General features: G+C 35.8%; 2 protein-coding genes and 1 long non-coding RNA gene across 6 annotated transcripts; 1 reads left to right on the top strand and 2 right to left on the bottom strand.

Moving 5' to 3' along the window:
* The first annotated feature begins 2,532 nt into the window (after positions 1-2,532).
* Positions 2,533-10,379, top strand: LOC122009206 (thioredoxin F-type, chloroplastic-like). The gene is made up of 3 exons (XM_042565275.1): positions 2,533-2,903; positions 9,923-10,022; positions 10,103-10,379. The coding sequence occupies exons 1-3, from the start codon at positions 2,599-2,601 to the stop codon at positions 10,235-10,237; spliced, it is 540 nt and encodes a 179-aa protein (XP_042421209.1). The 5' UTR covers positions 2,533-2,598; the 3' UTR covers positions 10,238-10,379.
* A 1,665-nt stretch (positions 10,380-12,044) lies between these two features.
* LOC122009205 lies at positions 12,045-13,673 on the bottom strand. Of its 2 annotated transcripts, XR_006119498.1 has the most exons (4): positions 13,568-13,673; positions 12,981-13,462; positions 12,453-12,905; positions 12,045-12,391 (listed from the first exon to the last, which is right to left on the bottom strand). It is a non-coding gene; the product is annotated as an uncharacterized LOC122009205 (long non-coding RNA). The 2 variants fall into 2 exon arrangements; XR_006119497.1 differs by lacking the exon at positions 13,568-13,673 and having other exon boundaries at positions 12,045-12,375; positions 12,981-13,123.
* Positions 13,674-15,991: 2,318 nt separating this feature from the next.
* LOC122009204 (phospholipase SGR2-like) lies at positions 15,992-54,870 on the bottom strand. Of its 3 annotated transcripts, none has more exons than XM_042565273.1 (23): positions 54,645-54,869; positions 53,951-54,264; positions 53,241-53,341; positions 51,825-51,992; positions 48,752-48,907; positions 48,193-48,264; positions 47,974-48,117; positions 36,661-36,711; positions 35,569-35,739; positions 34,152-34,301; positions 27,074-27,139; positions 26,606-26,975; positions 26,403-26,485; positions 26,148-26,259; positions 25,932-26,041; positions 25,692-25,764; positions 21,714-21,816; positions 21,422-21,515; positions 21,264-21,326; positions 21,106-21,154; positions 20,911-21,011; positions 16,495-16,541; positions 15,992-16,414 (listed from the first exon to the last, which is right to left on the bottom strand). In XM_042565273.1, exons 2-23 carry the CDS (start codon positions 54,204-54,206, stop codon positions 16,174-16,176), a joined length of 2,781 nt encoding a protein of 926 aa, XP_042421207.1. In that variant the 5' UTR covers positions 54,207-54,264; positions 54,645-54,869; the 3' UTR covers positions 15,992-16,173. The 3 variants fall into 3 exon arrangements, with proteins under 3 accessions (XP_042421207.1, XP_042421206.1, XP_042421208.1); XM_042565272.1 differs by having other exon boundaries at positions 26,403-26,530; positions 54,645-54,868; XM_042565274.1 differs by lacking the exon at positions 15,992-16,414 and having other exon boundaries at positions 16,497-16,627; positions 26,403-26,530; positions 54,645-54,870.
* Positions 54,871-72,089: the final 17,219 nt, after the last annotated feature.

Below are 72,089 nucleotides of genomic sequence, written 5' to 3'. Positions count from 1 at the left end.
TTCAATCTTGTGATTTGATTGTTCTTAGTGGTTAAACCTAGGGTTACTATAAGGAGATTAAATATTGAATTTCGTTGAAAGACTTTGTCTAGGAAGTGGTGGATGATCTCATACCTAAGAAGACCTAGTGTCTCGCCATGTTTAACCTGGAAGCCGATCTTTGAAATAAATATTTAATTAACTTTATAACATGGGTGGATTTGGATTAATAATGTTAAGCATCGTTTGCGATCCAAGTCTAAACCTCTAAGAACAGATAAGTTGAATTTGAAATCAATAATGTTAAGTTCTGTTTGTGATTCCAAATTTAATTTCTAAAGAACACAATAGATTGTTAGGAAATGTTCGGGACTTGTACAAAATTTTTGTACAGGGGAACCAGTACGATATTCCGAGTAACAACCAACAATGCGATGATAAGGGGGCCCATCAGTGGATTAAAGTAGAAAAAAAGCAGCGGGCGTGGAGGTCAAAGTCAGAGCAGTCAAAGCCCCAAGCCCATGAAGCAAACCAATTAAGCCGAGCGACAATATCGTCTATCAGGCCGGGCGTGACCATCCTATCAACCCAAATCGTGTTCGAACGATCGCTCTAGGAAAGCTTGCAATTATGGTTAATAGCCCAGACCACTACCCCCAAGCGAGAGGCATGTCCGGTCGAACAAAGGCCAACCCTCCAACAACAATAGAGCCGAATGAAAAGTAGGGCAATAACTCTGTTCATTATGTCCAGGCTGAGATTAGTTGGCCAAGCAGCGGCCAGTCGGCCGCATGTGAGCCTCCTAACTATCTTGTCGTATCCTTTTGGGAGTTTGTGCGGCTAACAACAGAGCATGTCCATTAGGTAAATCGTACTTTAGAAGCTTCTAGATTGTCACATCAGAGAGTTGCTGCTTAAGGAAGGGTGTCAGGGACATTTTTTGACTTGTCTTTTCCTAGGACGCATAGAAAAACATGTCTACGCTTTGAGATACATGCACGAATATTACAGTGATACTATAAAGGGGTTCTTATGTACAGGCAGATGTTTGCGTAACTTCATTTTCTACACGCTTTTGCTACAGTTTTCTATTTTTCTACTCATCGGAAATTGACTTGAGTATCGGAGGATTATCATCGGGAACCCCTTCCTGGCCTGACACTAACGACTACTCTGTTATAGATCTACGTAGAGCCCTCTCGTCAACTTTCTAGCCACATTTTCAGTTTACCATCATCTCAATTTTCAGATAAGATCAACCACTGTAATAATTCTAAAAATATGAACGATTCACCATGTCACAATTAACGTTCCAAAATTATGAAGAAAATTAATTCTATAGTACTGGCTATTAGGGGATGGGATCCTCTGATCCGTAAAACCTATACCAGTCTAACCTCCCACCAATCCTCTTTTCTTGATCTAAGAACAGAGCAGGATCAGAGATTAGACGATCCCATCCCAACTATTGGACATCTCCTATCCTTATTATTTGAACATTTTTTATTTTTTTTTCTATGGACTTAGCTCAAATGGTAAGTGTTACGTTTCTTTTTATTTCTTTTCATTTTTTTTTACGTTTTTCATTTTTTTCTTCTCTTTTTTCCTTTTTTTATTTTTATTTTTCTTATTTATGTTTTTACGTTTTTTTTTTATGTGTGTGTTTTTTTCTTTTTAATTTTTTTAACGTTTTTTAAAGTTTTTTCGTCTTCGTTTTTTAATTTTTTTTATCTTTACATTTACATTTTTCTTTTTTTTTATATATATTTTGTTATGAGAGGATATTTTTAGTAAAAAACTGTGTTAATCTCGAAATAAAGAAAAAAATTTAGGATGTGTTTAGTACACATATTTTTTATTTTTATTTTCATTTTTTAGAAACACATATTTTTATAAAAAATGATGTTTTATTTGTGTTTTTCATACTTATTTTCTAAAAAAATAGTTAGTGTTTTCTAGAAAAATCGAAAATGATAAAAAGTTATTTTCTGTTTTCTAGAAAATATATATTTTTCAAAAAATGAAAATAAAAAATACACATATCAAACACATCTTTAATTTTATGAGATTTTCTGATTCTAAATTATATATCCTTTTATTGTATATTAACATGAAATATTATTTAAGAATCATCAATTATTTAAATTAAATATAATCTTCATTGATAATTTTAAATGAAAATTAAGGATAACCTTTAATTAAACGCACGTTCAAAGTGAACTGACGGGGCGATGAGGGAATGTAATTCCCTTTTTGCACAATTCAACATTCTTTACTCTACCTACTTCTCATTAATTGGTCCGAATTACATGCAAATATCTACCTCAGAAGGGAAAAAAAAAAAAACACTAACTAGTTCATTTCCCCTCTTCTCTGTGGACGAGACGAACCGGATATCTGTGTTTACGAAAATAACCCTGCTTCTTGTGAACAGGATCATTACAAGCTTCCCAAACACACTCTGATGAGGGTATTATCGTCATTTAAAAATCAGCTTTCCTCCAGATCTTTTTGCCGTTATTACTATTAATTAGTTCGTATCCACTCATCAGCCTCCCTCACTCCTTGCCGAAGCCGCCTCCCCCATTTTTTCTACCTCGATTCCTCTTTCGAATAGCAATGGCGATGCGGGTTGCCTTCTCCTCTCCCTCGATCCGATCGAACCCGTCGCAGTTGCCGTCTCCTTGGGCTAATCCCTCTCCCAACTCTCTGAATCGGTCCCTCAACTGGCACAGCCGGCAGTCGCGCCCTCATGGCTCCGCCGCCTCCGGCCAGAGAGGGAGGGACTTCCTCGCGGTGAGGTCTAGCTTGGATACCGCCGTTCCGGTCGTGGGGCAGGTGACGGAGGTCAATAAGGACACTTTCTGGCCCCTTGTCGAGGCTGCCGGTGATAGGGTCGTCGTCCTCGACATGTACACCCAATGGTATATTCACTCCCTCTCGCATTTTAATTTTTTTTCGTGGTTTCCGTACCTGTGATCGATCCATTTTGTTGCTCTACCGCTGTTAAAGGGGTTGTTGAGGAAACTAGACTATTGAATTCAATAATTCATTCTAGTTCCATATGAAATTCAACTTCCTCTTAAAATACAAGTTCCTCAATATGGAATCTTAAGATTATAAAATAATTACGCAAGGAATGCAATAGTTCATAGGAAGAAAATTCTTAAGAAAACACAATAACTCGTAGAAGAGCGTCTAGTGTCCTAGTAGCCGCATATTCAGCATCAGTGAACCCTTCAGTTTAGGGCAGCAGGAATAGAGGAGCTCTGATGATGCAGTAGCAGTAGCACAGAGTAGCTAATGATTTAAAGTAGCACAGAGTAGCTCTGTTGATCTACACGCCATGTGTTATACCTCGACAAGTAACAATGAGATAAATAAGACTTTCCCCTTTCCTCCGATATAGTGCGGAATCAGAGATGTGCACTTGTCTGCATGATTGTACTTTACAGTTAATTTGAGGTTGATATCAATCTATTTATTATCAGTTTCGGTTATGGTAATACAATCTTTACTGTAATGTCTTTTAGAGAGAATTACTGTCATATTTTTGATATTTCTATCGCCAAAAATACAATGTATGTGCAAGATTTTTCATCTGAAACCATTTGTGGGAAATTTTAAAGATTGAATATCCGAGGAGGGGTCGACGCCAATAATTAAATTATCATCCACATAAACTAAGATACCTTTGCCCATGGAAGAATAAACAAAGAATAATCATTGTAATTCTGCTGAAATAACCTACTTGTTGTAGTACTGTGTTTTGTTTCGCAAACAAGCTTGTGGTCCTTCAAACCATAAGAGTTCTTCTTTGTCTAGATACCATGTTAGGAGGAGCATTATATCGGGAAGGAAGCATACTTTCTATGGAATCACCATTAAAGAACACATTTTTCATGTCCATTTGATATACATCCTAGTTTGAAATAGCACTGCGACAGTTATGATGCAAACTGAGATAGTCATCTTAAACATGAGAGCAAAAGGTTTCAGTTTAGTCTACCTCATATTCTTCTTTGATCTCCTGTGCCACCAAGAGAGTTTTATAATGATAAGAATCTATCCGACTCGTTTTGATCCAGCCATTAGATAATCTGGTTGGGAGGGTACTATATTTCATTTGTAATTTAGTTCCAAGGCTTTAAGCTCTTCTACTGATTTTGAATGAATAATGAATAAACAATAAATCATGTTTGAAAGATAAGGAGAGACAATTTGGTGGGTTTTCTTTTTCCAGATTTACGCGAGGCCTAATTATACGAGAACATCTTGGTAAAGTTAGTAAGGTGGAGTTGTCTGAAGAAGAGTTACCAGTCCTTGGGTTAGATAGCAGTTGAGACATAAGAGGGGAAACTCAACTGTGACTTGTTAGGAAAATAATGATAAAGGAATAGAGTTATCCATATTAGTTGAAGGGCTATACAATGAAAACTATTATAAATCTTCATAAATACTTTCCAATTATAGCAACAATATCCCTTCTATGTCTTTGAATCCTAGGAATATAGTTTGAAAGTAATTATCTCTAGCTTAGTATCTTGAGAATGACGGAGATGCACAAAATATCCCTACCAAAGGTTTGGAGTGCTTGATAATTTGGAGGATGGTTATAGAACTTTTACAAAGGTGTAATATTGTGTAGTACTCAAGTTGGCAATCTATTTATCATATAGTTTGTTGTTAGCATGTTTTTTTTACATAAAACACCTTGGCATTGGGCAATATTTTATTGTGGTGGATATAAGATAACTTTTTTGTTGGTGCAGCGGGGTCGGCAAGAAGGGAGGGGTGAATTACTTGTAAAATAAAAATACCCTCCTAAAACTTTCAATTCAAAAAATAGCAACAATAATAAAAGAAATAACAGAAATAAACAGTAAGAGAAAGACCCAGACTTTTGACTTGGTTACAACCAAAAAGGTTGTTAATGCAAGGCGGTTGAAAAAGCACACTAGAAAAGTCTCCTTCTCTGAAGGCGGAGAAGCCTTTTACACACTACAAGCTCAAACAGTTGCTAGGAAGTTGATACAGAGTTGATTGAATAATTTTCTAGCTCCAGGGGATTTTATATAGCTCCTGGAAACTCTATCTCGATTCTCAAGTCTTGAGGGCGCCTCCAAGGGATTTGATCGGATAAAACTCTATCCGATTACAAACGACCACTTTGGCCAGGTCGAAGGCGCCTCTAATGGCCTTGAAGGTGCCTTGGACAAGGTTAAGGGCGCCTTCAAGGCAATGAAGGCGCCTCTAAGCTTGCAGTCAGCGCAGGCACCTCCAAGCCTGCAGACAGCGCAGGCGCCTTCAGCAATTCGTTGAAGGCGCTTCCAGCTAGCTTTTCCAGCTCCTTTTGACTTGTTCTCTTCTTCCGAGGCTTCGAATGCATGGGTGATTGCGGCCAACCAAAATAGAGATCACCCGAACCTAATTTCCGGCCTTCTCCTCGAGTAGGCTTCCAACCCGACTTCTCGTCCATCGGTGTACTCTTCCGCAGCTCTCTCGTCCTTCGGACGCACTGAGCCCGTCGGCTCCCTTCCCGTACCGTCCTTCTCGCTAGCTGCATCTTCCGCTCGACTTCCTGCGCTCCTGCACACTTAGACACAGGGATTAAATAACAAGCAAGATCTAACCTAACTTGGTTGATCACATCAAAACAACTACGGGGTCCAACAATCTCTCCCTTTTTTATGTGCATCAACCCAAGTTCAAGTTAGGGAAAAAACAGACAAGTAATTTAAAGAAATTACTAAACTAGTATTTTAAGCAACAAGGTTGCAATAAAAGAATTTGCAACAATAAGGAAATTTAAAAATATTAATTCCTCTAAAACCTAAAACTCCCCCTAAACTTATCCTATCTCTCCCCCATTGATCACATCAAAAAAACATGGGGTAATAATTATCAAGCAAAAAATTTTCAAGTTTAAAAACAATTTTCCTAAGTTTAAAAATATTTCTAAATGAAAATTCAAGTGTGAACTAAATCATTCTTAAATTGATTTCTAAGTTAAGAAAAATCTTTTGAAAATTTTCGAAGTAAAACTAAGTAAAAATATTTGAGAATTTTTCTAAGTATAAAAATATTTTTGAAGAATTTAAAATGTTTGAAAAAAAACCTTTTTTTTAAAGCATTATTTAATTCCAATTTTAATGCTTTTACCAGAAAGTTAATTAAACATTTTATTTCAATATTTTGGCTTCCAGGTCGTGGTGAGGCACTAGGTCTTCTTGGTTATTGGAGCAACAACCACTTCCTTAGACAAAGCCTCATAAAGAAATTTTAACATTTAATTTTCTCGTTGAAAGCTTTAACTTAAAAAAAATTTAGTCTAGAAAAGATTTTGGAACTCAGTAAAGGTTCCTTCCTACTGGATTAATCAAGAACTTAGGGGGTACATAACTTTTGGGAGCTTTCCTAAGTTGTCCCTAATGTTTTCTAATGTACCAGTTTAATTTTTCATATAACTTGAGTTTTGATTTTGAAAATTTATTTAAGCATGCATAATCATTTTTCAATTTTTCAATTTCTCATTCTCTAATTTTAAATTATTGTACATTTCTAGTGGACATGCTTTTGCTAAGTTTAACTTCAACTCATTATTCTCCTTTTCTAATTTAACTAAGTCTTTAGTGAGAACTTTTATGAATTGAAAGGACTGCTTGGGAGTCAGATTACGTACCTCACTTACCTCTATTTCTGATGCTCCCCCTTCATCGCAGCTTTCTTCTTCTGATGATCCTCCCCTTTCATCTATGCTCATTTCTGAGCTAGTCTCATCTTCTACCATTTGATGGTTGGCCATCAATGCTAATCCCGAGAAGGCTTCCACTTCAGACTCGGAGGATGAAGATTCATCGCATGTAGCCTTCAGACTCTTGCGCTTTGAGGACGTCGATCTTTTGTACTTTTCCTTTTCGTTGTTTTTTTTTCTTCATCTTCGGACAGTCATCCTTGATGTGTCCTTCCTCGTTGCAGTTGTAGCATCGGACCGTCCTTTTGTTGCATTGATGCTTCCTCGACTGCGATCTAAATTTATTAGTTTTAATAAATTTATTTAACTTCCTTACCAATAATGTTGCTTCGGTTTCATCGATCGACGCTTCGAAGTCGGGATCGTCCATCTCGGCTTGTAGGGCAACGTTGAGGTTTGTCTTCTCTACTTGTTTAGGCTCTGCAATTCGAGACTCGTGAAGTTCGAATGCAGAAAACAGATTTTCTAAAGTACTTACCTCAAAGTCCTTAAAGATGTAATATGCATCTACTAAGGACGCCCATTCTGGAGACCTCGGGAAGGCATTGAGCGCGTACCGGATCGAGTCTCGGTTTGTTACCGATTCTCCGAGGTTGTTCAGTTGCATTATTAGCTCCTTAATTCTCGCTTGAAGTTGCGCTACCTTTTCGCCGTTGTTCATCCGAAGATTTGTGAGTTCGGAGGATGTCCCGCCTTGCTAACTTCGCTTTTGAAGTGCCTTCATGGAGCTCCAGGAATTTTTCCCAGAGGTCTTTGACGGAGTCGTAGCTTTCGATCCGACTTACCTCCTGGGGCGGCAGGACGCTAAGCAGGTGAAATTCCGCCTTTCCGTTGGTCACGAAATCGGCTTGCTCCTTTTTCGTCCACTGATACTCTTCTTTGTCTTTTGGAGTTGTAAAACCAAATTTCATAGTTAGAAGAATGTCGAAATCCGTTTTAAAAAATACCTCCATTCTTCGCTTCCATGTAGCGAAGTCTCCGTCGAATTTCGGAGGTTGAATGCTTGTTCCGGCCATCGTCTTGATCTTTGTGCTTCGGCGGTTAGTCCTTCTGAGGTTGTCTTGCTCTGATACCACTTGTTGGTGCAGCGGGACTGGCAAGAGGGGAGGGGTGAATTGCCTGTAAAATAAAAAGACCCTCCTCAAACTTTCAACTAAAAAAATAGCAACAATAATAAAAGAAATAACAGAAATAAACAGTAAGAGAAAGAGGACCCAGACTTTTGACTTAGTTACAACCAAGAAGGTTGTTAATCTAAGGCGGTTGAAAAAACGCACTAGAAAAACCTCCTTCTATGAAGGCGGAGAAGCTTTTTACACACTAGAAGCTCAAACAGTTGTTAGGAAGTTGATACAGAGTTGATTGAATAATTTCCTAGCTTCAGGGGTCTTTATATAGCTCATGGAAACTCTATCTCGAGTCTTGAGGGCGCCTCCAAGGGGTTTGTCTGATTACAAACGACCACTTTGGCCAGGTCGAAGGCGCCTCCAATGGCCTTGAAGGCCTCTTGGACAAGGTTGAGGGCGCCTTCAAGGCAATGAAGGCGCCTCCAAGCCTGCAGTCAGCGCCTTCAGCAATTTGTTGAAGGCGCCTCCAGCTAGATTTTCCAGCTTCTTTTGACTTGTTCTCTTCTTCCGAGGCTTCGAATGCATGGGTGATTGCGACCAACCGAAATAGGGCTCACCCGAACCTAATTTCCGGTCTTCTCCTCTAGCAGGCTTCTAACTCGGATTCTCGTCCCTTGAATGCCGCGCACGTTCTTCTCGTCCATCGGTGTACTCTTCCACAGCTCTCGCGTCCTTCGAACGCACCGAGCCCGTCGGCTCCCTTCCCGTGCCGTCCTTCTCGCTAGCTGCGTCTTCCGCTTGACTTCCTGCGCTCCTAAGCTCCTACACACTTAGACACAGGGATCAAATAACAAGCAGGACTTAACCTAACTTGGTTGATCACATCAAAACAACCACGGGGTGTAACCTTTTTTTAATGGAATTGTTCTTCTTTAGTTATAAATCTTTAGAACTATGACAAATATTCTCATACTCTTTAAAGGTTCTTGTTAATTAGAATCATGCTAAAGAAAATATCAATTAATACAGGTCAAGAGCACAAACTAGTAATAAGCTATTGAATTTTTGTTAATGCATACATGTCATTGCTTTTATGGTTAGTGTATAAGATGGGCCCATATTGCATTTTCAGAACTATTTTGTGCTAGGATATCTGCATCTTGGCCTTTGAGAAACTTAAAGCCAGTTGTATGAATTTGGTTCGTCAACTAAAGCACTTGATCACAATTGTTTATGTTTCTCAACCAAACTCTCTGTAAAATATGGGTAGTTGTGTTTGTCTGCAAAACAATTACTTCAGAATAAGAATTTGAAATGTCACCAAAAATCATTGGCTTGACTGTTTGATGCTTTTTGGGCAATAAACAATATACAAAATCATACTGCAGTTCAGCCAAGATACTGGATCCATATCATCCGTAGATGTTTCTCATGAACCACATGGGCTTGTTAAAATTTGCTTATTTGGCAGTAGGTTAGTTGTAGAAACTATTTCACACCATTCAGATCCAATAAGTCTGGATTTTGCTAGTTAAATTAGGATTTATAAATACGCTTCTTTATATTAAAGGCAGGTCCAATATACTGAATTCTTATCCTAACCATGTTTTCTGACAGTTCTAAACTGCTTTGATTCTTAGCCATGTATCTCGATGCTTCTAAAGTGCCTCATCAAATCTTTCTTTTGCCTAACTTTCAATGAATCTTTATCTCTATCTCTACCACAACTAAATGCTAATTATGCACCACTGCTTAAATGGTTTCTCATCATTTTTCACAGAATTTGAAAACACTCTTTAATTTCTTAACTGCTATATTTTTGTTGTATCTTTTCTTAGTGGCACCAAACATCCACCGTCCTCAATTAGACAAATCTACCTACATTTTTTTTTTCAACTGGTCAACAGTTTGATCTCTTACATAGCCTGCCCTGTACTTTATATCTACTTTCTTCAATTAGTTTGTTTCAGCAATGTTCTAACTTCAATTGGATGTAGCATAGATAATTAACAGTAGTCTTAGGTTGCTTCGATATTCATTCATTTATGTTCTAAAATAGCTCAAGAAAGGTATTCCCAAGTGCTTCCCTCACATCAAAGATCTCATTTATTTGAGATTGCAGGTGTGGCCCTTGCAAGGTGATGGCCCCAAAATTCCAGGAGTTGTCTGAGAAACATCTCGATGTTGTATTCGTGAAACTAGACTGCAATCAGGACAATAAGGTGTAGATTGGTCCTCTTGTTTCAAGTAATTTCACTATATGTGTGATCCTTTCTCTGATTCTTTACCATTCTCCTTGCAGACCCTTGCCAAGGAGTTGGGCATAAGAGTAGTACCAACTTTCAAGATCCTCAAGGAGGGTAAGGTGGTGAAGGAAGTAACAGGAGCAAAATATGATGATCTAGTCCTCGCCATTGACACTGTGAAATCAAGTTGATATCTTCCTGCCTGTTTGGCAATTCCATATAGTTCGGGACTAATATACGATGGCAACATTTGATTAGTTGTGTGCATTCTGAAATTGACCATGTGGATTGGTTCAGTGGTTACAAAGATATTTTCTCCAAAGTCTCCATTAATTGAACCGAGCACGAAGGATAGCACAGGAAAATGTAGGTTGATAATTTGACTTGTGAATTTGCCACCCTACTATTTTTGTGTGACAAAAGATAAATACGTTCGTCTCAGTGTTCCCGTCAATTTATCCCAGGATCAACACGGAAGAGTTAAATCATGATGACTGAGAAGACAAGTGACAAGTGGGGTAAGTTTACACAGATTGCAAGGATTTAGGCCCTATCAATCTCGAGATTCGATCTCAAAATCTTATCTGGTAATTAATTTGTCACTTATCAACTTAACTAAGCCCGTGGAAGCCCCACTCTACTACTTTTACCAGTATGGAAGGTGGTGTATTCTTACTCCACAGGTTGATATTTTTTGACGCTCCATGTCATGGGTCTTACCTCTCTGCTCAGTTGTAGCGGTGGATAATTTTTCAACCATCATCTTGGTGTAGGTGAAGAAGTCGATGCATTTTTGACCTTCATCTCGGATGCTTAGCACCGATTTTCATGAAACATGACCAACTTTTTATTTTCGTGAAGCATGAGCTCTGAAACACAGCAACGTTCATCCTAGAATCGATTAAGGTCCCTCTTTTAAAATCCCCTCAGAATCCGCCTTTATGTTAAAATAATTAATCGGTCACACCGAACGTGGGAGAATCCGCCATTATAAACTTCTACTCAAGCTGGACGACGTTGATTACAAAAGCACCTCTAGCCACTTTTGCTCGACTTAGTCACATCAGAATTAGATCGTTTTCTTACAATTTTTCTTCAACAACGTAACTTATTTAACTTACATCAATCGGCTGCCTTTTTTTTTTCTCATTTTTCTTCTTCTCCTTTTCCTGTTTTTTTTCTTGTTCTTTTCCTTCCGCAATCCACGCCTGCTAAATAAAACATTAATGACATATGAATTGAAGGAGCTCACCAAAAATATTTTTAGAAAATAAATCATATTCTAGGAAATTTTAATAATAGATAAATCTACGTTTCATTCTAAGAATGTAACATTTAATTAGCCATTTTAAAAGTTGCATTAACATCAAACTATAAATTAACTTCATATTCCATGAAAAAACAACCAAAGAAAATGAAATGAATGATGACAAAAGACGAATACGCTCATCTCATCGTCCCCGTCAACCTATTCCAGGACCAATATGGAGGAGGTAAAAAAAAAAAAAGAATGATCACTAGGATGGATATAATCGAATTGAGTCGAATAGTAAAAAAATTTATCTCCACTCAATTAATTTTTCCTTAAGCTCGAACTTGAATTCGATTCAAACTCTAATTCTTAAACTCAAATTCAGTTCATAATGAAATTAAATAAGCTCGAATTCGATTAAAAAATAGTTTAATTAAAAGTTAAATGAGCTTAATTCAAATTTGACTCGTTAATATATCATTTTCATATTATTAAACAAGCTTAAATTGTAATTTATTAGATAATTTGGTAAAAGTTATACATTGATCTTGAGCATCCCCTACAACTGAAATTAAAAAATTTAAGGAAGTCATCGTATGAGAAAATGAAATATTTCTTTGATTTCACCGAAAATCGAGCCTTAGTCAGGGGCGTTAGACACGTAATCGAGCTTGATAATTTTATCATGCGATGATCAGTCAAGGACGTTAGACACATAAACAAGCTGGAGTTAACTGTCTTATTTATTTGACTTTTTAATTTTAATTATTAAAATATTATTATATTTATAATAATATAATAATACAAATATAATTTGTTTTTTTATTTATTTTTAAGATGCTCCCTCCACGTTTCAACGTGTCAAACAACCACGCCATCTCTCACCACCTCCACCTCCCCACTACGCCGCCTCATTTTCCGCTTTCGAAGAACAGAACGGACGCTCGCTTTGCGTACATCAACCGCCCAAGCAAGCAAAGCAACGACGCAACAAGCAGCCTCATCTTCCCTCTCACTCCACGCGACGCCGACACCACGCCACAACTCATAACGCATCACCGCGTTCAAGTCGTTATCCTGGTTTTCTGGCATCCTAAGCATCTTTTAAGAATAAATAAATATATATATATATAGAGATGTAATAGATTATTTACCTTGTAATATAACTCTTATCATCCTTGATCAATGGCGAACGATGACGTCTCTGTGGAGATCCTCACCAGGCTTCCCCTCAAGTCGCTCTTCCGGTTCAAGTGCGTCTCCAAGGCATGGCACGGCCTCATCTCCAACGACGACTATCTCCGCCGCCGGCTGCCGCTGCTCACCTCCGCCGTCTTCTACCATTGCAGCGCCGCCAACAGAGAGCCCCGGTTCGCGTGCACCTCCAACGACGCCGGCGAGCTCCGGGAGTGTGGGTTGGAGTTCTTCCCGCTGCACGGTAAGTCGGACATCGTGGACTGCTGCGGCGGCCTGTTGCTCGCCTACTCTGCCAGCAGCGCCTCCTTCTACGTGCTCAGTCCGATTACTAAGAGGTGGGCTGGGCTGCCGCCGGCGCGCAGGACCACTCTCCTCTCCGTCTTGGCCTTCGATTCCTACCATTCCAAGGGCTACAAGGTGCACGGAGGCAAAGCAGTAAATAAAGAAACATCTGAGGGCTAAATTGAATTATTCCCGTGGCTAACCGATTTGCAATCGGCAGGTGGTCTCCTTCGCCGGATGGCTTCCGCAGGGGTCGCAGATCGAGGTCTTCTCGTCCTCGACCGGTGGGTGGGCCGAGCGCCGGGTTCACTGGGGCATCGACTCCGATTCTCTGACCGCCTCCTTGCGCTATTTTGCCGGAATCCTCTACGTCCTCGCTTACCCCCACCACATCGTCGCCATCGACCTCGACGACGACGCGTTGCCCTGCCGCCTAATCGATCTTCCGGTGGGAGTGAAGCCGGGGGCGTGCGTCGACCGATCTGGAGGGCGGTTGCATTACGCGTGCGAGGAAGAAGGGCGGATCAAGGTTTGGGCGCTGGAGGGCGGAGGGGGAGGCGGCGGCGGGTGGGCGCTGAGGTACAGCGTGGATGCGGACTCGATCTTGAGGCGAGTTCCGGGGAATTTGCAGCAGAAGCAGCTGCATCTGTTGGCGGTGCATCCAGAGAGGGAGGGGGTGGTGTACCTGCGGACGCCGGGGAGGATAGTGGCGTATGACTTGGGGAAGGAGGAATTGGGGGAGATTTGCGAGTTTAGGAAAGAGGAGGAGAAGGAGGAGAAGAAGACTTACCTGGTGCAGATTTGGGTGTTTCCCTTTTCGCGCTACATGTCAGATTGCTTAGCCAACTGAATTATTATAACAAAAGGGTTAATGTGTTGTTTTCTTTCACCTTTTCGAATGAATTTGAATTTAAATTTGAATTTTATTTGAAAAAAACCCACTCACTCTAAAACGATCGATTAAAAACTAATTCGATGACTGACCTTTCTTTACCTTATTAGGAATGAAATACTAGAGCACCTAAATTTGAATTTAGTAAAAAAAAACTCTCTCACCCTTGTCAATTTGACATTATCTAACGTGACCATTAGAGGTGAATGAATTTGAATTTATTCTCACAAAGATATTTAGTTGGTTTGAGGGTGATATATTTATTATAATGAGATAAGAGATCAATTTTTGACGGACGTATGTTTTTCGAAAAAAAACTCTCCCACCTCTAACGAATTTGGTGATCAATTATAAATTGATTCTGTGATTTACCTCCTTTCATCTAACTTGGGGGTGAATTGTGAGAAGTGTATAAGGTGAACATAATCATCTTTTGTTACATAAGCGAATGAATTTGAATTTATCCCCATGCGATGTTAAATTGGATAGAGGACGACATTTACTTTAATGGGGGCAAGGAATTAATTTACTTTAATAGGGGCAAAGAATCAATTTATTGCGGACACATGTCCACATAAGAAAAAAAAAAACCCCTCTCACCTTCTAACTAATTTGGCGATTGGCTATAAGCTGACCCGTGATTTACCTCCATTCACATGACCTAGAGATGGACTGAGGGGGCGATTGAGTGAACGTAATCACCTTTTGGTACAGTGAATGAATTTAAAATTTTCCTCATGGGATGCCTAATTAATTAGAGGGTGACATATTTGCTACAATCGATTAAGAGATAGATTCCCAGCTAGCACATATCTTGGGAAAAAAATCCCTCTCACCTGCAATCGACTACAAGCTGATCCTATGATTTACCAGTCTTTTTTTTTTCCTAAAGGATAACAGCCAAATATTCCATTATATCATTCAAAAACTTAGACCATCTCCAACGCTCAAACCTATTTTGGTGCACTTTCGACACCAATTTGATGTCGTTTGAGCACAATTTTTTTTTTCCAATTCCAACCAATACATACCATTTCCTACATAAAAAGAATATTCTTTAAAATATTCTATTTTTCCATCTTATAATTTATTATTCAATATACATATTAATTTGTTAAATATTTTTATTACGGTAATAATTACTATTAAAATTATTTTAATAATTTTATTGTACATAATAACTAATTTTTATGTTATTATGTTTTTAATTACAAGAAAATAAAAATTAGTATTTTTGTAATTTTGTTAGAAATAATTTAATAAACATACTAATATTTAAAGAAATGACCAATATTATAAATTTTAATATATTTATAATCTTAGTAAGATAACAAATATTTTAAATATTACTTATTTAAGTTAATAATTAATATAAATTTATAATATATAAAATTTACATAATAAATTAAATTAAATTAAATAATATTAATTTATAATATTTAAAAACATTTTAAATATAAATTTAATATTATAATATATTATATTTAAAATAAACCGTACTTGCACCATTTTGGTGCAAGTGAACAGTGCAACACCAAGATGGTGCTGCACTGTTCACTTGCATCATTTTGGTGTAAATTTTAAGGTTTCTATTGGAGGAGATTTGATGTTCCTTTTACACCAAAATAGTATAAAAATGTACCGATTGAAGATGGTCTTACAACACATCATGCATCCACTAAAATTAACACCTCTACCTTTCTCAATGCCAAATTAGCTATCTTATGTGCCCATACATTCTTAGCTCTTCCAACACAAAAATGTGAAGTAAATCACTACACTACAAACTTATCTAACTCGGTCTTTATCATCATGAGTAGTTTTGGAGTCTACTAAATGGGTTGCGTTCTTTTCCTACATATGCCAATAAAATACTTTCAAATTTTCACAAAATATGACAAGGAATAGAAAACTCAAATGTAAAAAATTCAGCCTGATAGGTTAATCCAGTAGCATCTCGCAATCATAAGTTGCACTAGTCCATAGAAAAGGCTGCTTTTTGTCAGAGGGCCTTGCACCATTTTTCTCATCTTACATGAACCAGAAAAACAAAAAACATGCGAGAACACACTTGTATGGCAGACCATCAACCCAACCGCAAATAGAACACAAGAATAACATAAGATATAACCATGTGTTCTTCTGCTTGATTTCAGTTTAACAGTTTGGGAAATCTGTGATCCCTGCTTCCATCTTGTAAACCAAAACTTTACTAAATATATCACTCCATAGCTATACTGAGAAATGTCTTGTACAAGGTGGATTACAGTTTTATAGATTATGTAATAATTATTTAATTTAAAATAATAGAACCCAAGAATGTCGGAGGTTTGAATATGTGCGTCAACACATAACCAATTAAATTGTACCCACACTTACTTCCATATTATCTCTAAAATTCAAAAAATCAGATCAGCAAAACACAAGTTCATGCTACATTTCGAGAAACCAAAAAATAAGTAAACTTTACTCACTCATTTTACTGATAGATAAAGGCCAAAGAACTATCTGGAAACATTCTTCACTTCCCTTGAGAATTCCTTGATAGAATATCTGTCAGAAAATGTCAATGGGGTCTCCTCAGCAATGATATCTCGCTCGTAGAACAATTTTGTTGGCACTCTTTGACTGCTCGGACCACTTAGATTAGTTGTCTCTCCACTACTTGTATAAGGCTCTTCAGGAATATCACGATATAAATGATTTAAAATAAAAAGAGCAGTGTCCTTATCACGCCAGTAATTACTGAAAGAAGCAGACTGCATTAAAACCATTGAACAAAAAGAATCATTCAATTGAGAGGTACGAGCATCATTAGTCCTTACGTGTGTGACTTCATAACTGATAGGTATGGATGCCGAAATGTTATATCCTACAAAATCAAGAAGGTGCAACCACCAATAATCTTAGCTTTTGATAAACACATTGGATTAATCACTTGAGAAGGCTCTGCAGAACCTAGAAGAGTAGTTATTGCTAAGGTAGAAATATTTGTAAAAAGGTTTTGCAAGCATAGAAGCATGGTTATTCAAGGTTTTAAAACAAGCATATAGGCGGATTACTGTCAAACCATTGCATAACGCTAATGAAAAATGAGGACACATGTGCAAGTGCATATCGAGTACATGTTTTAAAAATGGTTATTATAATGACAATAATGTATAACATCACATGTCTATATATGAGTTTACATATAATATATCATCAACTTTATTAACCTAAGCAATCATTTCAATAAAAGTTTACATCTATTACATAAAAATTAAATTAATCATTTAATTTAGCATTTCTAGTAAATATTATGTACATTCATCTAAGCAATACATATCACACAAATCACACAACATATCAGATGTAAGAATGCATGTTAACCAACCTCTGCAATTTATAGAAAAATATTACCTATTTAGTGGCAATACATAAAACTTGCTCCTGTTGGTTTAATTTAATCAATATTACCTTCAAGGGTTCAACATTGTTTAGACTTTAATGAACTAGGGAATGATTTAGCCAGCATGATACCTACGCTCATAAGCAAATGTCATAAGGGTCCCACACTGCATAAGCTTATTCAATCTTATAAGTGGCTCAGATGGAGACTTTTTGAAACAATGTTGCTAAAGGAAAATATTTTCAAAAGAAAGATAAAAATAAGAAAAATAATCAAGGCAACAAAGATATTACACAAAAAGATAATCACACTTGAATGCATTATGAGTGAAAAATAAGAAAAATGCTAATGTTTGCGTGTGAGAGAGAAAGGCGAGAGAGCCTCAACTTTTTACGCCATCATCCAAATCAGTTGTAGAAAGTGCAATTGTTTACTATAGTAGCATATAGAGTTATTTTGAGTAAATCTAAATTTTTCACATGAAGACTTCTTCAGAAAGACAAATTTTAACATGCTTTTATTGTCTGAGGTGTAATGGTCTTAAGATCGTCAACAGTTAATCCTTTTAGCAATTAATGAACAGATCCCTTGTCAAATGAATACTGGCTACTATGACAGAAACAAGCCACGAGTCTAGAACACAGAAAGTAGAAGATAGATAAACTAAGTGCCATCTCAGGCTCAACAATCTTTGTAACTATACTGAACAGATAAATCCTCCCTATCTTTTACATGTGATTCTTAAGCACAAATCTTATGCTAAACGTTCACATGCTCAATGTCTTTCATAATGCTTTTCCTCCCTATGGCAGAGTGTCCTTGTCCTGAATGTCAACAATTTCTAGTGAGTAATTGTTCTGCCTTCCTATCTCAATCTCTTTCCAGATTAGTTCCCTTCTCTAGCATCAAAATGGAAGTTCGAATGCAAGGTCTCTGTGCTATCGATCCAGGTGAAGGAATAGTATAGGAAAGTCTACATTTCCATTAGTCCCTTATATCCATTGTTTATAATGTTTTTTCAGTTTACTTTTAAGTCTTTAAGAGAAACAGATCCAGTGGAAGTTGAAATTATGGTTTCAGATGCTAATAGATTTGGGATGGGATGACCAAACTGTATCATTCTAGCTGCTGACTATGTCAGCATGGGTAAATATTGTTGGGACATTATTCCTTCCTTGTGGTGAGGTCTAACAGTGCCATAGTGTTTTTATGTTTTGGCAAAGCGCTTTAAGTTAGAAGTTTGTATTTATAATTTCCTTAAGTGTGTAGGATTACTCATGTGATTTAGGGGATTGAGGTGATAAGCTTGAGTGTGGATGATGGGGTTAACATAGATCATGGAGCCGTTTGGAGCTTCAACCTTGAGGATGGAGCTTGGAGATTGGACCCAAGGTCTCTTGTGTTGATCATTGATGTATTTTGGATTTGTTCGAGTAAAAGTGAAGGTAAAGATACAATTTAGTTTCTAGGCATGAAGTATTGTCTAAGGAGTTTTATCTAAGTGCTTATGTGACCTTGATTGTAGGTAGGTCAACCTATAATTTCTAGTACACTAAGGGTTGTTTTACCTAAGAAGACTTAGACGGGCAGTATCAATGTAAGATTACTTACAAGTTTTAGTAGGTAGACCTAAGTTGGATGAAATGACTAGGATTTTGCCAGATTGACCAAAAGTATTTATTAGCTTGCGAAGGCTGGATTTCTAAGAGTTAGGCACTAAGGGTTTTATTAAACCAACCTAAGAATAGAAATTACCGTCAATGATAAATTTAAAAGTGTTTTTGGTGATTCTTTTGACATTAAAAGTTGCATAAAAATATATTTATTACTCCTCTATCATTCTTGAAGTGTAAAGAGAGCTTTGAAAGGTTAAATCAAGGTTTCATCCTTGTTTGAAGCTCCTTCAGTAACATTCTTGTCACTTGTGGGTTAGATTTTCATCTACTTTAGTGAGAGGCGAGGCTTTCCATCTAGACTTAATTCTTATATTATTTAGAGAGGAAGAAGATCAAAAGTGCCATCGCTAGAGGATATCTAGCACTGGGTCGAATTTTTTTAGCTTGCTGAAATGCCATTTTGTTAAGGTTCCACCCGTGTTTAGAATATATTTTTTTGATCGAGGTTTCATCCTCATGAGATTTTATCTTGTGTGAAAATCTCATTCTTTTACGTTGAACTCTTATGCCCAAGAGGTTTCATCTTCAATGAGGATTTATCTTCAGTTTGTGAAACTTTTATCTATTACCTCATTTTAAGGATGAAAAGTGGATTCTATTAGCGGTGACACACCATGCACGACAAAAGTCATAGCTGTAGAGTAAATCTCCAACCACATTATATCTTGTATTACTATTGTGTTTAATTGTATATTTATTTTGTATTGCGCATTTGACACCTTAATTGTTCATACATGTGTACATTAGATCAACAATTGAATTGAGTAGTGTTTTGCAAGAAGCAAATGTCATTTATTCAAATCCTCCCCTACCCAGGCCTATGTGATCCTATAAACATCGTCGTGCTTCCATCTTGATAGCATCAATTCAAACAGGAAGCTTCACTTCTGTCGGTTCATCGTTTAATTTAGTTTATTGATCATAGCGAGGAGACAAGCACTAAAAAATAGGGGAGGAAAAGAAGGGAAGTTACTAACTAGAGCACCAACAATAATAAAGAAGAAAGGTAATACCAAAGTTGAAGAAATTGAGATGCATCAATATTCTATACTCATCCAAATTGCAATTTAAATGCTTAATGACATAACTGAAATATAATCAAACACTGTCTTATATGAACAAAACCTAAAAAATAACAAATATTATTTCAATTCATCTTGACACATATTGTAGCATACAAAGGAGCGCCAAATGTGAGAATGACACAATACTCAGAGATGATTGACACAACAACATAAAATATAGATTACTAGTATCGAGTTTTGTTAATCTATCAGAACATTACCTTTTGACCATGTTGCCTGACATGGTATGAGATTTTAAAACATGATCTTGAGTTTTATCTCATTAAGATACTGCATGAATCTCATTTAATGCATGAGAGTTATTTTGTACTAATAAAATATAATCATTTGTTGGCATTTGTTATATTTTTACAAATTGTTGCTCTAAAATGTTAATTTCATTAAACTTTAAAAGGCAAACAAGTTAAATGGAAGGTGATTCAAACAAATTTGAGTTAATCACAACAAGCTTTGAAATGTGCCAAAGGATGTCATGTTGACATAGCATGGTGCCAAAAATTTATTGTTCAGTGTAGAGTAAAATTCGATACATAATAATACTTTAGACCTTACTTGTTTTAAGCTAGCATTTCTTTTTGAGGGAGGCATTCTTTCCCCATCGAGTGAGAGTTGCAGGGGAATCAACTTAACTTTACTATACTAACTTTGTTTATAAATCTTGAGAAGTTTAAGTCAATTTGGTGAAGCAAGGTTCTAGAACATATTTTTAAACCAGTCTCTTCTTTCAGTATTATCAATTTATGATCCATCTAGTTACACAATAATTAAAAATACACCTTATGTCCAATGGAATTGTGAGCTGTTCAACCCAATTTCTGATTTGTCCTAGTGTTTAGGTTTCCATCAAAGCCTATAAGTTGAGTGATATGAATGGTTCTACTTGGGTTTGAAAAATCATAAAGCGCAGATTAACAAGTATGGTGCAAGATAAAATAATAGTTGGCTTGCAATTTAATGGAAAAATATGGATCCTCTTCTTGCTTGGAAAGCCATGTAATGAATATAGTCCCATTATTTAATACGAGATTCATATGCAAAATTATTCATGCCTACAAACATAAAGTGAAAATAAGATCAGTTTTCCCGTACTTGGAGAGCATGATCAACTCGACCATCTTCATTGCCAGTTAGTTTTTCAATCATGAAGGAACCGTATGATCTCTCTTTTTCTTTGAATGCGTCTAAGGTGCCTACAATGTATGAATTATTAGTTAAAGCCTTTTCAGCAAACTCTACAAGTCAAAAGCATCTCAAAAATATTTCCAAAATCATATCCACATTTACCTTCATTGTTATCCTTGTTCTGTGGTTGAAACATGCTGGCTATGTTAACCTATGAAAAGAAAAATTGTCTCACTAAGCTACCTTAAAGTTGTTTGATATTAAACATATATGGTACTTGCCAAATAATGAAGTTAAAAGGAATAAATATGTGTTAATACCGTCAGAGAATTTATTTGACTCTTCAAAGTTCTAGAATGCGAAGCTATTTCTTCTGTGAACTCCTACAAGAGAATCAAGAAAATAAGACAACGGAGAGAGATTACTACAACACACCAAAATACTTAGACCTTGTCAAAAGTTATCAAGCATATCTTGCCTGAAACCCAGTATGCAACCGTTTCCCACCCCTATGATAAGGAATAATAACAGGACGCTTGCAAATGTACTCCTTGCAGATCAATGGTTCTACTCTGTATGAAAGTCCAGTCTAGATTCATCAAATATTTCTCACTTCAAAATAGATGATCATATTTTAGAACAAATAGGAGGCAATAGGTACAATATTACATGGTTGTAATTAGCTAATCGAAATACACATTCAATGCAACATTATCCAATCAATACACAGAAGAATCATCTGAAGAAAGACCAAGAAGTATTGGACAAACCTGTATGCTACAGGATCAAAAGGATGAAAAATGTTCAACATTTGTCTGCAGGCAGGAATTTCTTCAATTATTGTTTCGTCCTTCCAATAGTCGTGTCCCCTGCCTAAAGGGAATAAAGCTAGCTTTTGTTAACTGTTAATCCACCACGAGCAAATGATGCAGTGATATCTGATTGAAGATTTCACATGTAGAAATAACAAGGGAAGCAAAGTTCCATGAGGTAACACAAGCTGAAAGGAAGTTGATAGATGATCAATAGATTCTGTACTAAGACAACAACTAAAATCAATTGGAGTTGTAGGTGTAAAGAGTGGAGGGGACTAAACAAAACTCTACTTAACAATGTTTAGAAGTGGTTCAAGAGATCTAAATTTCACTAATAATATAGTCATGCATAAGAAAGGGAGCCTTGGTGCAACAGTAAAGTTGCTGCCGTGTGACCTAAAGGTTACGAGTTCGAGTCTTAGAAACAATATCTTGCAAAGTAGGGTAAGACTGCGTATAATAGACCCTTTCCACGGAATCCTACATTGGCTGGAGCTTCGTGGAACTGCCCTTTTTTTTTTATAGTCATGCATAAAGTTAGAGTTGAAGGATAAAAGTCCATGTAGCAGATCACACATACTCAAAATTAAAATGCCTCGATGACAAAGTCCATGATAGTATAGGACATGCAAGCAAGCCAATTAAGGCAGTGACATTCTGACCTGCAGACCTAATCAAGTTAAAGATGCTTTGCAAATAAAATATGCACAAAGCAACTGCATGAAGAGTACCCTTTCTAGGTAGTTGGACCTCATGCAGTACAGAGAACAAAAACTGAAAAATCCATTGAGTGGAAAAACACCACCACAATTTAAGCCAATGCAATGAGCCCTTTTACACAACTTCTGAGCCCTTAAAAAAGCAATTCTTAATTCTTACGGATTATCCATTAACTACAATGTAAAATAAGAATGTATAAAGAACAAAAAGTAAGATCATGAATATTTAAGGTTGGCTATGTATTTTCATCCTGATCTTTTTTGTCTGGTTGTACTCAATATGAAAAGCAAGATCCACGTATTTGGGATGGGATACACGGATCAAGATGTTATATAAAGCCATATTAATAATACTTCCCATATCTCTTGTAATGATGTCAATTAGAGTTCTCTTCATGATTCATTTACTCCTCCATACCTTCCTATCTACTCGAATCAGCATCTATACATGGACTCTTCACTTCTTTTATAGACATGACTGTAGGGATATTATGAGAAAAATAATCACATTCAGAAAAAGGATCCCTCCAGAGATCCTTACGAATACTGTATATTACATTTTTACTACTCTATCACATAAAATCGTTACCTTTGTTGCGTGCCCAAAGCAGTCTCGACAGCAATTTGTCTTTGGATGCAGATTTCAGCACGATCAAGTGTTCGTGCCTCTACGGTATCCACACAAACACGCTCTTCCGTTCGTCTCACGAACTCACGATTCAGAGAAAAACCACCTTCGTGGTGCTAGCCACTCTAGGAGGTTCGGCCAAGAGAGGATCAAGAGGAAGAAGAAGAAGAATCAAATTTCATCTCATGAAAAGAATTCCAAAAGCCTTTTGTACTCATCCAAGGCATACCAAAGGTTTGTGTCTCTTGTGTCTTCTTTTGATTAATGATAAATTAATCTCTATTAATATTCATTAATCTTAATGGGTTGGATTTAGTATATTGAATTAACCTTTAACCCAATAAGCCAATCCATATCCATTAACCCAATAAGCCTAATCATCTTATAATTGACTCTTAGGGTTAATACTAACAATAACCCTAATGGAAACTATGAAATAAATGACCAAATTGGTAAATGCGCCTCACATAATTGATAAATTATCCCTCTAATTAATTACAAAAGAGAAAAGGTGACAATCCTAAATTACCAAATAACTCAACAACTTTACCAAACAATAAGTTTAAAATTTAATTGGGATCAAGTTATGCTCCAATTTATTTCCTTTTCAACAACGGAAACTTGTTGGTGCAATGATGCCCTTGTGATTAGGATTCATCACAGTTTTGATAGTTTAGGTAAAAAGTTTAAGTTAGGTATCTTGATCTAATATATGTGTGAAGTCATATAGAACTTGATGTTGATATACATGGAGACTTGTAGCAACCAGGGTATGGTGACTGAATAGCTCAAGGTCTAGGAAGATCGGAGAAGGATGACATGGGCATCCAAGGGACTACGGATGAGGAGCATTGCCAAAGATACACCAAAGAGGCTTGGAAGATTGTGTGAGATGAGAGTGAGAGAACTTGTGCACGTGGGCGATGGTAGATTCACATTTAGGAGAAACTCAACTTTAAAAGTTGTCACAGTCAAAATATCAGTCGACTGGTCAATAGGAGTCGACTTAGGACCAAACAAAAACATCAAAATGTTATTTATATTTGACCTGACCAACAATCAATTGGTCAGTAGACTGCTAGAGGATTGGTGATCCCAATGGTAACATTAAGTTTATTGTTAAAAAAGTTAATTTAACGTGACTACTATAAAATAAAGTCAGGTTGACTCAACAAGTCATCAATCGATTGATCAGGTCCTAACAGTCAACTACTTGACAGAAAAGGTTGTTTCGAGGGCAAAATCAAAGTTGGAAGCTAAAAGGCTATAAACATGGGCAATGTCAACTTGGAGAAGACATGTGACTACCTCAAATATTTGTGTACTCGTACTAGAACTGTACATGAGTGTTTTCTCATTTTGTTTCTTGTGTACTTAATTTCTATTCATTGTAAGAAGAGTGCTTGTAAGAGGTTTTTCCACCTCTACTAAGGAGAAAAGTTTAGTGGTCGTTTGAGGACCTAGGCCATGGACGTAGCAATTCATGGAGGTTGTGAACCTGTTAAATCTTGGTGCTGTGGTTTTCTTTCTTATTTCTTTGAGTTTTGTTTATATTTTTTTGTGATAATATTTCTTGTAGATCAAAATAAGAATAAGAACTACGAAGATTATTCACCCCTCTCCTCTAGCCGGGCCATCCGCGTGCCTACAAAACACTACAAAATATATCCCAATTTGTTAAATTTTCATTAATTTTATCTAACAAAAAACCTCAGTTGTAAAGCTGGTGTACTAATAAAAAAGCAGATTAATTTCCATCTTATATCTGTTGATCCCCATAAAGCCCATGTGTATCAATGACAAAAATTTAGGCAGTCTAACAGAAGGCAAACAATAATAACTGCATACTATGCAAGGAGAGAACTTTTACAAGAATCGTTCATAACCAAAACCCAAGACTAGCTTTGTCCTATTTCCAGAATTCTTAACTGCATGTTATGAAAGGAGAGAGTTTTCACTAGAATCTTTTCTAACCAAACTCCATGACCGCATGCTATGAAAGGAGAGAGTTTTCCCTAGAATTTTTACTAACCAAAACTCCATGAATGGCTCTCTCCTATTGCCAGAATTCTTACATCTACTTATCAAATTTGAAGTACAGAACAATGTACAATGATGATCATCAGCATACAAAAGAAAAAGGTTCACACCAGCATAATGAAGAAAACAAGCTTTCCCTGTAAGCAAAAAAAAAAAAAAAAACAGAAAAGTATAAATGCACAACATAAGCTTTTGGCTGAAAACTATCTCATTGCCAGAATTCTTACATCAACTTATCAAAGTTGGAGTAAAGAACAATTTAAAATCATGATCATCAGCATACAAGAGGTTCAAATATTGAAACAATCACTTGAGCAAGTTGGCAGCATAATCAAGGAAACAAGCCTTCTCTACGAGGAAAAAAACAGAAAACTGACAAAAAGTACAAATGGGCAACATAAACTTTTGGCTGAGAACTCGATCCTTGGTTTAAAGAACTATAATGCAAAGAAATGTTATTGATACTTCACCCACCACTAAGTTTGAGGTGGCTTCTCAATATAGCATGAAACAATAACTAGCATGAGAAGCATGCATTTTGCATACCTACTCCTATGCGGACATTTCGTAGGGCAAGGAAAACACCAAGAGGTGATCCAACAGCAAAAAATGTATCAACCTGATAAGAAAAGACTAATATAAATATATATGTATTAGTAAGTTAAGACAAAAATAAACAATTCAAATGGATGTACAAATGCAATACAAAATCATGTAGAGAACCAAAAATCCATATCCATCAGAACAGTTATGGTATATGAAAGATAAAAAAGCACACAATTTTACCTTAAAATCAAGCTTGGTATATTTGATAAGAGGTGTATAACTCTTTGTTTTAACATTTTCCTCCTTGGACAATGTTCCAGATGATAGACTAATAGATTCAACTAATTTTCCTGCCCATCGTTCACAGAAAATAAAACAATAAAAAAAAAAGAAAAAAAGATGAAGAATGTCATGACTATTCTGAGCATTAACAAGAAAACTAAAAGTTGGGCTTACCTTTGGCATGACAAATTTCATTGCTTGCAGGATTCCTTGGGTTGGTCTTAAAGTAAGTTGCTGACTGATGAATCTTTTCAAATCCTGCAATTTTCATTCTAAGGGACTTCACCTGTTAAATATATTTTTGGAAATTGAATCACTACCCAAAAGAAATAAGAAAATAATATAATTCAGGCATGGATTTATACTCAGCTAGAAGACATGATGAAAGGTGCTATTTCATTAAGTTCATAATATCAACAGAACATAAACCTCTTCCTCAAGGAGAATGATTATTTTGTCCTTATCAGCTTTGTCTTCGGTTTGAGACCTAACATCTCTGACTGCAGCATCATCTGAATCCACACTAGGTGTTAGAACCGTGGTAGAACTTTCCCCACCTTCACATACAAAAAGTCAGCAGAAGAGTTTTCACCATTTAATCAGATCTTTTGAGAAAAAATGTAGTCACATACCCTTGAAATATAGTTGATCCAGATCATCAAATTCCTCTTCAGGATCCATAATACCATCATTGTCTGAAAACACCTCTTGCAGGTCTTTAGCATGAATGTTATCTTCACTGACAGAAAGATCTTGAGTGCTATAATTAACAGTGTTATATGGATCTGAAGCGGATCTTGTTTTGGTGCTGTTATTCTCATATCTCATGGAAACATTAGGTTCAGAGGGCTGATAAGAAGCATCAACCTTAGACTCTTTTATAGGGACACCTACGCTTTTCACAAGTACAGAATCCATAGAATACAGTGCAGAAGAACCCTCTTGATGACAAAGGATATCATAAGAAAGTACACTTCCTAATGAGTGACCATATAAAGAAACCTGCACAACTTTTGCATTAGTTTTGAGGCTTCCCCAAACAGAGCACGGATCAACATAAGTATGATTACACTCATTTAATGAAAAACTTCACCACCTACCTTTCCGTCATAACCAGGATTTCGCTTAAGAAATTTTGAATATAGTCGGTTTAATTGATTAGACACCTGAAAACAGATAGATATTCAAGTTAAAAAAATTCCAAAATAACTAGCCCCAACTATTATCACTACAGTGTACGGTTGAGCTTTCGCATTCAAATACTCCTTTCTCAATTGAATTTGTCTAAAATAGTAAGCATATAATGTTATTCAGAAGTATAACTAAATTCCTTAACCAGTATAAGGGACAAAAAGTGACAATGCTGAACATGAGAAAATAAACATTTGCAAAAACTGAAGGCATCTCACATCTCTTCAGGACTTTCTCTCATTTTGATTGACATGCATTAAAGTTCCATATCAATTTGTCAAAATGGAAAATGTTGCATTCAAAGTATACAATTTGTCAGCATTTGATACATACATGGAATGAAACTCACAAGGAATCTAGACTTAGTAAACACTGTCCATGAGAAATGGTCATAGCGATTGGATCACTAAATTAATATCAACAAGAGTTGTTCCAATCTCTCTCAAGAAGTTGGGCATCTTAAAAGGTTACAATTAACACTAGAAAATGGTTGGAATCAATTGGAATTTGATAAATTGAGAGACAAAATGGATAGAAAATTCACAAGGAGAAAGAGAGAGAGTTTATGGAACTCATTGACTCCCTGGGTCTCTGAACCTTGCCAAAGTTTGAGATCTACACAAGCTCAAGGATCGCTAATTCCACTATTGTCACTCACAGTATGCCACATTATAAACCTAATATAACAATCATCTCTTCCACAATAGTGAACTAAAACTTCCTTTCCTTTCAATAAAATCTGATTCAAACGTAATTAAATTAATTGAATCTTATACCATGGATTGTAAAACAATAATATGATTTCAAAAAAATATATACTAATATAGTGTTCTATATAGCTATGTATCATATTAGATCACAAAACTGTGATTCTTAAACAGAATGGAAAATTATTTTTTTATGTAAACTTAGGTTTTATTCTTAAACTATCCAGTATAGTTATGTCATTGTTTCATTGAAATCTGTATGTAGGATTTTCTGACTAGATAGTGAAATATCAATAAGTTACCCCTACATTTTAAAGTGTAAATCTAACTTTCCCTTGCATAACTTCTAATAAATTTCCTAAGATAGTAAAACTTTTTAAGAGCAATTAAGATTGATTTTAAAACAAAGGACGATAGAAAAGCTTTTATTTCGTATTTTAAAAACTGAAAACTTGGAGGAATTGATGCGAAAACAATTCATGCATGATTTGCTAGAACATTGTTCATGATATATATACTTATATATAATTATATATATATATATATATATATATATATATATATATATATAAATAAGTACCGAAATTGTATCAACATGACACAATACAATACTAAAACTATCATTCAAGTTAAAGACCGAAACTACGGTACGACTCAAAATTTTAAATCTTAGTCAAAACCATATTGCTAGTCTGGAATAAGAGATCACAGTCATGAATGAAGAATGGGTGATTGGTCAGTTTAACACTTATGAAGTTATCCATACAATTAAGTGATATATTATAGGTATTATCTCTATATAAATTAATATATCATGTAAGGTAGTTAATATTAATATGTTAATTTTTATCCTCTAGCAATATTGATTTTTGAAGGTTATATTGATATTAATTATATAAAGATTAGTTTAATATATAAAATTATTAATTTAATAAATTAAACTATTAATTAGATCAATATTAATCATCTCGATACACTGCATCATTCCAACTAGGCATTGAAACTCCTAACATAACAATACTAAACTTGAATCAAGATACCAAAAGAAACTTGGTTCGAATGGCCTTTTTATCACGAGTAAAGGCTTTCCTGTTGAAGCATTGATTTCTTAAAGCTTAGAAGAAAAAACAAATTCAGCCCAATTGAACATAATTCTCTGTGGAATTTTCAATCAAAAGCTTGATAATCCAATTTAGGAATACTCAAGGGTCATACTTTGAAGTTTTCTAGGGTATATATATATATATTGATTGTTAAATACTTCGGAAGATTCCCTTAATTGTAGGGATTATGATTGATTTAGATTAACTTGATTATAGAGATTGTGATTGATTGTAATTAATAATTGATAGACATACCATAATTATAGGATCCTCTTTCCCTCCTTATGTATATAAATACCTAAGTGTAAGCGGATTATTGTGATGAGAAATATATTGTCTCTTTCTCTTTTACATGGTATCAGAGACAAGTTTTCCTTCTCTGCCCTAATTTTTCTGCCACCCCCTGTTGTTGCTGCGGTCTCCTATTGTTGCTGCTGATTTCGGCGCCGACGTCCTTTTTCTGTCAATTTCAACACCAACATCCTTTTCTGCCGATTTCGACACCAACACCTGTGCTATCGATTTTTGTGCCGACATCCTTTTCTGCCTCGGGATCTTCATGTAACCATGGGTCGTCATAACACCAATTTTTCCTCATCTTCCGACACTTCGACTATGGCTGCTCGCTGTTGTGGGTTCTTTTGGTCTTTTGGTCGTAATAGTCGCGGTCATGGTCATGAAACTGATACCACCAGGAGTACTTGTGACCGTTCCAACCATGCTTCCGAGAAGTGTTGGGCAAAGTTTGATAAGCTTGACTGGCCTAATAATGCATCTACCGAACTATCGACTTCATCACTAGACAGTGGCAGTCATGATGATATAGTCTTTGTTTCTTGTACTGATTATGAGAAATTGCTTCGCTCTTCTTCTAGCATTCCCTCTACCACTGCTGCCTTATCCTCTCCAGGTGCGTTAGTTGTATCTCGTGATAAATCTTGGATGCTGGATTCCAGTGTGTTTGCTTATATTACTGGTAACAAGTTTGTTTTCTCTTCCTCTTTTGTTTCCTCATCTTTATCCCCTGTTCATCTAGCCAATGGTACCTATTTTTCAATTACGGGAAGAGGTGTTGTTAGACACAAATATTACTCTTAATAATATTCTCTTTCCACCTAAATTTCCTGTTAGTTTAATGTTGCATAAGCAGCTAACAAAAGCTCACAATTGTTTTGTATCTTTTTATCTATCATATTGTATTATTCAAGACCTACACACGAAGAGGATAATTGGTGGAGGACATAAGAGTGATAACCTATACTATCTGGATAATTAGTGGTATTGTCGTCTAGGTCACCCATCTTCTTCCGCTCTCAAAAGTTTAGCTCCCATTCCGTCTATTGATTCCAAGTACGAGTCCTGTGAGTTTGACAAACACCATCGTACTTCTTTTCCTTCTAAAGTTGATAAACATAGTTTTTTTTGCTTTTGAACTTGTTCATTGTGATGTTTGAGGACCTATTAGAGTTGAGTTGAGATGAGGTTTTCAGTATTTTATAATTTTTGTTGATGATTATTCTTGCATGACTTGGTTATATTTACTCAAAAATAGGAGTGAGGTTCTAGGTGTTAACATCATATAATGAAATAAAAACTCAATATTCTATTTCCTTACACATTCTTCATACCGATAATGCACTTGAGTTCACTTAGAAGAAAATGTCTAAATTTTATAATTCTCATGGCATAATTCATCAAATCTCTTGTTCATACATTTCCCAATAAAATAGAGTTGTTGAACGCAAAAACTGTCATATTTTAGACATAGCTCGTACTCTTCTTTGTCACATGCATGCTCCTAAGTTTTTATGGGGTGATGCTGTACTCATAGCTTGCTTTATCATAAATAGGATGTCTTCTACTGTGTCACATGGGGATATCACCTTCTCTTGACTTCATCCTGACATTTGTCTATGCCTCCTCGCATATTTGGTTGTGCTTATTTTGTTCATAATTTTTCTCCAGGCTTAGATAAATTGTATCCTCGCTCTATTAAATGCATCCTGCTTGGATATTCTCGCACACAAAAAGGATATCGTTGTCTTGACCCACTCACAAAACGCAGTTATACCTGTGTTGATGTTACATTTTTTGAGTCCCAACCATACTTTTCCTCCGTATAGCACAGTCACATGATACATTAGCATCTCCTCCATTACCTATCCCATGATCCATGTCTCCCACTATAGACCCACTGCAGGTGTACACAAGGTGTGCTCGGCCATAACCAGATTCATGTCCCTCACCTCCTCTTCCTGCAGATCCTGATGTTCCTCGCCCCTCTGATATTGATCTGCCTATTGCTCTTCGTAAAGGTATTCGGTCATACACTACTCATCCTTTGTCTAATCATACTTCGTTTGATTACGTTGGTCCTGCATTCCACGCTTTTGTTGTTTCTCTATCATCTACAGAAGTTCCAACTTCCTACTCTAAGGCTTATCAACACTCGGCTTGGCAAACTACAATGGATGAGGAAATGTCTGCCCTTATCTCTCGTGGTATTTGGGAGGTGGTGGCTACACCACCTTTTGTTGATATTGTTGCCTGTCGTTGGGTATTTACTTTGAAATTTAAAGTTGAAGATACTATTGATCGATACAAAACTCGTCTAGTAGCCACAGGATTTACACATACTTATGATGTTGATTACTTTAAGATGTTCTCTCCTACTACTCACCTAAATTCTATTAGAGTTCTGTTTACCTTGGCTCTTAATTAATCTTGGCCAATGTATCAGCTAGATGTGAAGAATATCTTTCTTTGTGGTGATTTGCACAAGATTATGTTCATGGAGCAACCTCTAGGGTATATTGCTTAGGAGAGAATGCTACTATGGTTTACAAATTTAAAAAGACTATTTATGATTTTAAACAAAGCCCTAGAGCCTAGTTTGATAAATTCAACACGAATGGGATTATCATTCTTATTGTTTATGTTTATGACATCCTAATATCCGACAATGATATATGTGGGATAGATGAAACTAAGAAGTATTTGCAGTAACACTTTGTGACAAGGGATATGGGACGTCCTAAGTATTTCTTGAGAATTGAAATTGCTCACAACACAAATCTGGAGTTTCATTATGCCAACGGAAGTATGCTACATATTTACTCAAATAAGTTGGATTGCTTGGAACAAAGCCTGTTGATACGCCTACGAATATTAATTCAAGTGTTTGGGATGATATGAGAGAGTTCTTTAAGGATAAGGCAGACGACCTGTTGGGAAACTCATCTACTTAACAGTAATGAAACCTAACATCTCTCTTGCAGTTGGAATAGTCAGTCGTTTTATAGATAAGCCGAAACAAGTTCACTGGGATGCTGTTATCACGATTCTTAAGTACATTAAAAAATCTCCAAGAAAAGGGTTGTCGTTTAAGAGAAATGGGCACCTAAAGATTGAAGCTTATTCTGATCCCGACTATGCTAGATCTAAGATCGATAGACGGTCCACTTCTGAGAATTGCACTTATATAGGGAGAAATCTAGTAACATGGCGAAGTAAGAAACAAATTGTTGTTGCTAGGTCAACTGCTGAAGCTGAGTACAGAGCCATGACTCATACTGTAACTAAGATGTTATGGCTGAAGAATTTACTTGAAGAATTAGCGTTCACCTACAATGAACCATTGTCAATGTACTGTGATAGCCAAGCAGCTATTCACATTGCAGGTAACCCAATTTTTCATGAGAGGACTAAGCATATTAAGGTTGACTGCCAAAAAATTATCACTCCATTCACATCATCATCCAACCAAGTTGTCGATGTCTTCACTAAAGCATTAGGAGGAAAACGATTTTGGAACTTTGTGACAAGCTAGATATGATTGACATATATGCTTCAAGTTGAGGAGGAGTGTTCAATACTTCTGAAGATTCCCTTAATTGTAAAGACTATGATTGATTTAGATTAGCTTGATTATAGAGATTGTGATTGATTGTAATTAATGATTGATAGACATACTATAATTATAGGAACCTCTTTCCCTCCTTATGTATATAAATACCTACATGTAAGTAGATTATTGTGATGAGAAATATATTGTCTCTTTCTCTTTTACAGACAATCATCTACTTAACATCATGATCTCAGTAGATAATACCCAATATGGCAATATGTACCGCCCCAAGCTAGTGCTAGAAAGTATTGGTTGGCACAAGGTATAATTGATTGTTTAATACATCCATCTCGGCTTGGACCTTATTAAGCATGATGAACTACAACAGCTACCTGTCACTTTTGTCTCTTTCACCCCTTTCAAACTTATGAAACCTCAATCAACCCTTGTTCTTCCTTTCACACCCTTTGACACCTACATCGATCCACATTTTGTACCTATTTTGATTCCAGTTCCTGTTCTACAAATAAAAGTTGATGCCAACAGAGATGCATTGGAGGTATGAGCAATATCTAATTTGGGTGATAAAAACCTATGATATTAACCTCAGTTGCATGTTTCAAGAACCACAGCTCCCATCATAACCTAACTCGGATGTTGCAAGAACAGCTCTCATACGATGGAAGTCCTACTAACGAGATACCAGTCAGCACAGGGGCCCTACTAGAAAGGTAACATCACATTTTTCAATTTTTTTTTTTCAAATTGTTTCTATGGAATTTAGATTTGACAATAAAATGAATTGGAAAGCCAATAAGCCAATTGAGAAGGGATCAAAGTAGTGAAGTCAGTCCAAAACAATGCTGATAGAATCTGATCCCTGATAGCTTAAATTGTCAGCTGAAATAGGTTGAAGGTGAAAACCTGAAACAATATCATTCTGGACTAAAAGCAAATAGCAAAATCAAAGTTTTAAACCTTTTCTTAACATGATTAAAAGAGTAAAGTGGAATGATAATATTCACTAAGAATTATGATTAAATTAGACAAACACATTTAAAAAGATGCTTCCAAGATGATGCTTTTTCAAAGCCTTATATGCAAAGCAGTCAAAGCAACAAGTTGCACTTTAATTCTAAATCCTAATTAATCAATCAAATAGTCCAAGTTGCAGTAGAAGAAGATATTGAACTATCTAGGTGAATATAATTGATCACTAAAAACTTAACTATTCAAATATCAAGAAGAAATGGTAGGAAAGTAACATATGGAAATTCATACCCAACCAAAACAGTGGTCAGTAGTACATCTATGAAGATGATTTACATACCGAATCAATAATATCCTGACAATAGATAGGACTCATGTAATAAAGAACATCGTGTACTGTGGCACTCAATGTCATGCGGAGACCTCGAACGTCATCCAAGGTTATTTTCTCAACTGCACTTTCGCCGCTCAGCTTCAAACCCTTTCTCCACTAAAGCATAGAGAACACGGTATTAAGCATGAAGACAGTGATCAAATACATGAACATATCTAGATAAAACAAGCACAAGATCGAACTAAAATTTCTAACTCAAAAATTACTCTGATGACAATCAATTCAATGCTTGTAAAAGTTCATGTACACCAAGGTTTAAAGTTTCATATTGTACCGGTTGACACTGACAAAATTTGTTGTTCCAACCGAGAAGAAAATATAAACTATATCTGTCGCCTGTAGCCGGTAATAGCAGATGATAACGACGAGAAGATTAGTTTTGGATCTAACATTCTTTTGCGCCAAAACTCTAGCAGCATGGGCCTCAACCAAACTCTCTGCGAGGTCATGGTGGCCAATAGAGGCCACGAGGCTTCCACGAGCTTGCAGCCATCTGGTGGCCAGGCAAGGCCGCAAGGCCTTCGTGAGCTCGCAGCAGCCTTGCAGCCAGTCATAGAGACCAAGTTTTTATAAAGATACAAATACATGTATTTAAATCATGAACATTTATTCACTTTTGACTCTGAGTCTAAAGTTTCAGGGGTTTGAGGATTGACTTGGGTATGCCCAAAGGAAGATCTAAATTCACCTCTCTCATACATACATTCTCCTTTACCTATAAAAAAAAAATGCCTTGGACCTTGACAAGATTGGTGGTAGGCAAATGGTGATCTGCAATATGTATCTTGCAGAATCATCAATTGCAACCACTGTGTCAACATAATCATCAATGTCAACTGCCACATCATTGCATCACAGTGAAGAATGCTGTTATGGCTGTTGACATGCCTTTTAGCATGGCAGTCGACTAATATAAACATGCAATGTAGAAATGAGATGGATGTTTACCACATCAGTTTCCTGTTACTAACCATTTAGTAAATCTGACAAGCAGATATTTACATAATATCGACAATCTGGTGATGTATGGTAACAAAAAAAAATACTAGGGAACTATTTGTAATCTGTATGGTAGTTTAGGAACCATTTATGTAATATCAAATTCATACATATCCTCTAGGCTTATGAACTTATCATGTCCCAAAACAACCGAGGAAAGGAACAATAAGGTAGATAAACAAAAAAGATGCTCATACAACTTCCCCTGTGGTGACATCACCAATAAGTTTCCAACGGAAGTATTAATGAATGGCAGAAATTGCTCACCTTCATAATAAGGTAAAATAAAAATAAAAAGCGGGTCAAGATTCCTTGTTTTCATGAAGATGGATGTGCACACTCTTATACAATCAGCAATATTTACCTGGCAGGGAATAAATAGAATCCTCTGGGTGCTTTTTTGGTATGAAGTTAAGTGTCTCTCAGCTAAACTTGATGTTATACGACGAAAATCACCAACATCATCAACCAAATTTGCTTTCTCTAATCTTTGTCCAATACCATGAACCATGAAAACTAGGTGACCAACTGGCACCTGCAGTACCAAAAATTGGAGATTTGGATTAAGCAGTAAAATGATAAGACAACAGAATCCATATCGTTGGAATTTCAAAAGCTCATAAAATCATGAATGATATCGGACTAGTTCAGGTAATGTAAGTAGTTTCACATAAACAAACCCAAAAAAAATCAACTTGTATCAATAAATTCTTTTACTCATCTAAACTTGCTTTTAGTCAAACTAATGCTGTAAAAAAATCAACTATTGATAATTAGTTTATGTAAAGGGTGTTTCTTTCATTAGCGGGTTGTTTCTTAGTTTAGTCATTGGTAAGCAATTCATTCATTTAATGAGTTTATACCTATGTAAAGGCATCTCACATAATATACAAGGTAATCAAATGGTTGCAAGAGGATTCCACGTTTCTCCTACATCTTCCTTTATTTTCATTTCTTCCTCTTACATTACAAATATTTTCTACAATTTTTTTTTTGTCTTTTAGCAATCAAACATTGACCATATACATTAAATAGAGAAATAAGATCAGGATAGCACAAAGCTATTTAGTAGTCCCAAATCTATGAAGCAGCATCTTCATCATCCAGCCATGTTTGTCCTAACCATTTGAAGCAAGCGACATGACTCTTATCCTCCATTAAGCTCTATACAAGGTGATCCCACATTCTCACCAAGTGATATGCAAATTAAATAAATTCTTTTTTATTACATTGACAAGTGTTTTCTTTAGTCCCAACTCTATGCATATTATCTATATACAACTTGGTGATGATGTACACTACCTTGGCATCGAGTTGGAATATTGTTATGGTAGGAACTCTTCAACTTCAAACTTTATTGCTCAGAAGTTGGATTATACCGACAGAAAAAGGAAAACATACCAAAAGAAACATCTCTAACTTTAAAATTCAAGGTATTTGGATCATTAGGGTACACCTGAGAACAGTAGTCATCCATTTCTTCCTCTTTCTGCTGCCGAAGCTCATCCTGATCAATTCAAATTAGACTAAAATGAACCAAAAATTCACAGGAAACCTTAGTTTCACATAAAGGACAATGAGCATAAATGCATAATAACATCAAGAAGATATGAAACCAATGGGAAGCATACATCCAGAGACTAGGTATTTATATTTGAGTTCAGCTGCCACTAAATTAGCAAATTGAGCCCTTTGTGAATGAGACAATGGTCACAGATAAGTTCAATGGAGAACGATTTAATTTGAGTGTCCTAAGAAATTATTAACATTGATTGAGTCCACTAAGTGCATACTATGCAGTTTTATGGCTCACCTAATCACAAATTATTTGTAAAATCTTCCCTGCTTATTTTATGAAGTGGTGTCAGTAGACCTAATCGAGCATTGTGATCAGGTCAGCCATATGATAGGTGTTAGTTCATGCTTTGCCAGTGGCCAGTAGTTGACACATAAAAGATAGATGAAAAGGGAGATTTGAGAGGAAAAGAAAGTGAACCTCAATTGGAAAAACTCACACAAATGTGTGTCCTAATGGGCAATATTGTGAAGGGAAACAAAGTAAAGAAACAATAATGGTTTAACTTCTTTAGATCCCTTCCAATGTACGTGCTTATTTCAAAGACCATAGCAACAAGATAGTAACAACAATAACAACATTCAAGCCTTATCTAACTAGGTGGGGTCGGCTATATGGATCATTCTACGCCATTGGACTTTATCTCATAGTATATCATCATTTATATTTAAATAAATTTTATCTTGTTGTATTGTTGCTAACCAAGTCTCTTTTTTTTGTCGTTCTCTTGCTCGTTTGATATGAACATTTGTCATAGTTTCACATTGTCTAACTTGAGCATTTATTGGTCGTCTAAATACATATTCGTACTATCTTAAACGTGTTTTGTTTTCCCTCAATAGGTGTCTCCCAATTTTTTCTCTAATATTTTCATTCCTTATCATGTCCATTCTTGTATGTTTGCATATCCATCTTACGATCCTCATCTCTGCAACTCTCATCTTCTATTCATGTGCTCGAGTCATAACTCAACATTTAACTCCATATAACATAGCATGCCTAATCGTCGTTTTGAAAAACTTTCCATTAAGACTTAGATATACTTTACGATCACAAAGAACACCATACGCTTTTCTCCATTTCAACTATTCCGTTTGTATTATATGTAAGACATCTCTTTCAATCCCTCTATCCTTTTAAAAAATTATTTTAAATACTTAAAACTCGCAGACAACTCGTTATCTCCTATCTTAATAATTGTCGTATTACGTCTAATATTACAAAACTTAAATCTCATATATTTTGTCATTACTCTATCAAGCCTAAAACCTTTCACTTCTAGCATTTACTACCAAGATTCAAGTTTAGTATTTATTCCTTTATGTGTCTCATCTATCAAAACAATATTATTGCAAACAACATGGACTTCTAGCTAACTCTTGATGTAACCCTATCTTTATGAGAAATACTTTAGTTAATTAGCTTAAAGTCGTCAATTTTGTCATTACGTTCTTATACATATCCTTAATTAGCTCAATATATGTTAACACCTTTCTTTTCTATAATTCTCCATATAATTTCCTTAGTCTGTTTAATCGACGAATATCATATGTAAGTCTTGCTTCCATTCTCAATACTTTTCAATTAGTTGCTTGAGAAAATATATAGTTTCTATTATTGACCTTCTAAGCATAAATTCAAATTGATTTTCAATCACTATGATATCCTTCCTTAGTCTTTTTTTCTATTATTCTTTTCCAAAATTTCATTATATGACTCATTAATTTAATACCCATTAGTTTGCACAATTTTGTACGTCTCTTTATTCTTATATAAGGAAACTAGAGTACCTATTCTCCACTAATCAGACATCCTTTTAATTTTCAATATTAGGTTGCATAACTTTGTAAGTCATTCAATACCTTTGATTCCCTAGGTATTTCCATACCTCTATCGGAATATCATCTAGTCCAATTGTTTTCCCATTTTGTATCTCATTTAAAACTTGTTCTACTTCTAAAGTTTAAATTCTATAATAAAAATTTAAATTCCTATGCTCATTTGACCTAATTAAATTACGTAATTTAAGTTGGTCACCTAAACCTTCATTGAAAAGTTGATGAAAATATCTGTTCCATCATTCTTTTATTTCCTCATCATTGACTAATATCCTATTGCATTTATCTTTAATACATCTTATTTGAATATGATTTCCTGTCTTCTTCTCTCTTTAGCTATTTTGCAAATGTCTCTTTCCCATTCTTTTGTATCCAATTTTTAAAATAAACGTTCAAAAGTTTCATTCTTAGTTTCATTTTGTAGGCCCCTTTCTTGGCCACTGTATATTTTTTAAGTGTCTCTCATTCTTACAAGTATATAATATCTTATAGGCTATTTGTTTTTCCTTTACTTTCTCTTGTACTTTTTAATTCCACCATCTAAATTCTTTACTTGGTAGTGCACGTCCCTTTGACTCAGCGAATACATTCTTGGCTATTATTTTTAAATTTTGATATCATCTTATTCCATGTTATACTCAAGTCGCCGTATATTTTTGCTAATACTTGTACTCTTATTCTTTTCTTAAATATGTTTTGCTTTCCATCCTTTAACTTTTGCCACTTAATTCTAGGAGTCATGCATATTTTCCTTTATCTCATTTAAAACTTGTTCTACTTCTAAAGTTTAAATTCTATAATAAAAATTTAAATTCCTATGCTCATTTGACCTAATTAAATTACGTAATTTAAGTTGGTCACCTAAACCTTCATTGAAAAGTTGATGAAAATATCTGTTCCATCATTCTTTTATTTCCTCATCATTGACTAATATCCTATTGCATTTATCTTTAATACATCTTATTTGAATATGATTTCTTATCTTCCTCTCTCTTTAGCTATTTTGCAAATGTCTCTTTCCCATTCTTTTGTATCCAATTTTTAAAATAAACGTTCAAAAGTTTCATTCTTAGTTTCATTTTGTAGGCCCCTTTCTTGGCCACTGTATACTTTTTAAGTGTCTCTCATTCTTACAAGTATATAATATCTTATAGGCTATTTGTTTTTCCTTTACTTTCTCTTGTACTTTTTAATTCCACCATCTAGATTCTTTACTTGGTAGTGCACGTCCCTTTGACTCAGCGAATACATTCTTGGCTATTATTTTTAAATTTTGATATCATCTTATTCCATGTTATATTCAAGTCGTCGTATATTTTTGCTAATACTTGTACTCTTATTCTTTTCTTAAATATGTTTTGCTTTTCATCCTTTAACTTTTGCCACTTAATTCTAGGAGTCATGCATATTTTCCTTTTATTGGTACTATGCTTAAGACGTATATCGAACACTACTAACCTATATTGATTAGTTAGGTTTTCTCTAGGGATAATCTTATAACCTTTACAAATTTTTCTATCATTTTTCCTAACCATAAGAAAGTCAATTTACGATTTAATATTCCCACTTTGAACGTGACCAAGTGTTCTCTTTTATTAAAAAACATATCAAATATTAACTAGTATAAGGTCATGCTATCGCCAAATCCAATATAGCTTTCCCTTCTTTATTTCTTGTTCCAAACCCTTAACCCTATGCATCGTATCATATTCCTTATTTTTCACTCCTACATGTCCATTAAGATCTCCTCCTATTAAAATCATTTTGACCAGCGGAATATTTTATAATACCTCATCTAAGTTGTCCCAAAACCTAGATTTGGTGTATTCATGTAATCCTACTCGAGGTACATATATGTTAACTACATTAATAGTTTCTCTCGCCACCACTATCTTGAGAGTTATAATTCTATTCCCTTTCTAACTACTCCTACTATTTCATCCTTTAGCGAACTTTGACAATATACCTACTCCATTTCTTATTTTACTCCATATGTGTACCATAACTTAAAACTCAAACTCTCTATCTTTATCTTCTCCCCTACCCATTGTCACTTGTACGCACAAAATATTAATTCTTCTCCTAATCATCGTATTTACTACCTCCATTGTTTTATCAGTTAGCATTCCAAGATTCTATATTCCAAATCTTAGACAATTAATTTTTACTATAATATTTGTTATTACCCAACCTATAATGTAAGAACTTTTGCATACTACACTCAAATTCTCATAGAGATGTAGTGGTCTTTGTTGCACGTTTCTTTCGGAGAACATTCTAGCATTAACATAATAGTTTAATGGATCCATTTATTGAGTATTTGCTTAAAAGTCCATGTTGGCTAACAATATAACGTGCAACCCTCGTCCTTTTTCATCCATGCTTGGGATCGACATCGACGGGTTTAGCAATAAGATAGTAAATTGAATAAAAATGTCAATCAAACAACTTAAAACATATAACAATCATCCTATCAAATGAAATATTGATTTATTGTAATCTCTAATTCTCTACTAATATTCTAATACCAAAATGAGAATCATATGCTAAGTCAAATCAACCTATAAACATCTTAAATAATGTCCTAGTTAAATTCAATTTAACTCAATTGTATTCAAATGAGAAATTTATAATATCTTATAACGATGTAAAACATTGATATCAAATTTACGTCACTATTAACCGAAAAAGTTTATCAATATTAAGTTATAAGTGTTAACTTAGTATATTAATATCAATCCATATAATTACTGTATAAGTAACTAATAAGTCAAATCGTGTCTGGACTTATGTCTAGACTTGTGTCAAATCCTATGTCTAAACTTATGTTTGAATCTATGCATAAAAATTCCGACTATCATTAAGAATGTGGGCTTACTCGTGGGAGAAGATGGTCGTCCTTAAACTAATGCATGTCCAGGATAAAACTAAATAAAACTCAGATCTTGAGAATGAGGTAATAATTTCTAATTCTTCATTACAAGTTGAAATTGAATTTCATGATGATGAGGACCTAAATCTTCTTATTAAAAAACTAGTGAGTGCATAAAACAACCTTTATATCCTCTTGCAAAATTCCTATCATTTGAACAATTTTCACCATCACATAAAGCCTTCTTGATTAACTTGAACACTAATGTCATTTACATCACCTTATCTGAGGCATTTTCCATTGAGAAATGGAAAGAAATGTAGGCATTATAGAAGAATAAAACATGAGAATTACTCAAGTTGCCAAAAGGGAAGAAAATAAACCGGTGTAAAAGAGTTATATAGTGAAATATAGAGTAAATAGATCAATACTGAGATATAAAGCAAGATTAGCCAAGGGCTATAATCAAACCTATGGGATTATTATCTAAACATTTTTTTTCCTAGTTGTAAAAATGAATATTGTCAGAATTTTAATATCATTGGCAATTAATTATAATTGGGAATTACAACAATTTGATATCAAGAATGCATTTTTGCATGAAGAACTAAATACTACTAGTACAACAACAACCAAGCTTTATCCCACTTAGGTGGGGTCAGCTATATGGATCCTGTTGGTCCGGATAGGCCGGCAAGAAGGGAGGTTGAATAGCCCTGCACAATTAAAAACAAAACAACCCTTCTCGGACTTAAAAGAACACTTGCATAAATAAAAATAAAGAAATAAATTAAAAAAGATGAGGCTCACAGATTTTACTTGGTTACAACCGGGGAGGTTGTTAATCCAAGGAATTGAATCGCACTAAGTATCTCTTTCGGGCGGAGAAGTCTTTTACAGCAGTGAAAGCACAAAAATGAAGAAGCTAAACAAAGTAGAAGGCGTATAAGAGTGTTGCTCAGTAATTCTAGTTCATGTCTAGCTTCTGGACCAAGGCTGTATTTATAGCCTTAGTTGGGGCGCCTGGAAGGATTCCAGGAACCTGGAAAGTTCCAACCGCCTAGAAGGGGATAAAATTTTATCCCCTTCATAACGGATCACGGTCAAACGTGATCTGGTCAAAATCGCATTCCAGGCACCCGAACCCTTAAAGTCAACATTGTTGACTTTTTTCGGTCCGGACCCTCTGCTCCAGTTCTGCTCGCTTCAGTCCAGATGTTCCACTCCAATCGCTTGGGTGATCTTGGCCATTCGGAATAGGGCTCACCCGTACCCAACTTCCGGCCTTCTCGGGCAGGCTTCCACTTTGGCTTCTCGTCCCTCGGAATCATCGCGTGCTTCCTTCTCGTCCGCTAGTGTACTCATCCGCAGCTCTTCGTCCCTCGGATGCACTAAGCCCGTCGGCTCACTCCCGTGCTGACCTTCTCGCTAGCTGCATCTCTTGAACCTCGAGCAATCTTTCGCTCCTGCTTCTCATCCCTCAAAAACATCGCACACTCCCTTCTCATCCGCCGGTGTACTCTTCCGCAGCGCCTCGTCCCTCAGACGTACTGATCCCGTCGGCTCTCTCCCGTGTCGTCCTTCTCGCTAGCTGCATCTTCCGCTCTACTTCCTGTGCTCCTAAGCTCCTGCACACTTAGACACAAAGTTAAAACACCACAAGACCTAACTTAACTTGATTGATCACATCAAAACAACCTTGGGGTTCCAACAGATCCTTCTACATCATTGGGCTCTATCCCCCACTATATCAAAATTTATATTTAAATAAATTTTATCTTATTTTATTATTGCTAACCAAGTCTTTTTTGGTCTTTCGCTTCCTCGTTTGTTATGCACATTTGTCATAGTTTCACATCACCTAATTTAAGCATTTATTTGTCATCTAAGTACATGTTCGTACCATCTTAAATGTATCTTCTACAATTTTTCCTTAATAGGTGCAACCCTGACTTTCTCTTTAATATTTTCATTTCTTATCCTATCCATCCTTATATGTCTACACATCTACCTTAACATTCTCATTTCTGCAACTCTCATTTTTTGTTCGTGTGCTCGAGTCATAGCCCAACATTCAACTCCATATAATATAATAGGTCTAATCATTGTTTTATAAAAAAAATTCTTTAAGTCTTATAGGTACTTTACGATCACAAAGAATATCTAACGCTCTCCTTTATTTCAATGATCCACTTGTATTTTAGGTAAGACATCTCTCTTAATCACTCCATCCATTTACAAAAATGATCATAAATACTTAAAACTCTTAGCTACATACAACTCATAATCTTCCATCCTAATAATTATTTTATTATGTCTAATATTGCTAAACTTAAATTCCATATATTCTGCTTTACTCTACTAAACTTAAAACCATTCACTTGTAACGTTTCCCGCCAAGATTCAAGGTTAGCATTTACTCCTTCACATGTCTCATCTATCAAAACAATATCATCTACATATAACATGCACCGTGGTACTATATCTTGGATGTGTTCAGTGAGTTCATCCATGATTAGTATAAAAAGATAGGACCTAGAGCTGATCTTTGATGTAAACCTATCTTTATGGGAAATGCTTCAGTTAATCTACCTAAAGTCTTCACTCTTGTAATTACATTCTTATACATATCCTTAATTAGTTCAATATACACAATGGTAGCACCTCTCTTTTCTAAAATTTTCCATATAATTTCTCTTCAAACTTTATCATAAGCTTTTTCTAGGTCACCGAATACCATGTGTAAGTCTTGCTTTTGTTCCCGATATTTTTCAATTAGTTGTCCGATAAGATGTACAACTTCTATTATTGACTTTCCACCCATGAATCTAAATTGATTTTCACTAACCGTGGTCGCTTTTTTAAATCTTTTTTCTATTACTTTTTCACAAAATTTCATAGTATGACTCATTAGTTTAATACCCCTATAGTTTATATAATTTTGTACATTTTTTTATTCTTACATAAGAGAACTAGAATCCTTACCTTCCACTAATCAGACATTTTTTTAATTTACAATATCAAGTTGAATAACTTTGTAAGCTATTCAATACCTTGTTCCCAAGATACTTCCATACTTTTATCAGAAAATTGGTCCAAATGCTTTTCCATTTTGCATCTCATTTAAAGCTTGCTCTACTTCTAAAGTTTGAATTCTATAATAAAAATTTAAATTTCTAAATTCATTTGACTTACTTAAATTACCTAAATTACTTGGTCATCTAAACTTTCATTGAAAAGTTGATGAAAATACCAATTCCATCGATCTTTGATTTTCACATCGTTTACTAGTATCCTATTACATTCATCTTTAATATATTTTATTTGGATAAGATCTCTTGTCTCCCTCTTTCCCATTCTTTTGTATCCAATTTTTTATGTGTTCAAAAATTTCACTCTTAGCTTCCATCACTGTTTTCTTAGCCTCTTTCTCAGCTATTGTATTTTTTTTTAAGTTTTATTCGTTCTTACAAATATATAATTCCTTATAGGTTGTTTGTTTTTTCTTCAACTTTAATATCATCTTATCCCACGTCGTATTCGAGTCATATATTTCCCCTAATATTTGTACTCCTACCCTCCCTTAAATATGTTTTGCTTCCTATTTATTAACTTTCACCAGTTAATTCTAGGAGTTGTGGATATTTTCTTTCTATTGATACTATGTTTGAGGCGTATATCCAACACTACTAACCTATGTTGGATAGTCAAATTTTCTCGAGGATAACTTTGCAATCTTGACAAATCTTTCTGTCATTATTTTTAACCATAAGAAAGTCAATTTGTGATTTATTATTCTTACTTTTGAATGTGATCAAGTGTTATTCTCTTTTCGTAGAAAACGTATTAGCTAGTTTAAGATCATATGCTATTTCAAAATCCAATATAGTTTTTCTTTCTTCATTTTTTTTTGTTCTAAACTCATAACCCCCATGCACTCTATCATATTCCTCTTTTTTTACTCCTACATGCCCATTTAGATTTCCTATCAAAATCGTGTGGAATGTTTTGTAATACGTCTACTAGGTCACCCCAAAATCTAGATTTGGTGTGTTAATCTAATCCTACTTGAGATGCATATATGTTAATTATATTAATAGTTTCTTTTGCCACCACTATCTTGAAAGTTATAATCCTATTCCCCTTTCTAACTACTATTACTTCATCCTTTAGCAAATTATCAATAACAATACCTACTCCATTTTTTACTCCTTCATGTGGACCATAACTTTAAACCCGAATTCTCAATCATCTTTGTCTTCTCTCCTATCCATTTTGTTTCTTGTACACACAAAATATTAATTCTTCTCCTAATTATTGTATCTACTACCTCTATCATTTTACTAGTGAGTGTTCCAAGATTTCATGTTCCAAATCTTAGACAATTAATTTTTTTATAATATTTATTCTTACCTAACCTATGGTGTGAAAATTCTTGCATATTTAACATTACACTCAAATTATCATAGACATGTAGTGATCCTTGCCAAGACCCTGCAACGCGAACTCTTCCATATTTAACACTACACTAGAGTTTTCATGAAGATGTAGCGGTCCTTAACAAGACATTACAGTTAGACCCTACAACGCGTTCTTTCCGGGAACATCCTAATACTAGCACAATAGTTTGATAAATCTATTCATTGAACACTTGCCTGTAAGTCTATGCTAGTTGGCACCTAACACACAACCCTCACCCTTTTTCAACCGGGCTTGGAGCTGACTTTGGTAGGTTTGCACGAAGAACTAAATGAAAATATTTATATGCAAATCCCATCAGGATATGGAAATAATTTGAATACTCAACATTATAAGTAAACTGAATAGTCTTATATGGACTTAAGTAATCACCACAAACATGGTTTGGTAGATTTACCCCTGGTTTGAAATCTCATAATGTGTCGAGCAAAACGACCAAAATGTATCGTTTCGTTAAATTATCAAAACTTAATACCACTCGACATGTATAATGTCTCCTTCCTCTATTTTATCTCCTTCCTCCTTCAACCTCTAATCCATCACAGGCACTATACACCAAAATGTTAGCACAATAAGGAAATATTATTGCTCTAGTCAAAAGACCGAAACTATGACACAATTTAAAATCTTAAACCTTAGATTTGCTAAAGTTAAGATTGTTATAGGGTACAAAGTGAAGGGCGTTATACATTATTCAGTAAATTTTTCTTCAGGGGAGTCACAACACACTCTTAGTATATGCTTATATAATAATGTTAGGAAATGGTGAAAGGAAAGACACTCCTAACTTAGTTTTTACCAAAACAATTTTAAATCAAAATATTATGAAGCTTAAAATTTTTTCTTGGGATTGAGTGGCTCACTGCAAGGCATTTTCATCTCCCAACAAAAATATATCAATGATCTTCTCTTACAGAAATAGGCAAGGAAGCATGCAAGCCACCAACTACTCCAATAAATCTAAATCTCAAACTTGAAATTACAGAGTAAGATGTCACAATAGATAAAGGAATGTATCAATATTCGGAAGGAAAACTTATGTATGTCTCATACACCACTAGACATAGTATATTCAGTAAGAATGATTACTCAATTCATGAATAACCCAAAAGAAGCTCATCTACAAGCAGCTCACCAATTATTATAGTATCTCAAAGAAACACCAGAAATGCATCAAAGGTCCACCAAATATTGCACCTTTCTTTGTGAAAAGTTAGTGAGCAAGAAATTGGGGTGTTACGCTTCATCAAGGAGAAACGAAAAACTAGAGAGTGGGTTGATTTGTACTCCTTACAAGTCTACATATGAACAAGTTGAAGATATACTTACTAAAAAGTAGCTCAATGTTTCAAAGTATTATATTCAAGTTGGAAATCATAAATATCTATTCAAAAGTTTGAGGTGAAGTATAGAAAAATATAAAAAAAAGATAGTTCAGAGAATGAAGCTTCCGCCAATACGGGTCTTAGAGAAGGGTATATTGTACGCAACCTTATCCTGTTTTGGAAGAGACTATTTTCGAGTGTCAAATCTATGATCTTCACGTCACATGGTAGCAATTTTAGCATGACTTCACTGAAGTGTAGGAAAATATGATTTCTTAAAAATCTCTTTAGTTTCAAAAAAAATTTTAAGGGTTTTTTATTAAAAAAGTTGTTTTGAAGAATAAATCTTATCATGAATCTGTAAAAAAAAAAATTAGGATCTCATGCATTGGACAAGTTTTTAAATAATATATTTTTCAATTTTCAACAAGATATTGCAAAAAAATAAAAAATAAAAAAAGACTCCGGTGCCTTTATCTAATATGTGATAATTTGAAGCTTGAAAAAGCCAAGCAGTATCCACTTAAAAAAAAAAGCAAACCTAAAAGTAAATTTGAAATATGTGACATTGCTCGCTTTCTAATCAATCATTATTAAGAGTAGAAGTTTAACTAATCTATAAAATCAGCTATGTTTGTTCAAAAGGTGGTAAGAAATGTTCCAAACTTAGAAGACCAACCTGAGTAGGCCTCACTGATCCAGAAGTTGAGAAACCACGTCTTAGTTTAACCACAGCACCACCTCCAAAAGAGAAGCCAATGTTATCAAAAGCTAACCATGCTTCCCAAGAATCATTTTCTCCTGTAAAAAGTGCATGCAATCCCTGTGCAGGTAAATATTTTTTTAGCAAGAGGATAGCATGTATTGGATTGGCAAACTATTGGATCAACTGACATACTGGAGATGTGCCCTGCAAATCAATACGAGCAGCAAATTGACCTGAAGGTTGAAACGTGCGACGATGCCATACCTGAATGTATCACAATTTTAAGGGCTAGTGTCGCTATAAAAGAGAAACTAGGCTGCTGAGGAAAAAAAAAAGATCTTCAAACTTTCAAATATAAAAAAATAAAGATCAAGGGAGAGGCAATGAGCAGGGAATTATTTTTGATTAGCTGCATAAAGGTGTTCCAGGACTTCATTGCATTAGAGAAACTTGATTGCACTAAAGATTACTAGATCAAGTACAATAGATATTCTTTGGTCATCAGAAACAGAGAAACCAGCTACGAAAATAAGAATGCAGCTAACAGTGTCTTAGAGTTAGCTTCTTCCTAGAAGAACACATTTGACTCTCCAAAATAAGTACTGTAAAATACTGAATAGAAGCAACAGATTTCAGGTCCTTAACATACCATATCTTAGAAGTGCACAGAACAAGCACAAAAATAAAAAAGCAGCCTCGTGCGAATGGTCAAATCTATAAGTATATGAATATAGCATAACAGAGTTCATACTCGACAATTATAGGCCAACTCTAGTTGTTCTGCAACATCCTCACGTAGTGGAAGCCAATCAAGTCCACCTTTACGGGCAAACCAATGGCCTCTTAAAACACGTCTGTTCTCACCACTCCAATACACAGGGAAACAGTGACGCTTAGTTAAATCCACCTGCCCAGAAGAATTTCAACAGTAAGCTATGATAATATTTGTCATTTTAATAAAAGTTGTATAAAATCAAATTCATGGTTAATTAAATCTTGAGCATAAGTGCATGTTAATATATATAAGTAGTCACATAGACCGAATTAGATTATTGAGTTCTATGGAAAATGAAAATAGATAATGGTGCAGGTCCCAATGATTAGTTAAGTGACTAAATAAAATTTTAAAAATTAAAATACGTTTGATGGAATAAAGAAAATGCTTTTTAGCACCAAAATGTTTGAGCATCACCAAAAACTTATCACAAGAGGGATCAACATCTACTAACAGTTATTGTTGTTCAAGAAAAGATGGGCTACTTGGTGAGAATAGAGAGAAGAGTGAGAAGATCAAAACATTCCAATTTCTTCACATAACAATCATCCCTAAATAAAGAGAGAAAAAAAGAATGATTATTTTAAACAACTCGTTTGGCTCCTTATCTTTATCCTCTTCTGCCTTGTTGGTTTTTGGACAGATCCACCAAACTAATAGGGCATCAATGGCCTAGTTGTTATTGGTATCGTAATTGAGAATGAATAGTCAAAAAAATCCAAGAAATGGCTGGGGTTTAATCAAATCTCTAACTATATTTGAATTGGTTTTTAGTTGAATGAAATAATGAATGATAACTTTAGGATCATTGTTGATTGAGACAAATTATTGTCTTCACTTCCTTTCCACAATAATTTTTTTTTTGTAATTCAGGTATCCAGCTCTTCAAACCGACTAATCCTGGAGACGATCGGCCCGGCCTACGGATGTTTCTCACTAGCCACCACTAGCTAATAGAGTAAATCCAGGTAGCGCTCACATCGGGCCAATAGTGTTAGACGTTCACGGCTAGAAATCCACTGTAGGCAGAAATGCTATATGGGTGGAATTTTGAACCCTGATGCTCCAATTTGCGCCACCCACTGTGGAGTTTCGCAACACCGTGCTTCGAGGGGCCACAATAATCTTTCTTGATCCACACTAGTCTTGCTTGATTGATAGCGGATGAGAGAGAGATGGATGATGTGTCAAGCCTAACAAGTAATGACAAGATTAAATAAGTGATCCTTGAGAACCTTGAACTGTGGCAAGATAAAGCTATTTAAGATTTTGGCAAAGTTTCTCTTCTTCTAATGTTCTGGTGCAACTTCTCTAAGAATCAAAGTAAGATTAAAGTGAAGCTAGATCAATTAAAAAATTTCAAAATTAGCTTAAATTGACGAACTATATACTACTTCCTAACTACTACTACTTAATCCCTTAACGAATTATCTACAATAATACCTATTTCATTTCTTATTTTACTCATTCCTTTTCTCCTTGTACCATAACTTAAAAATGAATTCTCTGCTTCTCCCTACCAATTTTGTCTCTTAAAAAATAAAATATTTTTTATTTATCAAAGCTAGGACGGAAACGAGGCAACTTCACGAAGGCCTCATGGTCAAGCCTCGCTGCTGCAAGGCTGTTGAGAGCTTGTAGAGGCCTCGTGGCTAGGCGAGATTGCCACAAGAGGCCTCATAATTAGACCTCACTGCTACAAGCTCACGAAGGTCTCGCAGTCAGGCCTCACTCCTCCAAGGCTCTCAAGAGCTTGTAGAGGCCTCACAATGACTGACATTTTGATTGTGGTTCCTTGTACTAAAGCGTTTTAGTGTTGGTTAACGAGTGGAACGATAAATTTCACTTGTGCCACCCTACAGAACTCTACACCTTAATGCTTACATAGAATTATATTTAATGCTCAGATGCATATTGTGCTTTTTAATTTATTTCTTGAAAATTCTAATACTTAAATATCTAGTTGTTGAAGTTTATTTTTGAATCTAAATTAACCAAAACCAAATATAAGGTAATTATAACAAGCCAAGTTGAATATCTAATTGTCTATAGTTTAAAAATGTAAACTAGTCCAAGAAGGGGATTATAACTATCCAAATAGAAAGGAATTAAACAAGAAAATTTATTGGAAATTGTCTAAGCACACATTAATGCATGTTGTGTCAAATTATATGATATGAAATCTTATTGTCCGTGATGGATATTATATAACCTTGTTAGAATAAGCTTGAAACTTGCAATTTAGAACTATGGAGACAAATTTTAGAATAAAAAAACCTAAACTGAGAAATACATGAAATATAATTTCATAAATTAAAAGACAGAAAAGGAACAACTAAGTTATTTGCATGTGAAATTCTAGATGTGCTTTAGATAAATTATAAAAGATTGATAAAAAAAAAAGTGATAATTAACAAATAAAGCGAAGGTGGTTGAATGAATAGAGGCTCATGAAGTCTTGTGTAATTGTCATGTTCCCCTTAGACTAAGATGAAATTTTTAATACTATAATATAAGCAATCATGCTACATGTGTTAGCGTGCTAGGTAGTTAAGAAATAATATGAAAAATGAGTAGATACAAGAATATTTAGATGGAGAGGTGGGGTCACTAAAATAGATGGAAGAAAAAAAAAGATTATTAATGGTAAGAAATATATATATATATATATATATATATAGAGAGAGAGAGAGAGAGAGAGAGAGAGAAATTGAAATGGTATGGCAATGTTCAAAGACAATTGATTTACTTCATATTTAGACAATTTACAGGTTGAATTAATTAAACTTGTGGTAAGAGCAAAAAATAGACCAAGAAGACTTCACTTGACATTTAAAGATATCTAACCAACATCTAAATAAGTGGGACACATGACTTGTTGCTACAATTGGAAGGTAAAGCACAATACAAAAAATGTCATAAACAAAATGATATACCCAATTAGAATAAACACTTATCCAACATATTATTTAGACATTAACTGGTCAGTAAATATAAAAAACAATATCTAAAGGAAAATGTCAGATTGTAGAACAAGTATAGGAAATACCTCATAAAGACCACCTTTTACAGGGACACCTACTCTCTCTTCCTCTACAGCATACAACTCATCATATTTATAGTCAAAAGTTAAGCTACTAGTCGTTTGAGGTCCACTTGGACCCTCACTACATTCTGCATATTCCTTCCACCAATGTGCAAGTAATTCTTCCTCCATCTGTCACATTTTTTTTTTGCAAACATTTCAATGACAAATATTTGAATGTAAAGTAGTGACGCTTGTTTTTTAGGAACAAAAGAAAACTATGCAACCAATGATTAGAAGATTTTACTATTTCAGAAGTTGTGATACAAATGAAACTTTTTTTATCAGAGATCTGATATGGAATGCTAGGAGTGTAAGCTAAGAGCAATTTGGAAACAAAATGTACTCAATACAGACACTACATGCTGCAATGTTAGAAAAAACTTTTATATTATAGTATGAAGCATCATCGCCTAAATTTGGCACAAGCTTCCTGACAAATTGAGATATAGATATTTAAATAAATAAAATAAAATAGTTATCCACCAACCAAATTGGTTAACCTGGGCTTATCCTATCATTAGACAAAAGACCACATTTAAGGCTATCTAGGTGAGGATATTCTATAAAGAAAAAGAAAACTGGTGAATATGCAGGATTAAATTCTTTTAGACCTCTTGTCTTGTTATCTCCTTTGTCAACTTCGTCATTAACTCCTTAATTATAGTTGTCAGCAGAGAACCAAGATTGAAGAAAATGATTACTAGAGTAAACACTAACTGAAGTGAAAATCCTCCTATATCCTTTAACTAGTACAAAAAAACCTACACACCATATGTGCCAACTATTAGTTTAATAACTTCTTGGTCCATGTAAATATGTCACAGAAAGCTTAGAACTTAGTTCTAGGGGGTATGTAACAGTTCAGAGTGTTTGTTTGCACAAAGCAGACATATTCCCATGATAGAATTGTCAATGAGTATGAAACTGTAAGTTAAGGAGGCCCATTTCCTCTACCAAAAGAAAGAAAGAAAGAATAAACAACAGCATGTGTTAATCAAACAATTCCCTTGCCTCATGGTTGTATTTCATCATCATAATGATACAACAGTTTATCACAATATTCTTCTCCAATTGACAAACATAACACCTGACAATAATATTATTGGATCAAAAAACGATATAATAAACATCAGAAAAGTGTTTTAAATGACTTGAATCTTATTCTCTTAGTCCTTTCTACCATTCTACCATTGATACATGTCCATGTTCATACGAGGTGGAAAAATACTAGCATGTCAATGAGTAGACAATCAGTCTTACGTAAACAAGTAGCCAAGATGGTTCCCACAAAAATGAAAAATCATTAGCTAGTGGCTATGTGTAGTATCAGAAACTCAAAGGCAGAGAAATTGAACAGATTGTGGTCCTAGTAGTGACCTGCAAGAAAGAAGCCTCTAGTGCAAGAGAATCCCTCTTACTGAATCGGAAATAATCACTCTTTCCGATAATTTCTGTTCTAGGAACTGAAGCGGCAAGCTCTGTAAAACAAGATAAACATATTCATAAACAGAGTACAAATAAAGCACTCTTATCTATATGTGATGGCATCATACAAGATTATGTTATTACCTTATGATAAAACTAGCATAACCTAACCAAATCATCTGACAGAAAGAGCTCGTCATACAATAATAGAATGACACTCTAATTGTACTATTTGAATTGGTCCTTTCTGTATAACTTATATACAAAGATGATCACGTTGAAAAAATTGTCACAAGTTAACTAATTTGCAAGTGAGTTACTTAGCAGTGATCAAATTATGTACACTTTCTTTCTACTGAAACATTGAAAATAAATTGAGCCCAAAAGCAATAAGACTCGAACTTCATGAAAAGTGAAAATGTTAAACATTTCAAATTGTTTGAATATTTAAACACAAAGAGTGGATAAGACTCTATACATAATTATATTTGTGCAACTACTTTGTATGTATGTCAATATTTCTTCCTTTATGTACAGAGTAGGCATCTGCAGCACCTTTTTCTCAAAACGATAAGGAGCTCAAAAGTGAGTACCCCATAAAAGTCAAAATCCTAGAAAATGTATGTGACGAATTCGATGGAAAGGAAATTCAATAAACCAACCCTTTTCTGCGAGAGGCACTTTGCAAAAGTACCAACGGACATCATCCCCATCGGAAGGGCTCTTCGTGCATGCAAGATACTTCTGGTGGGCCTTGCAATGTTCAATTGCATCTTCCAGTTTGGCAATGTTTGATGGCGTATTCTTCAACAAATCAGGTGAAATCTCCTCAACCTGATTATAACCAGAAATATCCGAGAACAAAGGAATATCTTCATTGGCACTTTCTAGAGCGCTAGTTACTTCAGCATTTGCCATTACCAAATATTAAGCAACTTTTAGGCAAAGATCTATAACTAGGGTGGCCTTCTTTGATCTGGTAGAAAGAGAAAAGGAAAAAAAAAGGCATATCAGTGAACTGAACCAAGATCGTCAGTAAAGTAAACATTGTCTGCGCCAAGTGAATAATGAGCTAGACAGGCAAGGAAGAGTAACAATTTCTATTAATTCCAGAGACAAATGAAGAAGTTAATCGTGAACACACCGACAACCGTGGCATCAAAATGAAAACAACTGCCCCCAAAATTGTTCAACCATAAAAATACCTGACACGAACTTTGCACGAAGGAGACCCCAATGGGAACCTTAATAACAACGGAATTAAATGCGGCAAAAAATGGCAAAAAAAAAAGACCGATAAGACAAGAAAATCGAAAATAAATAAATAGACAACCGGAAAAAGAGGAAAGAGCTTACGGCCCGATCATGCGACCTCGAAATTGAAAGCTGAGATTTTGACGTGAGAGAGAAGAAGGTGTTGGTGTATTAGGGTTGGTAGCAAGGGAAGGGAGGAGGAAGAAGCAGCGGCGGAGGATGCGTGGGGCTATGGCCGTGGTCGAATTTGGGAAGGAGAACGCTGCGGTGGCGAGGGAATAAACGGGGCAGTTACGGAGGGTCCCGCAGTGGCTTGCACCTGCGTTCCTAACTTTCTATTCGTTCCTAACTTTCAGCTTGGCTGAAAAAAAAAGAGCAAATATTACTTAATTAAAAAAAAAAATCAATGATCAAAACACATATATTTGGACCTTAAAAAATATCCCATGTACATTCGAAAGATCACATCAAAATTATATCTATTCTTCACTTGCAAATATAATAAATACATGTGGCATAGTTAAAAATCTAGCCACGGTGAGACAAATGCTCCCTTGTAGTCTCCTCTACTAGACTAAGTTTCTATTTGGAAAGATTGGAAAGAGGGGAGGAGGAAAAAGTAAAATATTGATGTTCACTTTATTTGGAAAAGAGAAAAGAGAAAAGAGAAAGGATTAATAGGGAGGTAACTAAGGTTAAATATATAAAATTATAAAAATAATTTGCATTCATCTTGTTATGAACTCTGACAACTGTGATAGCAATGAAGATCTCGACATAAGAATTGTCGATCAGTCCCAACATCTTCATGTTCAACTCCCACACCTCATCTACGTCATGACTTTCTTGTCTCTTGTTTTCCTTTTCTTGATCTCTCCTTCCCTCAACCTTCTCGTGCGATTTTATTCTTGGATAGTGGAAGGCATGGTGAGGATGATCACGCTAAGGAACTCGGATGGTGAAGTGTTCGTGGTGAAGGAGGCGATGGCGATGGAGTCATAGACCATCAAGCACATGATAGAGGATGACTGCACCGACAACAACATCCCCCTCCCCAACGTCTAGAATCCTCACCAAGGTGATTGAATACTGCAAGAAGCATGTCGATGTTGTCGCCTCCAAGTCCTCTGAGGACACCGTTGGACCTTAAGTCATGGGACACCGAGTTTGTCAAAGTCGACCAAGCAAATCTCTTTGATTGAAGGAGGGATAAATTGGAACAAATTTCTTTCCTCTTCCTTACAACCCAATTTACAATGTACGAAATTATATCTATCGAGCATGCAGGATAAAACTTACCCTTCTCTTCTCTTCCGCTCCTTAACTCATTCCATCCTAAACAAAGGTAAATTCTCCCCTTCCCCTCATTTACTTTTCCTTCCCCTTCCCTCACCTCCTCCCAAACAGAGCATAAGTGATATTCTCTTTGTCGAGTTTGTTTGACACGTTACCAACCAAACCCGCACTTTGGTCCATAGAGCCATGCTGATCAAACATCGAAAGAGTAAGTGGTCAAAGGTCTCATCCACACCTTGACACAATGGGCATGCCTTGCATTACACATATGGTTGTCGGTCTTAATCCATAGCCTTCCATGGGCAAAAAGTTACAAAGTGAATATGTGCTTTGACATGACCCATGAGGTACGACTTCCAGACAACATTTGACAAGACCTGAACAATACTCTACAAACAAGAGAAATCATATGCTTTAGAGACTCCCTACTAGTTAGACGCATACCAATCAGCAAGCAGCTTGCAGCCTGCTCTGATAAGGTAGCATGAGTTAGAACAACATCCCTAAGTTATAGTAGTCTTTTGACAAGCGGAGAGTCAAAAGTCTTCCTATAATATCCCGGTTCTGAGATTCTGGTTAAGTATGCTTAAAAAGTTAGATGGTACTATTCATATCACCAAGGTGCACCTTCCTTTTTGGAAGCCCAAACTTAAGAACTCCAAAGTTAAGCGTGCTTGGCTTGGAGAAATCTGAGGATAGGCGACATTCTGGGAAGTTTTCCAGGATACATATGAGTGAGGACAAAGTATGCTGAAAGGACCTCCAGTGGTCTGTGGAGCTAGCCGTCAACTCGATTGGCAATTCTGGGTGGCGTTCCCAGTTCGGTGGGGTGGAACCCGCCCGGGCCGAGGCGTTACAGATGGTATCGGAGTAACCTTGCGATCATGAGTGTCCTTGTGGCAGGAGCACCCAGGGCACCACCTAGCGAGGGAGATTCTAGGATTTATTTGTGGTGTGATTCGTGGTTACACAATGAGGACGTTGTGTCTTTAAGTGGGGGTGATTGTAATACCCCGGTTCTGAGATTCTGGTTAAGTATGCTTAAAAGGTTAGATGGTGCTATTCATATCACCAAGGTACACCTTCCTTTTCGGAAGCTTAAACTTAAGAATTCCAAAGTTAAGCGTGCTTGGCTTGGAGAAATCTGAGGATGGATGACCTTTTGGGAAGTTTTCCAGGGTGCGTATCCATATCACCAAGGTGCACTTTCATTTTCAGAAGCCCAAACTTAAGAACTCTAAAGTTAAGCGTGCTTGGCTTAGAGAAATCTAAGGATGGGTGACCTTCTAGGAAGTTTTCCAGGGTGCGTGCGAGTGAGGACAAAGTACGCTGAAAGGACCTCCGGTGGTCTGTGGAGCTAGTCATCAACTCGATGGGCAATTCTGGGTGGCGTTCCCGGTTCGGTCGGGTGGGGCTCGCCCGGGTCGGGGCGTTACACTTCCATTGCCCCACCCAAATATCCACTCGATTCAAGGTGATGATGGTGAATCCATCGAACCCACAGCGAGTCCTTCTTACACTAAATATTCCAAAGCGTATGACTGTGTAGAGCAAAATTCCACACCTGAAGGTCATGAACCTAATCCCCCCTCCTCCTTTGGGGAAGACATTATAGCTTAAGAGATCGAAGGGTGTTTGGATGTCTAAACAAGGCTCTACGGATTGAATACAACTTGTCAATGACTCCGCATGAAATTGACAATATGAAAAGTCAAAAACAGTCTTGACAATCAGTGATTAGCAGTGCGAAGTTTCTTAGCCGCTAAAGATTGCCAAAATATTAAAATGGGAATTCCCCTTGTTTGAAATTGGTCCATGCCAACATCTATCCATTGTGCGTTGATCAATCCAATAATATATGTAACGGCTCTAGTTTTTTTATATATTTTTCTTTTATAATAATTCATGTATTATATATATATATATATATATATATATATATATATATATAACTTAAATCTACATTTTCAACATGAAGGGAAATACTGAATTCTTGTCATAGGGTCTTGAATTTATTTGTAAACAAATAAACTGTTAGATTATGCGTAAATATAAACTAAAAAGCTTTGGGTTGTGTGTCCAACACCCCAAGCATGCTCGCTGGTCACCGCCTCCCGTCTCACGTGTCTCGTATCTTGAAATAAATTCAACGGTGAGTCTACGGACTTAACATGTTCAAAACTATGTTATGCAATAGTTAGTGTGTATAATCGAGTGTACTAAGGGAAGCACATGCTGGGTAAATTAGGACTTGACTGCTAGTATATCATAGACATGAACATAAGCATAAGCGTCTACATAAGTAGAAGAGTGTAAATATAAACATAAACATGTAAATAAGCTTAAGTATGAGAATAAACATAATCATAAGCATGTATATAAACATTGGCATAAACGTACTTGCATGGCGTAAACACATATATTAGGGATGAGCATAACCATAATCATATATGAACCTATCATGAACATAACTTGAACATAGATATAATCATAAACGTAATGCCACGTAAACAAACTGGCATGTCATAAATCACGTAAGGTTGGTGATCTCTTGGGCCAAGGTCACAGATCACACTGTACCTAATAAGATTTGGTGAGCTTCCGGGCTAGGGTTATTGGTCACACTCAACTACATAGGATTTGGTGAGCTCACGGGCTAGGCCACCGGTCACACTCCACCACATAGGATTTAGTGAGATCCCAGGCTGGGGTTACCGGTCACACTCCACCATGTAGGCTTTGGTGAGCTCTCGGGCTAGGGTCACCAGTCACACTCAGTAAGCTCCCTGAGCTTGCCCAAATCATAGTTTGATCGCTATTTAAGCATGGGCATAATCATAAATCTAAATATACACATGCAAATTTATAACATAAGCTTAAGCATAAACTTGTGCATTCACATAGCATGAGCATGCATAACATAAACATATACATATGTACACATAAAGGTCCCTAACATATAGTACCAAACATAAACGAGAGCATACTTTTCTCACAACATAGATGATTGCATAATTAAAGCATGAACATGAGCATACTAGAGTATAATCATAAGCATAATTAAAACATAATTCTTAAACTTGACTAGAGAATGAACATAAGCATAACTAGTGCATTAACATAAGTATGACTATAAACATACTACTTGCGGAACATAAACATGAACGGAACTTAAAAGTTCTACACTATAATTTGAGTTTACAAAGTTCTCTAATTCCTAATGGAAACCAAATAGAAAACATAAAGTAATTATAGTGCAATACCATAATGAATAAACCTCCTAAAAATATTGATTAAAACTAAACCCTATAGAATATGAAACATGAAAGTTCTACACTATAATTTAAGCATACAAAGTTCTTTAATTTCTAATGGAAACTAAATAGAAAACATAAAGCAATTGTAGTGCAACATTATGATGAATAAACACCCTAAAAATAATGATCAAAACTAAATCTTATAGAATATGAAACATGGAAGTTCTATACTATAATTTGAGCATACAATGTTCTCTAATTTCTAATGGAAACCAATTAGAAAACATGAAGCAATTGTAGTACAACATCATGATGAATAAACCCCCTAAAAATAGTGATTAATACTAAACCCTATAGAATCCGAAACATAGAAGTTCTACACTATAATTTGAGAATACAAAGTTCTCTAATTTCTAATGGAAACCAATTAGAAAACATAAAGCAATTGTAGTGTAACACCATGATGAATAAACCTCCTAAAAACAGTGATTAAAACTAAACCCTATAGAATCTGAAACATAGAAGTTCTACACTATAATTTGAGCATACAAAGTTCTCTAATTTCTAATGGAAATCAATTAGAAAACATGAAACAATTGTACTACAAGATCATGATGAATAAACCTCCTAAAAATAGTGATTAAAACTAAACCCTATAGAATTCGAAACATGGAAGTTTTACACTATAATTTGAGCATACAAAGTTCTCTAATTTCTAATGGAAACTAATTAGAAAACATGAAACAATTGTAGTGCAACATCATGATGAATAACCCCCCTAAAAATAGTGATTAAAACTAAACTCTATAGAATCCAAAACATGGAAGTTCTACACTATAATTTGAGCATACAAAGTTCTCTAATTTCTAATAGAAACCAATTAGAAAACATGAAATAATTGTAGTGCAATATCATGATAAATAAACCCCCTATAAATAGTGATTAAAACCAAACCCTATAGAATCCAAAACATGGAAGTTCTACACTATAATTTGAGCATAAAAAGTTGTCTAATTTCTAATGGAAACCAATTAGAAAACATGAAGTAATTGTAGTGCAACATCATGATGAATAAACTCCCTAAAATAGTGATTAAAACTAAGGTGTATGCATTCCATAAAAACATATTTGTAACTAAGATGCTTGTACACAAAAAACAACCGAATCAAACTATGATGATTGCACTCAACAAACCTGAATCAAAACTAAGATGCATGAACTAAAAAGAGGATTTAAAACCACATTCTATAGTATCTGAAATCCACACCAAATCTAAAGTAATCATAAGTAGAGAACATGCCTTCAACTCTATCTTGCTACCAAGCCATTCCTTCTTCTCCTCTTCTTAGAGCTAGGACCGGTGGTGGTGGTGGAGGTTAAGGTGAAGGCTAGGGCAAGTAGTTTTTAGGAGGGGTTTAAGGTTTTGGGAAGTAGCCAAAAATCCGAGGAAATGAATGCATTAATAGGTTTTGCCATGACTCATCCAACTTTGAACCTTTCCACTATAATTACTAAGTCATATGAATTTTTATATTAAGTCATATAAATTTTATATATACTAAGTCATATAAATTTTTTTATTATACTAAGTCATATGAATTTTTATATAAAAATTTATATCCATATATTATATAAATTTTTATACACATACTAAGTCTTATAATTTTATACACATGATAAAAATTTATATCCATAAGTTATATAAATTTTTATATACATACTAAGTCATATAAATTTTTATACACATAATAAAGATTTATATCCATGGTTTATATCAATACTAAGTTATATAAATTTGCGTATAAAAATTTATACACATGGGTTATATAAATTTTTATATATTTACTAAGTTATATAACTTTTTTATATAAAAATTTATACACGGTAGTTATATAATTTTTTATATACTTTCTAAGTCATATAAATTTATATAAAAATTTATACACATGAGTTATATAAATTTTTATATACTTACTAAGTCACATAAAATTTTTTTATATAAAAATTTATACACATGGGTTATATAAATTTTTATATATTTTCTAAGTTATATACATTTATATAAAAATTTATACATGTGGGTTATATAAATTTTTATATACTTTCTAAGTCATATAAATTTATATAAAATTTATACACATGGGTTATATAAATTTTTATATACTTACTAAGTTATATAAATTTTTATATATACATTTAGATATAAAATTAATTTTATACATATTTATATCTAATTGTTTTCTTAATATAATTAATCAATTCAAATTTCATAAATATAAGCTAACTTAATTAATTAAATCTAACTAAATTTATCTATTTAAATTAATCAATTCTTAATTAAAACTAAAATAATCAAATAAATCTTCTTAATTAAAATAATTTAGTTTCAGACACTATAATATACAACCTTAATTTTTGTAGATTAACCCTCATCCTAGCCACATCATTGAATGTCTTCGAACACTCGACAACTTGTGTGATGATGGATTCGTCAACTCTCTCAAATAAGAGGAGGTCATTCGCATAAGCCATATGAGTGATACCCACAGCAGCACACATAGGATGATGATGAAAATCTAATTGAGCCGTCGCTACCCCAAGAAGCCAAGAGAACACTTCAAGACATATTCCAAGCAATAGTGGGGAAATTGGATCACCTTGTCGAAGTCCACGAGCTCCCTTGTGTTGGTCCCAGTGCGACCGGCTAGAAGGAGGTGAATACTTTGAAATAATAGTTAAAAATAATCTCTTACTTTTGCTTAGCAAGGATGCATAATTTAATTAAACAAACTTGATTAACATAAAAGAAATAACAACTTAAAAAGACAATAAGTAAGAAGGTTGAAATTTTTACTTGGTTATAACCTAGGTGGTTGTTAATCCAAGACAGTTGCAAAGCTCCACTAAAAATATCTCCTTTGTTGAAGGCGGAGAAGTCTCTTATACTCTTTAAAAAGCTTAGGTATTAGCTAGGAATTGAATACAAAAGTTGTTGTTCAATTCCTAGGTGCAGGAGTATTTTTATAGTTCCTGAAAAATGTTATCTGCAGCTTAAAGGTGTTGGACCGTGTAGGCTGGCTAGAAGGACGGTTGAATAGCCCTGCACAAATCAAAACAAAAGTACCCTTCTCGGACTTTAAAAGAACACTTGAATAAATAAAATAAAGAAATAAACTAAAAAGACAAGGCTCACAGATTTTACTTGGTTATAACCGGGGAGGTTATTAATCCAAGAAATTGAATCACACTAAGTATCTCCTTCAGACGGAGAAGCTTCTTACAGAGTGAAAGCACAAAAATGAAGAAGCTAAACAAAGTAGAAGGCGTATACAAGTGTTGCTCAGTAATTCTTGTTGATGTTAAGTTTCTGGACCAAGGTTGTATTTATAACTTTGGTCGGGGCGTCTGGAAGGATTCCAGGCGTCTGGAGGGGGATAAAACTTTATCCCCTCCGCAATGGATCCTGGTCAAATGTGATCTGGATAAAATCAAGTTTCGGGCGCCCGGACCCTTAAAGTCAACACGGTTGACTTTTTCGATCCAGGTCCTCTTCTTCGATTTTGCTCGCCTCGGTCAAGATCTTCAGCTTCGGCTTCGCTCGCTTGGGTGATTTCGGCCATCCAGAATAGGGCTCACCTGAACCCAACTTCCGACCTTCTCCTCGAGCAAGCTTCCGCTCCGGCTTCTCGTCCCTCGGAAATGCCGCGCGCCTCCTTCTCATCCGCCCGTGTACTCTTCCGCAGTACCTCGTCCCTCAGACACATCGAGCCTATTGGCTCTCTCCCGTGTCGTCCTTCTCGCTAGTTGCGTCTTTTGCTCGACTTCTTGTGCTCCTAAGCTTCTGCACACTTAGACACAACGTTAAAACGCCACATGATCTATCTTAACTTGTTTGATCACATCAAAATAACCTTGGGATTCCAACAATCTCCCCCTTTTTAATGTGAGCAACTTAAGTTAAGTTAGGGTAAACAGACATAAAGTTAAAACAATAAATTCTGCAATAAAGTGTAAAAATTAAAAAATATTTAATTTGATCTACCTCCCCCTAGATTTAATATTTTTCTTCTCCCCCTTTGATGACATAAAAAAATAGAGGTACCAAGAAAAATCTAAGGGTAAAAAATTTGAAAAACTTATCAATTTTTGAAAAACTTTGAAAATAAGTTTGAAAATTATTTTGATATTACTAAAAAATGTGCAATAATTTTTAGAAACTTGAAGTTTTACAAAAAAATTTTCAAAAAAAAAAATCAGGCAGAAAAATTTTCTTAGTTTGAAAAAAAAATTGAGAATTTTTTCTAAGTTTTACTAGCAAATATATATATATATATATATATATATATATATATTGAGAATTTTCTAAAAAAAAATTTCAAGCAGAAAAATTTTCTAGGTTAAAAAAAATTCTAAGTTAGACAACTTTGTAAAAAAAATTTTTGAGAAATTTCTAGGTAAAAAAAATGTTTGAAAAACTTTTTAAAGCATTATTTAACTTCAATTTAATGCTTTATCAGTTAGTCAATTAAGCATTTTATTTCAATATTTGGCTTCCTGGTTGTGGTGAGGCATTAAGCATTCTTGGTTATTGGAGAAGCAACCACTTTCTAGACAAAGTCTCATAAGAAAATTAAACGTTTAATTTTCTCGTTGAAATCGCCAAGTCTAAATTAAGGTTTAGGTTAGACGAGACTTTAGAATTCAATATAGGTTCCAGCCAACTGATTAATAAGGAATTTTTTAGGGACATATTTCTTTGAAATATTTCTAATTTGTCCTTTGTGATATCTAAAATACCAATTTAGATTATTGAATTTTCTAAAACCTATGTTATATGAGCATGCATTATTTTTCAAGTTACTTATTTCTTTTTACAAAATATCATTTTCCAATTTAATTTTATCAAATTCTTCTAGTGGGCAAAATTTTGTTAGAATTAATTTTAAAATTTTAATTTCTTTTTCAAGTTTGTAACAATCTTTGGTTAATAATTTCACAAACTTAAATAACTTGTTAGGTGGGAGAGATCATACCTGACTTACCTTGTCGACTTCGTTATCCGTAGCTCCTCCTGAACTGCTGCTTTCTTTCGATGTAGCTCCCCCTTCATCGATGCTCTCGATGCTCATTTCGGACGAGCTTGCTTCGTGTTCATCTTCTTGATGACTTGCCATTAATGCAAGTCCGGAGAAAGCCTCGACTTCCGATTCAGACGATGTATCATCCCACGTCGCCTTTAGTGTCTTGTACTTGTTCGTTTGGACAGACCTCTTTCTTTTATCCTTGTCCTTGTTCCTTAGCTTGGGGTAGTTGTCTTTAACGTGTCCTTCTTCGTTGCAGTGGTAGCATCTGATCGTCCTTTTCTTTCTACCCTGCGAATGGTTAGTTTTTCTGGATTTACATAACTTTTTAAAACATTTTACCATCATCACCATTTCCTCGTCGTTGAGAGAAGATTCTGACTCATGTTCGTCTCTTGTTACCTTGAGGGTGATGTTGTGCTTTGGCTCCTTCGTACCTGCACATCTCGATTCATGCACTTCAAACGTCGAAAATAATTCTTCTAAGGTAATAGATTCTAAGTCCTTAGAGATATAGAAGACATTTACTAGTGATACCCATTTCGTATTCTTAGGGAATGCATTAAGAGCATACTTTAGTGAATCTCGGTTACTTACCTTTTCTCCGAAATTCGAAAGTCCGGTGATGAGCTCCTGAATCCTCGAGTGAAGATATGCAATCGTTTCTTCTTCTTCAAGCCTAGGTTGGTCAGTTGGTTGCGAAGTAAGTCCCATCTCGCGAGCTTGGCTTCGGACGCCCCTTCGTGTGGCTCAAGGAACTTCTCCCAAAGCTCCTTTGTTGAGTTGTAGGTACCGATCCGGTTGACTTCTTGCGACGGAAGGATGCTTAGTAGATGGAACTCTGCTTTGTCGTTTGTCACGTAGTCGTCCTGTGATAATTATCATTTATTGATGCTATTAAAGCTTTTATACTTGACATTTTCTTATCCTCTCGTGTAATTAAATGTTGTTTAACATCATGTTTTACGAGTTAGGATATTATTTGGAGCTTGTTATAATTTCTCCCTAATTTTGGCAATATTTATGATTTTTGTAGGGAATCAAAAGATGAGACAAGAAGTTGGTTCAACTTATTGGATGATGTTTCACATTCAAATTGACTCCAACCCATTGAGCCTAAACCAAATCAAATTCCTCTCACCAAACCCTAAACCTCACTTGAGCCCAACTTAAACCCACTGTTCACCCGATTAAAAAATAAGTATAAAACCCAATTTCTTCGCGGATGAACAGTGGCTTGCGCTACTGTTCATCCGTGACCTCTTTCCTTCCGCGTGATCGCAACCCCCATCTTCTTCCAGATCTACTTCTTAGTGAGTCTTATTGGCGTTGGAGCTTCCATCCATTTTCTTCCAGGCTCTGATCATCTGCATGTGTCGGCGTTCTTTTCTTCGGAGCTCAGATCTATTTGTGTGCTTCCTCTGTTTCAGCCTTCATCGAAGGAGCTCTTTGGTGACAGTGGCTCGCCCTCCATTAGAGAGCATCGATCTAGAGAATCCAGATTTCATATCTGTAGAATTTCAAGCTTGGCAGTTCCAATCTTCACCAACTTTTCCGGGAAGGATTTCTTTGGTGCTGGTGAGATTGCACTGAGTTAGTGGATGAGAGTTTCTTCTTCAAGACCGAAATGAAGTTTTAATTCAGGTTCCTTGTGTGACGGCAAAGAAAGGCTTGTTAGAAGAGTAGTTTTGATTGGAGATGGTTTAGATTTAAATCCTGCAATTTATGTATTTCTGCATCTCTGCTTTCTCTAGATCTTGCTGTCAAATTTCTTGTTCTCTAATTCTGAACTATGTAGTTCTAGTTTTGTTACCTTAGATCTCTTTTGTGCAATTAAATTCTGTTTTCTTTCCTGTTTCTACAGCTAGAGTTCTACATTTCTATTCTACAGTTTTTCTTCCTGCAATTCTAGTTTCGTATCAAGTTTCTGCACACGTCATTTCTGCAATTTTAATTCTGTTATATCTCCTTTAGCTTCTAAATCATAGAGTATGTTAGTTTTCCTTAGCTAGGATTTAATCATTGCTTAAGATTAGATTTATTAGCTGCATTTCAATTCTTAATTTAGAATTTGAAACAAAACCCATCAAACCCCATTTTTATAATGAAAACTCTAAAAAAATAGTTTTAAATATAAGGCAAACGTTCTACTATTAGTTTCCTTGTGAGATTCGACTTGGGACCCATACTACATCATTGTTTTTATGAATAGAGGGTTTTCGATATTAAATTGTTAATTTGATGATTGACAAATACCATCCTGCTCCTTTTTCGTCCATTGGTATTCTTCCTTACCTTTGGGTGCTACAAAACCGAACTTCATTATTAAAAGTAATTCAAAGTCGATTTTAAAGAATACCTGCATTCGCTTTTTCCAGCTAGCGAACTTCTCCCTCGAACTTCGACGGGTATATACTCGGTCCGGTCATCGTCTTTGCTTCGATCGACGGTTAGTCCTCTTGAAGTGTCCTGACCTAATACCACTTGTTAGACCGTGTAGGCCAGTTAGAAGGAGGGTTGAATAGCCCAACACAAATTAAAACAAAAGTACTATTCTCAGACTTTAAAAGAACACTTGCATAAATAAAATAAAGAAATAAACTAAAAAGACAAGGCTCATAGATTTTACTTGGTTACAACCGAAGAGGTTGTTAATCCAAGGAATTGAATCGTACTAAGTATCTCCTTCAGGCGGAGAAGCCTCTTACAGCAGTGAAAGCACAAAAATGAAGAAGCTAAATAAAGTAGAAGGCGTATACAAGTGTTGCTCAGTAATTCTTGTTGATGTTAAGCTTCTGGACCAAAGCTGTATTGTATCTTTGGTCGGAGCGTTTGGAAGAGTTTTAGGCGCCTAGAGGGGAATAAAACTTTATCCCCTCTACAACGGAGCACGGTCAAATGCGATCTGGATAGAATCAAGTTCTGGGTGCTCGAAATTACTCTGGGCGCCTGGACTAGTCTGGGCGCCCAGACCCTTAAAGTCAACACGTTTGACTTTTTTCGATCCAGGCCCTCTACTTCGGTTTTGCTTGCCTCGATACAGATCTTCCGCTCCGGCTCCACTCGCTTGGGTGATGTTGGCCATCCGGAATAGGGCTCATCCAAACCCAACTTCCGGCCTTTTCGAGCAACCTTCCGCTGTGGCTTCTCGTCCCTCAGAAATGTCACGTGCCTCCTTCTCGTCCGCCCACGTACTCTTCCGCAGCACCTCGTCCCTCAGACGCACCAAGTCCGTTGGCTCTCTCCCGTGTCATCCTTCTTGCTAGCTGCGTCTTTTGCTCGACTTCTTATGCTCCTAAGCTCTTGCACACTTAGACATAAGGTTAAAACACCACAGAACCTATCTTAACTTGTTTAATCACATCAAAACAACGTTGGGGTTACAACAGAAGGTGCCTTCAAGTTGGTCCAAGGTGCTTTCAACGAGACAAGTTTTATCGACCAAGCTAAAACTTTATCTTCAGCCAACAGTTATCTAAAATCCCGGCCGAGCCTAAAGGCACTTAGCCTTATAAAGTTTCTAGCATACGTTCGGCCGAGCGAAGACTGAACAAGTGTGAGGATGCTTGTATGCGCTCGACCGGGCAAAGCTCGGTCGAGCTTAAAGGCACTTAGCCTTATAAAGCTTTTAGAATACGACCAGTTTAACGACTGGCCAAAATTATATGCAATAGAAGGTATTCTTAATGCATGATCGGCTTTATGACCGGCTAATATATATTCAATAAAAGGTGCTCTCATAATATAACCAGCTTAATAACCGGTTGGGATGATTCAACAGAAGGTATTTTTAATACATGACCAGCTTTATGACTAACCAAGATATATTCAACAGAAGGTGCTTTCATAATATAACCAGCTTATAACTAGCTGACATATATTCAATAGAAGGTATTCGTAATGCATGACTAGCTTTATGACCGACCAAGATATATTCAGTAGAAGGGGTTCTCATAAGACGACTAGCTTAATAACCGGTCAAGATATATTCAACAGAAGGCGTTCTCATGATACGACCGACTTAATGACCAGATAGGATATATTTAACAGGAGATATTCTCATAAGACGACCTACTTAATAACCGGTCGAGATATATTCAACAGAAAGTGTTCTCATGATACAACCGACTTAATGACCGACTGGGATATATTCAACAGGAGATATTCTCAAGATACGACCGACTTAATGACTGGCCAGTATATATTTAACAGACAAGAAGTTGACAACTTCATGATAGCCTAGCAAACTTATCGAGAAATATTCTCTCGAAGCTTCTTCATTAATCAGTTACAGCGATAAACTCCTTCGCATATGTCATCATGGGTGCAATTTATAAATGACAAAGATGGTACATCTAGGTAGAAAAAAGATTTTTCGGAGGATTATTGTATGAAGTCTAGGTTGTACTTCTCTCATCTCCTAACAAACTCTAACAAATCGGGGATCATCTCAAGATTGAGGAGGTTATATGAGGTGGTATAAAAAGGAGAATCCTCTCCGTTGGCAAGGTACGCAAACTGTAACATCCTTAGTTTTTTTTCTTCTTTTTGTTTACATTTTCTTTCATAACAATTCATATAAATATAAACACGGACGTCACTTGCACATAATCTCAATTCCATGAAGTTACATAAATGGTTCTTAAAACATATAATAATGTGGAAACTATACTGGAAGGTCTTTGGGTTGTACTGTCGTTGTCCCAAGTTGGCTTACTGGTCAATGCCTCATGTCTTATTCATCCCATTGTCTATAGAAAGGTTAAAATTTATGAGTCGAGAGACTCAGCACATTCCAAAACTGTGTTAAACAATAATTAGCGCCTATAATCTAGTTTATTAAGGAAACCACATTCTAGATAACTAAGGACCTTCCTGCTAACATACTATGAACGTAAGCATAGGCATTAACATAAGTATGAGAGCATAAACATAAGCATATAAATGAACTGGTATAATAATAGACTTGGTCACGGGCATGTCCCTTCGTATCGACATAAGCATACTTGCATTACATAAACATACACATAAGACTAGATTGAATCATGAGCATATACATAAGCATAAACATACTTGCATGACATAAATATACGCATAAGAATAGGCTTAATCATGAGTATGTACATAGGCATAGACGTAAGCATAAACATAAACATAAACATAAATATTGGCGTAAACATAAACATAGCTTGAACATATCTACATGCGTACTTATAAATGTATCATGGTGGTGGCTTGCTTGCACATAGCAGTACCGTAACATAAGTTGTTGATCAGACAACTACCCTAGCTAGGTTGGCGGGGACCGCTCCTTGGAATGAATCCCCTACCCATGAATGACTTTTGGTGCGCTCCCTAGGCTTAGGTCCACAGTTCATCCCATTGTCCCAATTCATGAGGGTTCTTTAGCAAGCTCCTCGGGCTTAGGTCCCTGATTCATAACTTAACCCATAATAAGATTGAGACGAATGCTAGGCAGAGCGATGATTGAGATGAATGTCGGGCAGAGCGGCGGTTGAGACAAATGTTAGGTAGAGCTGAAATTAAGATGAGTGTCGGGTTGAGTGACGATTGACAAGTAGAGCGGTGATTGATATGAGTGTTGGGCAGAGCGTCTATTGAGATACTTTGCTCGGAGCAGAGACCCTATTCATAAGCCTCAAGGCAGGGACCCATGCCCTGGCAAGCTATAGTTGGGTGCATGAACTATGCATGCTTATAACTCACACTAGGACAAGAGTCAACGCATGAGCCCAGCACACTTATAACTCATTGTTAGGATGAGAGTCTAGGACTCGATCGGGTAGCCGTTGACCTGACAGGGTGGTTGTCAAGCTCGTGAGCCATGTATGCTTATAACTTGTACTGGGGTGAAAGTCTGGATGGCGTGTGAGCCATATACGCTTATAACTCATCACTGAGATGAGAATCTGGGACCCGACCAGGTGGTCGTTGGTATGTGAGCTATGCACATTTTTATCTCACACTGGGACTAGAGCCTGGGACCCGACCGGATAGCCATTGACCCAACCAGGTGATCATTCAATGCATGAGTCATGCACGCTTATAACTCGCACTAAGCCAGAGTCTGAGTGGCACATGAGTCATGTATGCTTATAACTCATCACTAGGATGAGAGTCTAGAAGGTGCATGAGTCATGCATGCTTATAACTCATCGTTGAGATGAGAGTCTGGGACCTGACTTGGTGGTTGTTGGGTGCGTAAACTATGCATGCTTATAACTCACACTGGGAGAGAGTCTGAGACTCGATCGAGTAGTCGTTGACCTGACTAGGTGGTCGTTAGGCGTGTGAGCCATGCATGCTTATAACTCGCACTAGGGCAAGAGTTTGGGTGACACGTGAACCATGAACACTTATAACTCATCGCTAGGATGAAAGTCTGGGAGGCATGTGAGTCATGCATACTTATAACTCATTGTTATGATGAGAGTCTAGGACTTGACTGGGTGGTCGTTGGGTGCGTAAGCCATGTATACTTACAACTAGCACTGGGGTGAGAGTCCAGGACCTAATCAGGTAGCCGTTGACCCAACCGGGTGGTCGTTGGGTGCTTGAGTCATGCATGCTTATAACTCGTACTGGGATGAGAGTCTGGGTGGCGCGTGAGTTATGCATGTTTATAACTTATCGCTAGGATGAGAGTTTGGGAGGTGCGTGAACCATGCACTTTTATAACTCATCGTTGAGATGAAAGTCTAGGATCCAACTGGGTGCGTGAGCCATACACGTTTGTAACTCGCATTGGGATGAGAGTCCGGGACCCGACCAGGTACTCGTTGACCCGATCGAGTGGTTGTTGGACGCATGAATCATGCATGCTTGTAACTCACACTTGGGCGAGAGTCTGGGAGGCGCGTGAGTCATACACACTTATAACTCATTGCTAGGATGAGACTCTGAGAGGCGCGTGAGTCATGCAAGCTTATAATTCATTGCTAAGATGAGAGTTTGGGACCCGATCGGGTGGTCGTTGGGCACATGAATCATGTAGGCTTATAACTAGCACTAGGGATGAGAGTCTGAGCAACACGTAAGTCATGCACACTTATAACTTATTGCTATGATCAAAGTCTAGGACCTTTTTATTAGATAAGAGTGCAAGATGTCTCTTAAGTGCGATAAGGTTGGAGGTAATTTGTGCTTCATGGGTGATCTAGCTTTTTACCATTAGCATCTTGAAGATAATAAGCTCCAGACACAAGTTTCTTGATGATTTTGTATGACCCATGCCATTGAACTTAGTTATGTCTTCAATCGGCTTTATTCTTTTTCAGACTAAGTCGCCTTCCTGGATGGAATGAGGAATCACCCGTCGATCATAGTTTTGTCGAAGTCACAGTTGATAAGCCATTAGCTTGGCGATAGTTTTTCCCCTGGTTTCACTGATGAGCTCCAACTCGAGGAGACGTCGGTTGGTGTTGTCCTAATCATACAACAATCATCGAGCAGATTCTTCACCTACCTCGACTGGAATGACGACTTCACTATCATAAACTAAGTGGAAAGGAGTGAGCTCGGTGCTCTCTTTGAGAGTCTTTCGATAAGCCCATAGGATGTTGGGATCTCTTCAACCTAGTCACCTCATACATGATCAAGCTTAACCTTGAGCCCTCTGACGATTTATTTGCTGGTGACTTCAGTTTGGCTGTTGCTATAAGGATATGCTAAGGAAGTGAAGGCTTGGGTAATGTCAAATCCATGACACCACTCTTGAATTTTACACCCTTGGAATTGTCGACTGTTATCTGGGACTAGCTTGTGAGGAATTTTAAATTGGCACAAGATGTTGATCCATAAGAATTTGATCACAGCCCACTCGATGATTTTAGCGAGGGCTTCCGTTTCTATCCATTTAGAGAAATAATCCACGACCACGAGTAGAAACTTCT

This window comes from Zingiber officinale, chromosome 8A (genome assembly GCF_018446385.1).
Source record: "Zingiber officinale cultivar Zhangliang chromosome 8A, Zo_v1.1, whole genome shotgun sequence".
Taxonomy (NCBI): Eukaryota; Viridiplantae; Streptophyta; class Magnoliopsida; order Zingiberales; family Zingiberaceae; genus Zingiber; species Zingiber officinale.
This window is presented reverse-complemented; position numbering and strand designations above follow the sequence as displayed.

What these genes read in the sequence shown, in the direction of transcription:
- LOC122009204 (XM_042565272.1), bottom strand. Translation starts at nt 54,206, where the DNA reads ATGGCAAATGCTGAAGTAACTAGCGCTCTAGAAAGTGCCAATGAAGAT. An exon ending in TAGAGGCTTCTTTCTTGCAG is followed by an intron (nt 51,993 to 53,240) that starts GTCACTACTAGG and finishes AAAATGTGACAG; the next exon opens with ATGGAGGAAGAATTACTTGC. An exon ending in TCATTCTCCTTGAGGAAGAG is followed by an intron (nt 26,260 to 26,402) that starts GTTTATGTTCTG and finishes TATATTTAACAG; the next exon opens with GTGAAGTCCCTTAGAATGAA.
- LOC122009206 (XM_042565275.1), top strand. Translation starts at nt 2,599, where the DNA reads ATGGCGATGCGGGTTGCCTTCTCCTCTCCCTCGATCCGATCGAACCCG. An exon ending in CTCGACATGTACACCCAATG is followed by an intron (nt 2,904 to 9,922) that starts GTATATTCACTC and finishes TTGAGATTGCAG; the next exon opens with GTGTGGCCCTTGCAAGGTGA. An exon ending in ACTGCAATCAGGACAATAAG is followed by an intron (nt 10,023 to 10,102) that starts GTGTAGATTGGT and finishes TTCTCCTTGCAG; the next exon opens with ACCCTTGCCAAGGAGTTGGG.